At 39.0% G+C, this 72,089-nt stretch overlaps 2 protein-coding genes across 2 annotated transcripts; one reads left to right on the top strand and one right to left on the bottom strand.

Moving 5' to 3' along the window:
* Positions 1-21,317: 21,317 nt before the first annotated feature.
* Positions 21,318-43,690, bottom strand: serinc2l (serine incorporator 2, like). The gene is made up of 10 exons (XM_061916081.1): positions 43,498-43,690; positions 36,809-36,970; positions 36,547-36,734; positions 31,417-31,496; positions 31,202-31,339; positions 30,924-31,093; positions 28,778-28,868; positions 26,952-27,102; positions 26,665-26,874; positions 21,318-22,639 (listed from the first exon to the last, which is right to left on the bottom strand). The coding sequence occupies exons 1-10, from the start codon at positions 43,534-43,536 to the stop codon at positions 22,501-22,503; spliced, it is 1,368 nt and encodes a 455-aa protein (XP_061772065.1). The 5' UTR covers positions 43,537-43,690; the 3' UTR covers positions 21,318-22,500.
* A 7,556-nt stretch (positions 43,691-51,246) lies between these two features.
* Positions 51,247-63,034, top strand: stmn1b (stathmin 1b). Its single transcript, XM_061916079.1, is given in 8 exon segments — positions 51,247-51,383; positions 52,421-52,473; positions 54,984-55,082; positions 55,085-55,152; positions 60,564-60,716; positions 62,191-62,343; positions 62,418-62,609; positions 62,676-63,034. Coding segments are annotated over 7 exon segments (720 nt in total). The 5' UTR covers positions 51,247-51,383; positions 52,421-52,457; the 3' UTR covers positions 62,715-63,034.
* The last annotated feature ends 9,055 nt before the right edge of the window (positions 63,035-72,089 follow it).

Here is a 72,089-nt window from a genome sequence, read left to right as displayed (position 1 = left end):
TACAACATTTATCTTGGAGGACTTCTACGATATCTCCTTCCAGCTGCTTGTCTGTCAAACACACCTTCAGCAGTATTTCCATATTTTAATGAATACATGTCCGCTGTTTAGTTATCATTTTAATATTTTTAGTTCACGTTATTTACCCATTCTGCTTCAGTATAGTGCAGATCAATTAATTTCAATAAATATCGTCCACTTGTTCTTCTCAGCACTGTCCTTCACACTCCTTCCTATGGTTGGAAAAACAAACGTATGTAAATCTCTTGCTATAAGCTAATGCTACTGAGTAAGACCAGATGTTTAGGTTGGATTGTACAGGGTTCATTGTGACATTTGCTACGCCAACTAAAGTTTGGATTGATTGATTGAAACTTTTAATAGTAGATTGCACAGTTCAGGGGCTTCACGGTGGAAGAGGGGTTAGTGCGTCTGCCTCACAATACGAAGGTCCTGAGTAGTCCTGGGTTCAATCCCAGGCTCGGGATCTTTCTGTGTGGAGTTTGCATGTCCTTCCCGTGACTGCGTGGGTTCTCTCCGGGTACTCCGGCTTCCTCCCACCTCCAAAGACATGCACCTGGGGATAGGTTGATTGGCAACACTAAATGGTGCCTAGTGTGTGAATGTGAGTGTTAATGTTGTCTGTCTATCTGTGTTGGCCCTGCGATGAGGTGGCGACTTGTCCAAGGTGTACCCTGCCTTCCGCCCGATTGTAGCTGAGATAGGTACCATCACCCCCCGCAACCCCAAAGGGAATAAGCGGTAGAAAATGGATGGAGGGATGCACAGTTCAGTACAAATTCCGTACAATTGACCACTAAATGGTAACACCCGAATAAGTTTTCCAACTTGTTTAAGTCAGGGTCCACGTTAATCACTTCATGGTAATAGTGGGGATGCTTGTAACTCAAATTTTGCTTGTAACTTAAAGCATAAAAATTAGCCAAGGTCCCCGCGACCCCAAAGGGAATAAGCGGTAGAAAAATGGATGGATGGATGGAAGTTCTTACTTTAAAACACTCTTGGGTTAAAGGCCTACTGAAATGAGATTTTCTTATTCAAACGGGGATAGCAGGTCCATTCTATGTGTCATACTTGTCAATTTCGCAATATTGCCATATTTTTGCTGAACGGATTTAGTAGAGAACATCGACGATAAAGTTTGCAACTTTTGGTCGCTGACAGAAAAGCCCTGCCTTTACCGGAAGTCGGAGACGATAACGTCACCCGTTGATGGCTCCTCACGTCCTCACATTGTTTTTAATGGGAGCCTCCAACAGAAAGAGCTATTCGGACCGAGAAAATGACAATTTCCCCATTAATTTGAGCGAGGATGAATGATTCGTGTTTGAGGATATTGATAGCGACGGACTAGAAAAAAATAAAGAAAATCAAGTTAAAAAAAAAAAAACACAATTGCATTGGGACGGATTCAGATGTTTTTGGACACATTTACTAAAATAATTCTGGGAAATCCCTTATCTTTCTATTGTGTTGCTAGTGTTTTAATGAGTTTAATAGTACCTGATAGTCGGAGGTGTGTGTCCACGGGTGTCTTGAGGCCAGTGTCTGATGGAAGTCGACGGCAGCTGTATGGACGGCACAAACTCAGCTGATCTCTGTTAAGTGGCGACTTTTACCACAATTTTCTCACCGAAAACTGCTGGTAGACATTTGGTCGGGATCCATGTTTGCTTGACCGCTCTGATCCATAGTAAAGCTTCACCTACGGGAATTTTAAACAAGGAACCACCGTGTGTTTGTGTGGCTAAAGGCTAAAGCTTCCCAACACCTTTTTTTTTTTTGTTTGTCAAGAAAAAGGGAGGTTTTTGTCATGAAAAAGGGAGGTTTTTGTGGTTGGTGCACTAATTGTAAGTGTATATTGTGTTTTTTATGTTGATTTAATAATTAAAAAAAATAATAAAAAAATTTAAAAACAATGTTTTATTTTTTTTTAAATAAAAATGAATAAAAAATTCTTCTGCGGCCCGGTACCAATCGGGCCACGGCCAAGTCCCGGGATGCGGCCCGGTGATTGGGGACCACTGGTATAACAGTGCAAAATATTGCTCATTTGTAGTGGTCTTTCTTGAACTATTTGGAAAAAAAGATATAAAAATAACAAAAAAACTTGTTGAAAAATAAACAAGTGATTCAAATATAAATAAAGATTTCTACACATAGAAGTAATCATCAACTTTTAGTGCCCTCTTTGGGGATTGTAATAGAGATCCATCTGGATTCATGAACTTAATTCTAAACATTTCTTCACAAAAACAGAAATCTTTAACATCAATATTTATGGAACATGTCCACAAAAAGTCTAGCTGTCAACACTGAATGTTGGATTGTCGTATTTTTTTCCACAGTTTATGAACTTGCATTCACACTTCATTGAAGAAGTATTCAATAAACATATTTATAAAGGATTTATGAATTGCTGCTGTTTTATAGAATGTTTTTAATAAATCTCACTTGTCCCTTGGAATACCTTCAAGTACGTCCAGGGTTCTGCGCACCCCCAAAAGAAGACTACTGCTCCACTACATGTCATCGCGCACGCTTTTATATCACATAATCAATGTGCCGGCTCCGTAACATGTTGTGTGACACTTGTACAGAACGACGTCAGTGGCTGCAAGACGTACTTACTCAACAGCTATACAGGTCACACTGAGGGTGGCCGTATAAACAACTTTAACACTGTTACAAATATGCGCCACACTGTGAACTCACACCAAACAAGAATGACAAACCCTTTTTGGGAAAATTTCCGCACCCTAACACAACTTAAACACAAGGGAACAAATACCTAGAACACCTTGAAGGGCTATAATATACAAAACCTCAACCGACGCAAGTAGGGAGGGTGGGGGTGTGGGAGGTTGGTGGTAGCAGGGGTGTGTATATTGTAGCCCGGAAGAGTTAGGTCTGCATGGGATTCTGGGTAATTGTTCTGGTGTGTTTATGTTGTGTTACGATGCGGATGTTCTCCCGAAATGTGTTTGTCATTCTTGTTTGGTGTGGGTTCACAGTCTGGCACATATTTGTAAGTGTGAAAAGTTTTTTTACGGCCACCCTTAGTGTGACGTGTGTAGCTGTTGATCAAATAGATCTTGCAATTACACACGTGCGTCTCACATGGCCAGATGCAACATACAACTGGGATGTAGGGGGTGCTAAAGGCAGTGCCATTACGGAACTCCCTGAGTATTGTTGATCTGTAAAATTTGACAGGGGCTTCGAGAGAATTGGTGCCCTGAAATTCAGGTGTCTCCTGGGAAAATTGGGGACGTTGTTCATATCAAACTCGCGGGTCGCACCAACATTAAATTGTCATATCAAAGCGAGGGCCGAATAATAACGTCTCGTGGGCCGCAATTGGCCCGCGGGCTGCATGTTTGAGACCCCTGCTCTAAGTGGACTATTTGGGGTAACACCTCATTCATGTACCTTGAGCAAATTCAAAATGTATTTTGTGGCATTCACGGCTCAGTTGGCTAGAAGACCCATTGTGTTAAATTAGAAGGCAACAGCGCCTCCTTACAAAAGAGACTGGTCTCAAATGTAACCTCGATTGAAAAGTAATTGAAAGGTAGATACTTGATGAGCCTTATGTTTGCTTTTGTGTGTTGCTGCTCAATTTTGGGGACACTCTGGAGTGCAGTTTTCTGTGGCTTCATGTCAATATTTGCCTGTACTTATTTGCATGTTTTTTCCTTAGTTTATTATTTTTATTTTATATATATATATTTATATATATATATATATATATATATATATATATATATATAGTGACTTAAAGAACATTTGACATGTGTTTAATTTTATTTATGGACTGTGTATGTCAAAAATCCAACAAACAAATGTATACAGGATGTATAGGGGGTCCCTGCTCCATCAAGCCATCAAATTGGAGCTCCTACTGTGAACTTGGAAAAAAGTTAATTGATTGATTGAAACTTTTATTAGTAGATTGCACAGTACAGTACATATTCCGTACAATTGACCACTTTTCAACTTGTTGAAGTCGGGGTCCACGTTAATCATTTCATGGTAGTTGAGGACCCCAGTAGGAGAGAATTGAAAAGTATTGATTTCATGGTTGGGGGTGGGGCGGAGGCGGGGGGCGTGGTTAAGAGGGGAGGAGTATATTTACAGCCACAATTCACCAACTCGAGTATTTCATATATATATATATATATATATATATATATATATATATATACACATACATATGTATGAAATACTTGACTTTCAGTGAATTCTAGCTATATATATTTATTTTATTATATATATAAATAAAAGAAATAGTTGCATTTCAGACGGCACCTATCAAATACACAGAAATAAAAACACAGTTGTTCTACCAACTGTACTGTGCTTGCTTGTCACAAAAAAAAACAACAACACTTACCTTTCACTTTTTGAGTAACCTTTGTTCTGCCATTTGCATACTGGCGAGCGATCTCCGAATCCGGGAACATATCCTTCACGAATTTGTTGTAGACATCCGCAAAGGAGAACGGGATGTTGCTTCCAGCTATCAGCATAGCCATCTTTGTCTCAGCATAAGTTACACCATCAGGTCTCCATTTTGCGAGATGGCCTATAATACTGGGTCGTGAACGATGCTGTGCTGCGGACGCTTTGTGCTTCGCTGACCGTTCATGGCTGGGTATATCTATTCGGCCACCGTGTTCAATGGAGAAGTCTGTTCTACAAAATTTACAGGAAACTTACCCCTTCCCCTTCGAACTCTCCTGGATAAACTGGAATTCTTGTTTCCATTCGTTTTGAAACTTGCAAGCATATTTTTTCATTTTGCTTGTCGACGGCGTCGCCGTGGCTGTAACTTCCTCGTTCTTCTGCTTCGTCTCCTGGTCTGTGCAGTTTTTTATTAAAATCCGTAGATGTTGTAACGTGATTGGACAGGCAAGCGGTTTATATAGTGGGAAAGCAGACGTGAAAACAGGCCTCCTCCACTCAGGTCCGCATAGAGCTGGAGGGGGCGTGGCCTCCAGCTCCGGCTGAATTTCGGGAGAACATTTCTTCCGGGAGGTTTTTGGGAGAGGCACTGAATTTCGGTAGTCTCCCGGAAAATCCAGGAGGGTTGGCAAGTATGATTCACACTCACATTCACACACTAGGGACCATTTAGTGTTGCCAATCAAGAGGCGTGATAAGACGTGCCTCTGCTGACAGAACGTCCACGCAGCAACGAGCCTGCACACATTTAGGAATCAACACACCTGGGCTTGATGAGAGGGAGCGGCATAAAAACCAGCAGATTCAAGGAACCTTTGCCAGAACGTCGCTAACTCTTCAGTAAGCATTACGTCTGGCATTCCTTTCCCCGAGATGTCCTTGCCTTTGTTTTTGCTCTCTCTCTCTCTCCGTGTATCCCTGGTTCAAGTTCCTTTGTGTTTTCATAGTGACTGCCGTGCCGTCCGTAATCGAGCCTTGTCATTCGACTCCCATCCAGATTCCTGACTGCTCTCCTCGATCCACAACTTCCCTGCTTGGACCCAGACCACGCTGCCTCGCTCCTGCCAGGGGCGTCACTAGACCTAATACTGTACTGGGGCTCACCTGGGGCACAAATAATTCATGTGAGCGTGCAAAGCGCGCAAGCGAAAACATTTTTAGCACTTATTTATCATGAAAAATACATAAATAGTGCTTTAAACTATGAAATCATATCAGATTATGTTGTATGGATCTTTGATTAACCACCTGAAATTAACTAATGCATTTGACCTACTTGTGCACTTTTTTACTCCAGACTTCTAAACTGCTACTGGTAAAAGCAAAAAGGAAGAGCAATGAATCTTTTTTCAATATATATTGCGGTAATCATCTTCAAATTTAACATCTACAAAAGTAAAACAAAAAATAAAGCACCCCTACTTCTCTGGGTTCTTTTATATCATTTAATTTCCATTTATGGCAATGTGGCTAATCCTATTTCAGATACACAAAACTATAAAATATACACAAAACAATAAAGCCACAGTAGTAGAATAAATGAACAACTGTTGTGTGTCTGTTCATTTTCTGAGAAGTAAACTGTAACGTCTCGTTTTCATTTTTGCAAAGTGGTCAATCACTCTGGACAGACATGGAAATATTACAGTAACTGTTATACAGTTGACCAGTGGTTCCTAACTGCTGGGTCGTGACAGAAAAGTGGATTGTGTGTCATTTTCAGTGAGTCGCAGTCAGATGTGTGCATGAAAAAAAAAACGTTTAGGGAGAAAAAAATCAAATTGTGGCAACAAAACCAGATATTTTTAGCCATTTTTCTAGTGACTATTAGTGAGTATTTTAGCAAAAGGCAAACCGACTAACAAGTTGGAGGAGGACTCAGGACAGACATGGAAATATATTTTTTTTAAATCTAAATGGGGCAACAAAACCCGATATTTTCAGCCATCTTTTTGAAAACAAATACAGAAATGTTACTATTTTTTCTAGAAACAAAACTAGATGCTTTAGCTGTAGCCATTTTTCTGGTGACAAAACAAGATTATTTTAGTCAAAGTCACACCGATTAACAAGACAAGTCTACTGTGCTATTTTTCTGTGAAATAAACTTGAACGATTTACAAATTTGGCTCACGACTTGATATGGAAAAATGTTTTTCTTCCTGAAGATAAACCATTTGAGAAGCAGTCAACTCACACATGCTTACTCCAAATCATCATTGATGCAGAACCAGCAGACAATAACCAACATTATGTTTCATGTTCATTGGAAATTCCCCCGATAGCTCGTACAGCAAATGGATATGTTTGTCTGATACAAGGAATAACGTTAGCTAACTTAGCATCAATTTAAGACAATGATGTTGCCTAGCTAGCTAGGACTTCACTTACATCTCTCATTCCTGCTGCTTCTTCTCTGCTGCGGGCAAATAACTTTCTGACATCCATCTAGGAGTTACAGTTTGAGTCAAATCAAAATCAAAATAATATAATTAACAAATTGTTGTTGGCTAAAGTTACCTACCTCAGCAGTGATTCGCACTCCCCGACCTCTCTCTCTCAACTGAAGTCTCGATCCACACGTGAATAAATTACCATATTAAGTAGCCAAGTGCTCATTGTTACATGGAGTGAATACAGTAGCAATCAATTACCATACTAAGTAGTATGTGCGCTGTTGTCTATGTTATGTAGACTTAAAACTCTGAAGCGTTTGTATTTATTGGTGAAATTTTTACTGGGGCACTGCAGATCAACACTGGGGCACGTGCCCCAGTGAAATCTGTCTGGCAACGCCCCTGGCTCCTCCCCACGACCCCTTGCCTGTCCACGAACTGCCTCTTCGCCTTGCCCATCTTGATTTGACAAAAGATTACAACCAACACTCACAGACAACAACCCTTGGTAACATTTACATTATTAATACTACACATTGTCACACTCATTCACTTGAAGTAGCATACACACACCATGTATTCATCAAAGGTTTAAAGTAAACCTTGGAAATCGCAGTTCTGCCTTGGTTGTCGCCTCCTTCCCTCCTCTGTACATAACACAATATGCGTCAATAAAAATCCTATCTTCTTTACGAAATGTATTCAATCTTTCCATTTTGACAGAAAAACATATATGTACTACATGACATTGCATACATTTTTAACTTTAATGTGATCCAATATTGCAACAAATGTGTTATCATACTTTCAAAAAAATGTTTTGATTTCAAAGCAAGTTATCCATCAAATTAAAAAATTAACAGTAGATATTACGGTAAAATTTACGGTGCATATTACTGTGTATGAAAAAAAAACTACAGCTGTTTTTTATGGTAAAATCCTGGTGACTGAACTGACAGTTATTTTAGCATGAAATTTACTGTAGTTGTTTACACGGTGTATTACTGTGAATGGAAAAACGGTATTAAATGTTTTTTTTTTTTTGCAAATAATCATCAACTTTAGAATTTGATGCCAGCAACACCTGAGAAAGAAGTTGGGAAAGGTGGCAATAAATGCTGATAAAATTGGCAATAAATGCTGCTAAAGTTGAAGAATGCTCATCAAACACTTTTTTGGACCATCCCACAGGTGTGCATGCTAATTGGGAACAGGTGGGTGCCATGATTGGGTCTAAAAACAGCTTCCCAAAAAATGCTCAGTCTTCCACAAGAAAGGATGGGGCGAGGTATACCCCTTTGTCCACAACTGCGTGAGCAAATAGTCAAACAGTTTAAGAACAACATTTCTCAAAGTGCAATTGCAAAAAATTTAGGGATTTCAACATCTACGGTCCATAATATCATCAAAAGATTCAGAGAATCTGGAGAAATCCTTCCACGTAAGCGGCATGGCCGGAAACCAACATTGAATGACCGTGACCACTGTATCTAAAACCGACATCAATCTTTAAAGGATATCACCACATGGGCTCAGGAACACTTCAGAAAACCACTGTCACTAAATGCAGTTCGTCGCTACATCTGTAAATGCAAGTTAAAGCTCTTCTATGCAAAGTAAAAGCAATTTATCAACAACATCCAGAAACGCCGCTGGTTTCTCTGGGCCCGAGATCATCTAAGATGGACTGATGCAAAATGGAAAAGTGTTCTGTGGTCTGACGAGTCCACATTTCAAATTGTTTTTGGAAATATTCGACATTGTGTCATCCGGACCAAAGGGGAAGCGAACCATCCAGACTGTTATAGGCGCACAGTTCAAAAGCCAGCATCTGTGATGGTATGTGGGTGCATTAGTGCCCAAGGCATGGGTAACTTACACATCTGTGAAGGCACCATTAATGCTGAAAGGTACATACAGGTTTTGGAACAACATATGCTGCCATCTAAGTGCCGTCTTTTTCATGGACACCCCTCCTTATTTCAGCAAGGCAATGCTAAGCCACATTCAGCACGTGTTACAACAGCGTGGCTTCGTAAAGAAAGATTGTGGGTACTTTCCTAGCCCGCCTGCAGTCCAGACCTGTCTCCCGTCAAAAATGTGTGGCGCATTATGAAGCGTAAAATACGACATCGGAGACCCCGGACTGATGAACGACTTAAGCTCTACATGAAACAAGAATGGGAAAGAATTCAACTTTCAAAGCTTCAACATTTAGTTTCCTCAGTTCCCAAACGTTTGTTGAGTGTTGTTAAAAGAAAAGGTGATGTAACACAGTGGTGAACATGCCCTTTCCCAACTACTTTGGCACGTGTTGCAGCCATGAAATTCTAAGTTGATTATTATTTGCAAAAAAAAAAAAAAAAGTTTATGAGTTTGAACATCAAATATCTTGTCTTTATAGTGCATTCAATTGGATATGGGTTGAAAAGGATTTGCAAATCATTGTATTCTGTTTATATTACATCTAACACAATTTCCAAACTCATATGGAAATGGGGTTTGTATATATATATATATATATATATATGTATATATATATATATATATATACATACATACGTTTTATATTTTATATTCTTAAACTAACTCATATTAGTATGCTGTTTGACTTCTTTGCTTAATCCATTTCCCAATTTAATTCCACATACCGAGATACTAAAGTTCTGAAGTGTTGTCGTGCATAAAAATGCTATAAGTTGAATTTTCCCCACAGGTTATATTTATCCTTTTTTGTTGAGAAGGGTTATTGCGCGTTCTTGGGGAGCAAGCTGTTTGCTTTGTGCATAACTTTAGCCGTTTGCAAATGCACCAAATCATTTAATTTCAACATTTTTGACTTAATAAATACTTTGAAAATTCTCTATAAATGACATGATGTATTATCTTAACTTTTTTGTAACACGCTTACATATTTGAAAAGGGACTACTGTGGTATAAAATGCATAATAAAAATCACTTTGGTTTGGAGCCCCCATGTCAGATTTGGAAGAACTGCACCTGCCAGAGTTACCTCAGATGACCCAATGCAAATATTAGAAACGGATTGGAGTGGGTTACATTGTTAGTTGTTTTTTACACCATTATAACAATATTAGCATACATACATAGTACTACTTATGTATATAGTGTTTACCGTCCTGGCATGATGCTACAGTGTATATGATATTTAATAAAACATCCACACGCCTGCTGCAGAAGGAGAACCACATTTAGTCCTGTCTCATATGATCAGTGACGCCTGTGCATCTGCCGTCTCTTTGTTTCCAGCGCCACAGTGAAAAGAAAAAAAAAAGGGAAAGGAAAAGTGTGTGGGGCTGGAAAAATAAGACGCGTGGGAGGAAGTGAGAGACAAGAGGCGGCGATGGGAGGCGTGCAGGAAGACGCAGCGGCGTGAGCGTTCCTTGCTGCTACAAATATGACTCTGATGGGCTTATGTAACCAGACTGGCCTGGCATTTGGCTCACAGCAGACGCCGGCTGCACTGATGGTTATATAACTGCATCAGCTGCGCCGCCGAGCAGGGGACGGCTGGTAGGGGTTAGCATGCATACTCGAGAGTGCTGCAGTCAGGGATGGTCGACTGTCAGCGTTGAAAAATGAAAAACACCCTTTGAGTATGGGAAGTTCTTTAGGTTAGCCATGCTGAGAGGATTCCCCTGACACCGACCAGCTACTGGTTAGTGTTAGCCATCGTAAGATGCCGTGCATTAATGCATGCACTACACCTTGGATACGTCAAAAATATCCTGACAAAAATTCCCCAAATTCAGCCTGGGAATGACACCACCGAGTTCACAAAACTTATGAGGCAATCATTTTTGCAGCAAATTCCTAACAAGACTAGAGTGCTCCTGTTGTAAAGAGGGAGTTGGACCGCAGTAAACACATTGGCAGATCCTTGCATTGACATTTTAACCTTGCTTAGCAAACATAGAACACTGGGATCCAAACTTGTGATGTGCATAACCGAGGCTTTCCTCAAAGCACCCATTTAAGTCCTCATATTTTTGTGAAGTGAAGTAAAGTGAATTATATGTATATCGCGCTTTTCTCCAGTGACTCAAAGCGCTTTTACATAGTGAAACCCAATATCTAAGTTACATTTAAACCAGTGAGGGTGGCACTGCGAGCAGGTGGGTAAAGTGTCTTTCCCAAGGACACAACGGCAGTGACTAGGATGGCAGAAGCGGGGATCAAACCTGGAACCCTCAAGTTGTTGGCACTGCCACTCTACCAACCGAGCTATACCGCCCCATTTTTGGAACTTACATTTTCTCTTCGTGAACGAATTTATGTAACTAAGGTGATGCTGTAACTTGCGTACTTCAGATGCAGTTAGTAGTCATTTGTTCAATTTCTTAAGTTCTACTCATGGTGTTCCACGAGGTTCCGTTTTAGATTCCCTCTTTTTCATAGTTTCGTCTATCAAACGGATGCCGCCTGAGTTCAGTTAAAACTTGGAAGACCAAAAATTTTGCAGCAAATCCATATAAAGACTAGAGTGTTCTGTTGTAAAGAGGAACTTGGACCAGTGTAAACACATTGGCAGATCCTTGCATTGAAATTTTAACTTGGCTAGCAAACATAAAACACTGGGATCTAAACGTGTGATTTACATAACCGAGGTGTTCCTCAAGGCACCCCTTTCAGTCCTCACATTTTTGGAACTTACATTTTCTTTTCGTGATTGGATTTATGTAACTAAGATGTTGCGGTAACTTGCGTACTTCAGATGCAGTCAGTAGTCATTTGTTCAACTTCTTTAGTTCTACTCATAGTGTTCCTCAAGGTTCCGTTATAGAGCCTCTTTTTTCCACCAATTCAGCTATCAAATTGATGGCCCCTGAGTTCAGTCAAAACTTGGAAGACAAATTTTTTTTCAGCAAATCCATATAAAGACGCGAGTGTTCTGTTGTAAAGAGGAACTTGGACCACTGTAAACACATTGGCAGATCCTTGGATCCTTTTTGGAACTTACATTTTCTTTTCGTGATCGGCTTTATGTAACTAAGGTGTAAACACATTGGCAGATCCTTGCATTGACTTTTTAACCTGGCTAGCAAACCAAAAAACTGGGATCTAAATATGAGGGGACGTTAGGGATATTATTCAGAATTACCTCTTACATACACTACTGAAACCCTCTTATACACACTACTGAAACACTCATACACACTAATGAAATGCTCTCACATAAAAAGCTGAAATGTTTTTCTCTCACACACACGACTGAAACACTCTTATACACACTACTGAAATGCACTCACATACACTACTGAAATGCTCTTACATACACTACTGAAATGCTCTCACATAACACTACTGAAATGCTCTTACATACACTACTGAAATGCTCTCACATACACTACTGAAATGTTCTCACATAACAACTAAAATGCTCTCACATAAACAACTGAAATGTTTTACTCTCATGCACACACACACACACACACACACACACACACACACCACTTGCGTGTGGGAGACAACAATTTTAGTAGTATGTGTGCAAGGATTTCAGTTATATGTGTGAGAGCCTCTTACCAGTGTATATGAGAGCATCTTACTAGTGTGTATGAGCGACATTGCATTCTGGTTCCAGTCACCAATGATGCCGCCCCTTTTCATTTTTTGTAGTCCCCCAGCCGCTCAAGCAAATCATATTGTCTAAAAATGCATTTTCCTGTATGACTTATGTTGTCTTCGCTGTTTTCATGTGATCTGATTGTTACATTCTTATTTCAGAGTCACAATGCAGCTGCATGACCATTTTAACAAGGACGGAATATACAACCTCTGGATTCATGGAACTTCTCTGCACACAAAGATATTGTTTGGAATATTCAATACATTTTGCATAAATAAAACTTTTTTTTTTTTTTGCTCAAAAAGGTTTCCTTATGACTTATTACTCATATACTTTTCAATTTTTCTTGTAGTCAGACAATAGACATAGTTCGTCTAAAATTATAGTTTAAGTTAATGTTTTAATATTTACACCTAGCTCCTAACATAAATACAATAATCATAAGACAAAAAATTGTGTAGCACAAACGTTTGGGACATGTTTAGGGAGATTTTGACATACATACAGTATAACTGAAATCCTTGCACACATACTACTAAAATTGTCTCTCACACCCAAGCGGTGTGTGTGTGTGCGTGAGAGTAAAACATTTTCAGTAGTGTATGTGAAAGCATTTCAGTAGTATATGTAAGAGCATTTTAATAGTGTATATATGAGCATTCAGTAGTGTATCTAAGAGCATTCAGTAGTGTATCTAAGAGCATTTTAGTAGTGTATGTGAGAGCATTTCAGTAGTGTATGTAAGAGCATTTCAGTAGTGTATGAAAGAGCATTTTAGTAGTGTATGTAAGAGCATTTCAGTAGTGTGTGTGAGAGAAAAACATTTCAGTTAGTTATGAGAGCATTTCAGTAGTGTATGTAAGAGGTAATTCTGAATAATGTCCCTAACAGCCCCTCATATCTAAACGTGTGATTTACATAACCAAGGTGTTCCTCAAGGCACACCTTAAATCCTCTTTTTTTGCATTACATTTTTTTCATAATAGGATTCATTAGGTTTTGTTGTAACATATTTACTTCAGATGGAGTCAATAGTTCAAAGTATTTAGTTGCACTAGTGGTGTTCCTCAAGGTTCTATGCTCGGTCCTCTCTTTTTCATTTTTTTCATAATCTGGAAAACAGTGGAAAAAGTTAAAGTGGTGGCTCCCTAATTCAGTTTGAAATGTGTGGGAAACTCACATTTTTTTGGCAGATTCTTAGATCTTTGGTTTGATTTTTTTTTAAGAAGTTCCTTAAAATCAGCAGAGTACTCCTGTAACTCTGATAAAAATAAATGGACCAAAATCAAAGTCTACCTTAGTGGACACTGGCTTTTCGGAATATACAAAATAAGAACAATAGTGAAGGGACAAGTCCAGCCTCCTTGTCCTTAGCTTTTCAATAATGTGGCCCCCAAAACCATTTAGTTGAATATTCCTAGCCTTAAGCCTGCAGGGTGTCTTCAAGGTCCCAAATAAGGGACCTTGCTAACATGTAGCATACAATTTGAATGCCATGGAGTCTACTTTTAATACTTTATATAGGGTCAAATGTGAAGCCAGGGATAACCCAACAATACCTCATCTCAAGTCAGAACCGCAGCCTTGCATGACATGTCCAAACTAATGCGGCATGACGAGTGAAGATTAAGGTCAGGGATAACGCTACAAGTGGTAAAACGCCAACCGTACAGTAGACGCAAGACCACCAAAACCCAGGATACCTAACCGAGAATGACTGCAGGGCTACACTAAGCAGTTCATAATCGGCCGCCTCTTGATCCCCTACCACAGTGACAAATTGCATCAGATGATAACAGAGGAAATGAAGGTGGGGTTTATGACAACTGAGGCAATAGCCAGAAGAAAATGACTTCAATCTTTCCTGGGAGAATAACTAAACCCACATTTGTAGATTTGGCGGTAACAGTGGAAATAAAAATCCAATTTACGACGCTGAGCTAATCTGTCCACGAATGCCGTTGGCTGTGTGCTGAGCTCACATTTTGAAACAGTGCAAAGAATCACATGAAACTCTTGAATCGATTACACAAAGAGAGAGAAGAAAAATGAAGTGCGGAGTTTTTTATGACAACAACAACACTCAGACAGAAGCTAAAATTGGATTTGAATGTGTTTGTATTTAAAACGGATGTCCCTGCTTTTGTTAACTTTATTTATGTTTGTGCATGAAGACTTGCACAATACTCTGACCCATGAAACCACGTGCCTTGCCAGTGTCAAACACTAAAAATACTACTAATGTGAATTGTGTCTGGGAGTCCACTGCAAGGACATTTACCAGTAGTACTGGGAACAAACATGCACGAGGATGCACATTTCCTTCGTGATTACTCTGATAGTTTTCAACATTTGGCACCATTTACTTTTGCATACCCTCACATTTGGTTTCTAAGGACTCTTTTACAGAAACACAACTTCCATATAGTTTACAGTCAGTGCTCAGATTTTAGTATAATTGTACCATCACCAGTATAGTCAAAACGGCTGACCTGTGCAGAATTTTGAATTTAATTTGGGAACTTCTCCCAAATTCCAATTCAGTGCAATTAATTAAAAAAAAAAAACGTTGCAAAAAGGAAGTGCAATCGCAATTGGAATGAAGGGAAAATAATTGAAAACCCATATACATTCCAATTGATCATTTTGGTGCATTTAAGAATTCTGCTTTACGATATACCGTATTTCCTTGAATTTTATTTAAAACCTCTTCTTACTCCTGCTCTTACCATAGACATGCGGTAAAAGTAAGCATGCGCTAATTATTTTAAAACCTCTTCTCACTCCGGCACTTACCAAAGGCATGCAGTAAAAATTTGAGTGTGATGTAAGCTTGGATCTTAAATCCTACTGAATAACTCTTAATCTTCTTCCCTTTATGCGATTTCAAATTACCGTTATTGAAATCAGCCTCCTCCATTTTGAAAATGATGACAGTTGAAGTGTCACTCGTGACGTCACGAGTTTGGCCAGGCGGTAATACCAAGCAGGGGTGTGGACTCGAGTCACATGACTTGGACTTGAGTCAGACTCGAGTCATGAATTTGATGACTTTAGACTTGAATTGAAAAAATGTAAAAAGACTTGCAACTCGACTTAGACTTCAACATCAATGACTTGTGACTTGACTTGAACTTGAGCCTTTTGACTTGAGATGACTGGCTACTTTCCCCAAAACCCAACGATTAAAAAGTTATTCAGGAGCGCTCCGTATCTTCCCTTGTGTATGCGTGTCTGTCAGCGTATGTGCGCTACCTGTCAGTACAACAGCCAATCAAATTACATCCACGTTATTTTCGTCACACAGCATTCAGCCAATCAAATTGCAGGAAAACCAACAAAGAAAATCTCTCAAACAACCCGCCAGTGAGGAAAAATTGTGCCAAAAATATTTTTGTTTGGGGATTAAAACTACGAGTTGGTCAACAAAAAACGAATTCCATTATGCAAAGCATGCGGTTCGAAGATTACAGACGGAGACGCAACAACTTCCTACTTCGTTTGACATTTCAAGATGCACAATGAAGGGTACGTTTTGAATGAAAGCTAACGTTTGTTGGCTGAGTAACGTAACTTTTATTTGTTGTGTAGTTAAATCAGTGAGGCTGTGAACTCACTGCTAATGTTAGAACCATAGACATCTTATAAGGGTAGCAGCTACTGCCTACTTGCGCAGACGAGACGCGGAGCCGCCATCTTGGAGTGGTGATCCGCTCCACTCAGTGCAATTCATTTGGCAGGAGCAATGAACTGTCAGCACATTTATATCATATTACCTCACTGAATACCACTCATTTTCACCCGCTTTTTTGTCATACGTGTAGCTATGATAAAGGACACATTTTTTGGCGTGTTCCTAGTTTGCTTAACAATAATATAATATTCTTATATACTATAAGTGACCAGACGTCCGAGATCAAAACTGGGAATAATAATCCCAGAGAAGGGGGAAAAACGGTCAGCTATTTTTAAATTGAAGAAACAATATGATTAGGTTATATATACATGTGTAAATCCTACATAAACAATGTATGAATACATTAGATATCTATATATTTTAGGGACCTATAGACTGTATCTCCGTTTTTGCAACAACAGAGAGTTTATTCTGTCTCGACACTTTGTATTGATATTTTCTATTACATTCTTCCCTTAAATAGTAATGTTTACAGTGATTGTTTTGTATGATTTTTTTATGTATGTTGCTTTGGACAAAAGTGTCTGCCAAATACTTAAACATATATAAACACCTGAAAGTCTTTATATGAACTAAAACCACCAATCTGTTTCACTGGATTCAGAATAAAACCAAAGTCTGTATTACCCAACAAAGTTAGTATTTGAATATTGTTACTTGAAGACTTATTCCTGGTTACAATTAGACTGTTAAGAGAGTATTGTCTTATATTTTGCCTAAAATGAGAATGCATCATAATCAGCTGGTGAATTTTGTTTTAGGTGGGGCTGAAGTTTGTTAACCAAATCCCTGTAGGGGCGAGGTCATCCTCCCCCAGAAGATTTCTTTGTGATTTTCACATACAAATATTGAAGATCAACTCTGTGGTGATATTATTTTCACAAAATACAACCAATAGTACGTTAATGTTAAATCTTACTTATGAAAAGTAATCCCCCGATTCCTATTTTCAACAGTCCGCTCATTTGAGCAGGAAAACGCTGAACACCAGCCCGACATCTTTGTTTTCTACCTGTCAGTTTAGGCTGCTCGTCGGCACCTTGTCACCTCTTCAAGATGGCGGCCAAAGTGCTCGTGTAATAGCAGCCAATGCTGTGTCTACTTATAAGATGTCTATGGTTATAACGTCATTGCAAACACGACAATCTGTTGCGTCCACTGCAGTTCACTTCTTTATTCCTACTTTTTGTCAGGTGATTTTTTTTTAAGCAGGGTTGCATGAAGTACCTACACATAATGTTACGTTGGTGAATGCATCACACACAGTAACGCAACGTTAGACGGCGGTCAGCAGCACCGCGTATTTTAGCCACTTACAAAAAGACAGACATAGTCTAATAAAGGTTGGTTAAAATGTATACTATATTAAGAATATGTGTACATATTGCATAGGGCCCTGACATCTAAAAAGTACGACTCTGTTCATTGTTATGTTCATGTATTTGTTATGTTTTTCATGTGTACGCACACCTAAACACACAGAATATGAGATGAGATCAATGAGATAAGGTAACAAGAGGATAGGAACTGCTGTGGAACTAGTTACAATGCAAAATGCCATGGAAATACAATGTTAACACATTTGTGCAAATAAGTACAGTTGTACTTGTTTTTTTAAATTTGTTTATTCTGTAAAGGAATGAGGTAAATGTTTGAAATGACGGGTGAATAGTGCTATTATGAAGTGCAATGTCAGCACTATTTTTTTCCTGCAGTTTCAAATGCACTTGTTTTAATAAATGCATACAGCGTTTTAAAAGCATACACAATCCGTGCAAATATATTAGTCTGGGGTTAAAAGGACTTGAAATGACTCGAAACTCAAAATGCAGGACTTGGGACTTGACTTGAGACTTTCCAGTCTTGACTTTGGACTTGACTCGGGACTTGCCTGTCTTGACTCGAGACTTGACACGAGACTTGACGGCAAAGACTTGAGACTTACTTGTGACTTGCAAAACAATGACTTGGTCCCACCTCTGATACCAAGCATGCGCTAATTATTTTGCGAAGCGAGTTTGACCCGGCAGTAATTCAAGGCAGGCGCATACTATATGCCCTGCGGCAATTCAAGGAAATACGGTATTCCAAGCATTACTGTTTTATGTATTTCATACACTGAAAAAAGTCAGTGTTCAAAAACGAGAAAAATAAAAAAATACATTAAAAAATGAGGGGTATCTTAATTTAAGTAAGCAAAATTATCTGCCAATAGAACGAGAAAATTTGGCTTGTCAAGACTTTCCAAAACAAGTAAAATTAGCTAACTTTAATGAACCCAAAAAATATCTTAAAATAAGTATATTCTCACCAATAACAACTGTACTTTTCTTGGTAGAAAAAAAAGAGACCTTTTTGCTCAATATGTTAAAAAAAAATCTTAAATTAAGTAAATGCTAGTGCCATTATCTTGACATAATGATATGAGCTCGGCATCATGATTTTTTTTTCATACTTGAAGAAATTATTACTTTAAAAAGTAGTTTTATAGTTGTGACTGTTAATGGCACAGCTTTGCATCAGTTGATATTCTCATTTCAAGCATATTTTACTCAATATGTCATAAAATCTCAGCAGATACAGCAGAGGATTGGGAGAATGTCCTGTGGTCAGATGAAACCAAAATATAACTTTTTGATATAAACTCAACTCGTCGTGTTTGGAGGAAGAAGAATACTGAGTTGCATCCCAAGAACACCATAACTACTGTGAAGCATGGGGGTGGAAACATCATGCTTTGGGGCTGTTTTTCTGCTAAGGGGACAGGAAGATTGATCCGTGTTAAGGAAAGAATGAAAGGGGCCATGTATCGTGAGATTTTGAGCCAAAACCTCCTTCCATCAGTGAGAGCTTTGAATGGTTGACCAAATACTTAATTTTCCACCATAATTTACAAATAAATGATTTAAAATTCCTACAATGTCAATTCCTGGATTTTTTTTGCATTCTGTCTCTCACAGTTGAGGTGTACCTATGATGAAAATTACAGACCTCTGTCATCATTTTAAGTGGAAGAACTTGCAAAATCGATGGCTGACTAAATACTTTTTTGCCCCACTGTATGTACTAGCATCATCTCTTTATTTCCAGCTATACAGAAACACCTAACAACAGAGCTCCACTATCTGCTATCCCTACCATTGTACACAGTACGGATTTCACATTCGGAACCTGCGTGTAGTAGGCTGGCCGGCGTTGAGGGTTTGTGGAAGTCAGTAGTACAGAGCGTACAGTAGTGTGTCATGTGCCAAGTGGAGTGGGCCACTAGTATGGCAGCCAGAAGCAACAGGAACCTCCCCTCCCGGCCATGCAAAACGGAAATAACATAGCAGAGGCTGTAAGAAGTGCCTCTGTAACAAAGCAAAAAACGCCTTAAGTCATTTTATTGTTTATTCATACCGTAGGTACAAAAACGGGTTAACATGGTCACAAATGTATTAATTCATTTATAAATAAATACGTACTTAAAGGGCTTTACAATGTGAGGGCTTCTTGTAAAGATGCTATTGCTAATAAAATCAGGTTATGTCATCATGATAATGAAAAGTCATCACCACATGATTTTCTTGGGAGTATTACCATGTCACCAGCAAAACATCAGCCCTGAACTTTGTACCACATGATCTCACTGTGCTAAGAACATAGTGACGCCACCTTGACGCCATAGATAAGATGTTGAGTACAGTCAGCAGCACCCATTGGTGAATCACTGGTAGCGCTGGATGTAAACAAAGAACCATCTTGTGTTGTAACTCATGATCTGTCTTACCAGCAACCTGAGCGGTAACTGTCAAGAACATTTGTCTTTACGCCTTGGATTCCTCATTCAGCAGAATTGTACATTATGAGAATATTTTTCAAATAGTTTTGCCTTAACTCATCAAGCAGCCATTATTTCCCGATTTAATTTAGGCATCCAACAGGGTTGCGTTCTTGGAACCACACGGTTCCATTAACACCTGTATGTATTGAGTGTTGGGTCCTAATGTGCGCTCTGGTACAGACATAAAAAAACAAGCATTTAACTACTTTCTTTGAGGGACCTTGCACTTAATTGCTACAAATTGTTCATTGTAATGCTCACAAAATAAACAAAAATGTATTTTTTTAAACTCTGAATCTGATAAAAAAAGACATATTGAACCACTTTAAAATGTGACATTGCCCATCTCACGCAACATTTCCTAAAGCCGAAGACTATTTCAGTAACACGACTGAGTGTGTAGAATATTCAACAGTTTTTAAATGGACAAATGTGTTAGGGTAATGATTCTCAAACTGTGGTACCTGTACCATTAGCGACACACAGGCTCAATCTAGTGGTATACCAACATATTTTTTGTTTTTTCCTATATTCAAACAGTGTTACAGTTCAAACTGAGTGTAATGTCACAGTGGTCAAAAATATTTAATATAATTGTTAAAACCATTGCCTTATTTTTAGTAGATACTTAAGCCTACAACGCTACCGTAGTTTAATGTTGGCCATTATGGTGGTACTTGGAAAGCCAAGTGAGGTGGTTCTTGGTTAAAAAAAAAAAAAAAGGGGGGGGGGGGGACGACTGTGTTAGGGTAACAGCACTGAGTGATAACCCAAAAGACGACTAAGCTGTAAATTCAAAAAAAAATTTGGAGTATTGTTGAGATAAAAAGTAACAAATATGGGAAAACAAAGTTTCTATTTTTTTTTTAAATGTTAACAGTAATTCAGTTATTTTAAATGATTATTTTCAACTATTTTTATTTAATATGCGAGCAATCAATGTGAGGGACACATAAAAATATTTGACATATTATTTACCGTATACGTTTTATTTCCTGAGGACACAAATGGCAACCATTCAGGGGAATGGCCCACAAATTGTTTCAAAATCCTGTCTCTGAGTGGAAATCGTACGCAGGTTTATTTACATTGTCAGTGACACCCCCTCTTCTAATGACCGAGTATCGCACAAGCAGAAGAATAATTGGACTCATTGGTACTTCTTACCCTTTGACTTAAAGGTGCCCACAGAGCACCTAAATGGGACAGATTGACGGCTACTGGCTGTGTGGTCAAAACGAGGAACTTGCTGCATTTAAGCATATGCCCCCCGAACCCACCTCACCAAAGCAACTAAACACTCGAAAGAGACCAAAACAAATATTGAATTTGAGCGTTTAATCTTTAATAAAATCATTGTCATAAGCACATAGTGTACATGCAATGGCTGACCTCCCACCATATATAAAGGCAAGACAAGCACATATTAGCATGAAAGACTCTTATGAAATGCTGAATGCAAAAAAGGCACTTTAGTGATTTTAAAATGATACTACCTAATACAATACAACACTTCTCTGCTTTGATACTGCGCTTAAGTCAGGTGATGATGCAAAACTGTACAATGCTAAACAAATTTGATCCAAACTAATGGTTATGTTTAGCACACAAGCCACTTGATTCATTTGTGGGTTTTTTTTTAAATACTATCCACATTTTACTACATTTCCTGGATTGGGCGCAAGCACCTATGGTATTGGAACGCAGATAACCACCATTTAATAAAGACAATTAACCTCACTGCCTTTCTAAAACCACACACTTCAAATGAAAATATGTTTTGAAAATGATTGTTTTGCTCAGGGCAATACAGACTGGTATTACTAAGGTCATATGGAAGAATGATGGCATATGTGTTAGCACAAGGAGGTCTGATTTACATCACGTGAGACTGCCAAAGATCACTACGCCTCCCTGCCTGCGCGGGCTGACTTGCATGCAGGTGCAGATGGTTGAACACAGCCAGACATGGAGAAGGTGTCACATCACAGATAGGTGACTTTGGTTTAGGAGCAGACACAGAAGAGATGATGTTTAACTGGTGGTCTGTGCTTGTGTAAACAGTCTAGCTGCAAAAGGGAACCCCCGTTCTCATATGCAGGGTGTGCCATTTTATTCTTATCTCGCTCTCACACTCTTCTCTCCCTGGGGCTCAAAAGGAGGTTTCCCCTCATTGCCCCAGCTTCAAACAGTCCAAGGGAGGGGTGTCTGCACATTAGCCAATAGGAGCCCTCATCATCCTGGTTGTCAACATGTCATCATGTAAAAAATACTAAAAATACGACTGAGAAAGTGCCTTGTTGCCAAGTCTGTTGGATAGCCGATTAACTTAAGTTCAGCAAGGTGATAACAGCACGCAAAATTCACACCATTTCAGGCAGTTGGCAGGAAGGAGCCTATCAAGATGAATCACAATGGAAGCACGAAAAAAAAATAATTGTGTAATATTTACTTTCCTTTTCCTGTATGCCGCAAATAAAACTAATTGAAAATACAAGAAACCTGGTCAGTTGAAATCTCTGTCTGGGAAGATGAGAGGAGCGATGAGGGTCCACAGGTAAAGGCTGAGACCCAACCAACTGGAACACACCTTCACCCACACGGCCGGCATGGTGCTCTGCATGGCTTTGGTGGTAGTGTCAGGTCTGTAAGAGGCAAAATTAAGTGAAACAAACTTCGTACATAAACATATGTATTATATAAGCACGGTGACAAAAGGGGGGCTTCATTTGAAAGTGAAATGATTTAGGAAACTGGATGAATGGATGGGCAACGTACTGTGCTCCCTCTGGTGGTCAAGCATAAGAATACACCTTGACAATACAACCCCTGTGAAAAAATTATGGAACCAACATACTTGGAGGATGTTCATTCAGTTGTTTAATTGTGTAGAAAAAAAGACAGGTAACAGACATGGTACAAAACCATAGTCATTTTAAATTGTACTATTCTGACTTTAAAAACACTAAAATAAATCAAGAAAATAAATTGTGGTTGTCAGTAACAGTTTTATTTATTTCATTGTTATGGACTATGTTACTCAATTTCTAATTTCAATTTAACTCAAGCAAAGTTGTTCCCCAAACATCCTTTTGATTGATGGAATATGAAAAGTGTCCAAAATGTCAATGCAAACTTGTATTTATTAAAAAATGTGATGTCAGCCATCTCCCCAGTGGCATTACTTGACATGCAGCCCCATATCATCAATGACAGTGAAAATGTGCATCTTTTCTTCAGGCAGTCATCTTCATAAATCCCATTGGAACCATACCCAACAAAAGTTGCAGCATCATCACCTTGCCCCTCACAGATTAGTGATTTATCACTGAATATCCATAGTCCACCATTAGAGATGCGCGGTTTGCGGTCTCATCCGCGGACTCCGCGGATAAACCGCGGGTCGGGCGGTTGACATGATGATAAAATAGATTTTAATTAGATTCGGACGGGTGGCGGTTGAACCATCCGGAAATATTTGATATGCATGGTTCTGTGATCGGTATCCTTTGCCATTCAAAGTACCATGTAAGACCCGTGTCATAAAGCGAAGAAGACAATAAGAGACGCTATTATTCTCCTGGTTGACTGCCGGTAGTCACCCAGATAATAAGTATTAGGGCGTGCTATGAATCCGTTGGCTTTGTCGCCTACTACAACATGTACGATCTGCTTGTCAGTCCAGCATCATGTGTGTGGCTTCCGCAGCGACACGCACACGATTGCAAGGCATACTGGGTGACCCAGAGTACCCTAATGGTTGTGATATAAAAAAATTTAACACTCTTAGTAGTATGCGCCACGCTGTGAAACCACCCAGTTAAGAACGACAAACACATTTCGGGAGAACATCCTCACAGTAACAAAACATAAACGCAACACAACAAATACCCATAATCCTTTCTATTCATGACACTTCCTGACAATTTAATACACCCCGCTAGCAGCAAACCCCGCCACTCCCCCCGTGCGTCAGTAAGGTGGGCGGGGTTGGGGGTAGGGGGTGTAAAATATATTCAGGATGTGTCATGAATACAAAGGATTATGGGTATTTGTTGTGTTGCGTTTATGTTGTGTTACTGTGAGGATGTTCACCCGAAATGTGTTTGTCAATCTTGTTGGGTGTGGCTTCACAGCATGGCACACATTAGTACTCTGTATCACCCAGTATGCCTTTCAATCTTGTACGTGTGATTGCAGAAGCTGCACACAACATGTTGCCGGACCAATAATCGGTTCGTACATGTTGTTGAAGGTGTCTAAGGCAATGGCTTCACAGCACGCCAATATTCCTGTAATCAGGATGAACGCTATTTGATAGTCGCGGGAACGTTAGCGGCTCCAATTGTAATCGTTATTCTGTGAAACAGGTATAAATAGCTCTGTGAGTGGTAAAGGCGGACAACCCTGATGTATTTCAGCAGGCGGTTGGCGGGCGGGTACGGTCCTGATAAAATGTTGGTTCGGGTGGACGGCGGGTGGTTGAGGACTTTGGAGATGCGGATGATATATTTGCCTATCTGCACATCTCTATCCACCATTGTTTTTCATCAGCCCATTGGAATCTTTTTTTCCTGTTTACTTTTGATAATGGCTTTTGTTTATCTTTTCTGTATTGAAATCAGATTTTCCTTTAGTCGCTTGAGTCGCTTTTTTTTACAGTTTGGTCCTAACTCCAGTTTCTGTCCATTTGTTCTTTGTTTTGATGTGAATTTTCTATTTTAAAGACATATTGCTTTAAGTTATCTATCTTAATGCTTTGATGTTTTCCATGGTCTACCAGTATGCTTGCTTTTTACAACCTTCCCATGTTGTTTGTACTTGGTCCAGAATTTAGACACAGTAAACTGTGAACAACATATTTTGCAACATTTTGAGATGATTCTTGGAGTTTGATACGGTAATCCTCTCCTTTGTTTTAAAGGCCTTTTGTCCATTTGTGTTTTGTTTTGATGTGAATTTTCTATTTTAAAGACATATTGCTTTAAGTTATCTATCTTAATGCTTTGATGTTTTCCTTGGTCTACCAGTATGCTTGTTTTTTTACTACCTTCGCATGTTGTTTGTACTTGGTCCAGAATTTAGACGCAGTTAACTGTGAACAACATATTTTGCAACATTTTGAGATGATTCTTGGAGTTTGATAATCTCCTCCTTTGTTTTAAAGGCGTACTGAAATGAGATTTTCTTATTTAAACGGGGATAGCAGGTCCATTCTATGCGTCATACTTGATCATTTCGCGATATCGCCATTAATTTTGCTGAAATGATTTAGTAGAGAACATTGACGATAAAGTTCGCAACTTTTGGTCGCTAATAAAATAGCCATGCCTGTACCGGAAGTAGCAGACAATGTGCGCGTGACGTCACGGGTTGTAGGGCTCCTCACATTGTTTATAATTATACCCACCAGCAGCAAGAGCGATTCTGACCGAGAAAGCGACAATTTCCCCATTAATTTGAGCGAGGATGAAAGATTCATGGATGAGGAAAGTTAAGAGTGAAGCACTAGAAGAAAAAGAAGAAAAAAAAAAAGGTGACGGCAGTGGGAGCAATTCAGATGTTATTAGACACATTTACTAGAATAATTCTGGAAAACCCCTTATCTGCTTGTTGTGTTACTAGTGTTTTAGTGAGATTACAAAGTCATACCTGAAAGTCGGAGGGCTGCGGTGACCGCCAGTGTCTGAGGGAAGCAATATGGAGGAGCCAAGAAAGTCACAGCTGCCTTTTTGACAACTGCTGCAGGAGGACACAAACTCCACTCAAGTCTCCGGTAAGAGCCGACTTAATATGACAATTTTCTCATCCAAAAACTTGCTGGTTGACATGTGGTAGAGAAACATGTTCGCTTGACCGCTCTGTTCCATATTAAAGCTTCACAACAAACAAAGAAACACGGGCTGTGTTTTGGTTGCTAAAGGCAGCTGCAATCCCCCGCTTTCTACCAAATGCATTCTTTTTTATAGTCTCCATTATTAATTGAACAAATTGCAAAAGATTCAGGAACACAGATGTCCAAAATACTGTGTAATTATGCGATTAAACAGACGACTTTTAGCTGTGAGTGGTGCTGGGCTAATATGTCCGCTCCAACCAATAACGTCACGAGCAACCGTCATCATTCCGCGACGTTTTCAACAAGATACCTTGCGGGAAATTTATAATTGCAATTTAGTAAACTAAACCGGCCGTATTGGCATGTGTTGCAATGTTAAGATTTCATCATTGATATATAAACTATCAGACTGCGTGGTCGGTAGTAGTGGGTTTCAGTATGCCTTTAATTCACATCTCTTAGGTTAGAGCCACAATTTATGTCAATCCATCTGGTGCAGCAACAGCTCTCCATGTTGTGACTAATGGACGTATTTAATCTGATGCAGGTGTTAGCTTTAGAAATCAAAAATTACAGGGTGATTACATAATTCTTTCCTCAGAATTAAATAATTCCATTATTTTTTACTTTGTTTGATTTAAAATTTAAACTGTGACTGACTACCACAATTTATATTCCTGATTTATTTTAGTGTTTCTTAAAGCCAGAAAGTTTACATTTGAAATTACTATAGTTTTGTGTTAAACAACAGAATGAACATCCTCCACATCTGGTGAGTCCATAATTTTTTGCAAGGGGTTGTAGCAGCACTTTATGGTGAGTTTTACTTACTGGTACCAGTTTGTGAGAGTCATCATGATGTACAGTGAAGCCAGACACAGGTGAAAGTGAAACGCTGAGTAGTTGTAAGTGACTGCATCCTCCTCGTTGTCAACCGCCCTGCGTATGCCGTCCTCTCCCAACTGGCCGACTGGGCTCTCTCCACCGCCCTCTTCCGTTTGCAGCAGCTTATTAACCTGGGTGTTGCTTGATGAACGGATACTGGGACACAAAGGGGACAGTCAGCAATTAAGAATATGATTAATTGAGGAAGACAGTTGATAAACTGTAAAGCATACCTGGCGTAGAGGGTGCAGAAGAGGAAGATGACGAGGCCAACGATGCTCTGAGCGTCCCACCACTGCAAGTGACCTGGTGTGTTATCCTCAGGAGTTGTGGGGCTGCTGATGTTCGACACCAGACTCAATAGGCTGGGGTTACACTTTCGATCTAAGAATCACAAACACACACAATGTTATAGAATGTTATTACAAACCTGCAGTCACACTCCAGTTTTAAGTGGATTGATAATCAACTACTATTTGCAGTTGCATGACATCAAATTGGAACTGTACTGAACCAAATAACTATTTATATTTTTAAGAATCCCAATAATCAGATATGAAATGAATGAAGACAAATTGGTTGCATTTAGATTGGAACACTTAAGCAAGTTGTCACTGCAAACAAACACCCTCGGCTGAAGGAAGCAACACATTGAGTCTCAACATCTCTTGCTGCATGTGTGTGACCTCTGTGTGATACAATGCAAGATTTTTACTTAGGGATTAAAACTGTACGTTTTTGAGGTGGTTTATTTTTCGTCTCAAAGCTCTTTCTTTATTTGGTTTGTCAGCAAAAACTGCATTCTGCAGTAAAATATCAGTGGTGTGCGGCAGTGGTCCCCAACCTTTTTGTAGCTCCGGACCGGTCAACGCTTGATAATTTGTCCAGTGGGATTCTTTTTTTTTTTTGTCATGAAAAATAAATTTTAAAAAATTATTCTGCGGCCCGGTACCAATCGAGTGGTTGGGGACCAGTGGTGTACGGAATACTATAAGACTTGTTTTTCAAGTTACTAAACAATACTTTCAAAAGGTAACTTGCTTCCTGGAGTACTTGTGTACATCAGTGCTTCTAACCAGTAAATTTGGCAAATGGAAATTAAATTACATTAAAGTTTGAATTTAGGGTAGTGTGAAGCGATGTGTACTAACACACTTAACAAGTTTATTGATCGATTCAGGACCAAAAAGCTTTCATCTAAAAAGTCAAAAATGATTTCAACAAAAAGCTTCTGTATTTTTTGTTGCTGTTCATGTTATATCTGAAGAGTTGGATCAGAGCAAACACATGAAGAAAGTGTGAATCAAAAATTTTAGCTATAAAAAAATTATTTTTCTTTTGATTCACTTAGTAGGTAAATGTATTCTCCCAGTCTGGACCAAAGGTTTGGTCGCAGACATTCTGTACCTGCTAGTCCTAATTCAGGGCAGAATTTCATTTCACAGTTTGGCGAACCAATTGGACCACATAACAACTAGTCTGCACCATATTGAAGCAGAATAAGTCTAACATCAGCCAAGGATGGTAAAATATTATCTTAACGGCCGACATGTATCTACGAAGATATGGAAAAGCTGCTGATGGTGTGTTTGAAGGAGAAGCAGCTGAATGGAGATACCGTAGAAGTCCGCTCTGCAAGGTAAATGCTGTACATTATTATTACATTACCTCATAAAATCGATTTAAGTTCATTTCAATGGGATATGTTGATTTGAGATACGAGTGTTTTGAGTTCAGCGCTTCATCCCAGAACCAATTAAGCTCGTAAATTCAGGTACTAATTAGGTTTTGGGGATGTTTTGGATCACCATCTTGATTTCAGGATTTAAAAATAAAAAGGCCTGGAGTACGTATGTGTTTTCTGAGTGTTATTGTAGTTGTATCATGTCTTAGCAAACATATATAAATGTAGGTCAGATTAGTAAGAATGTAGCCGACACATATGCCTCCTCTGCAGGAGACAAAACACAAACGTTGAACATCAGTGTTCAGTATAATGGTAACTATGAGCATCATCCCAAATTACAAAATGCAGCATTTATTGTTAAATGAGACTCACTTGGATTATTGGTCATTGCGGACCAAGTGATGTACATGGTGTAGAGGGAGATAAGAGAAGCCTGCAGTAGGCCGGAGTGAGGCTGAGCTTCCTGTAAAAAAAAAAAAAGGCAAAAAAAACATATATCAGCACAATGCATTATGATATAAAATCACACTAAATAGATCATTTGAAAATCTTCCCCTCAAACTACCTAACCAAGTTTATCTGAATAAATACTTGAAAATATTATTTTATATCAAAGAAAACTTAGCTCATATTCCTTTCAACATGATTATGTTGCTTTCCTGGTGTACGGCACACATGTACTGTATATCACAGCTATGCGATATACAGCAAATATAGTAGATCCACTGCAATTCTCTGATCGGCATTCGCACCTCATGATTCCAGATTTCATTTCTCAGCATTAAACTGTAACTTATGATTTTTTTTATTTATTGTAACTTACAAATAAAATAAAGAGGGCACAGATTGCCTAGTGTCACAAGTCAATTTACTAAATATTTTTCAGCAAGTTTGATTTGATTGATTGAGTTTGTTGACATCTGAAACAATTAAATCCATGTAATGCTTTAAAAAGGCAAATGGATGGCAAAAAAAACAACCCAAAAGGCTTGTTTCCATTGTTGTCCATTAAATTTTCATCACATTTGATACATTCAATATTAAAAAACATATAACCTGTAACATGTATATAAAAAACCATGTTAAAAAATTGATAAATGCTGTACATATACACTGTATTCATGTCAGGTGATTTGAAAAACAATATATAAAAAAATCGGGGGCTGGGGGCTTTATATACACTATGTACATGACATTATGTACATGACTATGCACATGTTGATTCAACGAATGTGCAAAACAGAATGAGAAAATATATATACACTATAACCACATAAAAACCTGTTAGATGCTTCGAATAGTTGCTGCGGATCAATTTTGGTTCAGATCAGGTAGAGGTTGAGCTGAACCATGATTTTATGGCAGTTTTAAAATTTAGGAGGGAAGTTCGATTTTTAAGGTCTGTTGGTAGTGCCACCAGACACTGTGGTGGCAAAATAGTAGAATGCATTTTTTTCTCATGAGTCTTGAATTTATGGGGGACGAGGTCTAAGGAACTCCCACTCGTGTAGTACTTGTGAGCATCACTTACTCTGGTGAAATAGTTCGACAGGTACTTGGGGACAGTTTCTCTGAGTATTTTGAATACCAGGCACATTGCAATTCTGTGTACTTTTTCCTCCACTCTAAGCCATCCTAATTTGGTAAGGTGGGCTCGAGTTAGGTGAGTCCTGTATGGGAGGTTGAGCAGGAATCTCACCAGCTAGAGGATGTTTAAACAAGATGAGATGTGTAGCATGTTTTGTAAGCACAATAATATATATTGTAGGTCTGTAACTGTCAACGTGTAAAACTAAACATAAATTGTTTTTGAAAAAAAACCTCAAATAAATGTTACAGGCTTTGGAGTACAGATGTAAAGTCCTACGGGCCTGACAAGGCCCGCCACATCATATTTAATGTGGCCCGCCATATCACTTTTTAAGCAGCCCTTCACATCACTTTTTTTGTGGCCACCACATAATTTTTGATGTGGCCCGACATGTAGCCCGAAACTGTATTTTACGTGGCCCGCGAAAGGCTGGAAATGTGCATCAATAGAACACTTAATCGTTAAATATAATTGCTCTTTAAATTTTAACAAAAAAAAATAGTGAATTAAATGTTTTAAACTTTAATATTATCTGCTCTGCAGTAAGATATTCCAATCATTTTTTGACAATTGGTAAACAGTTGAATATCTAAATGAAGCAAGTTATCCATCAATCAAAAACAATTCTACTAATTTAAAAAATGATTGGCAATGCAAATTGTTTTACAAGGCTATTATGTATTTATATTTCTATACATTCACTGTTAAAAGTCAACCTCTGAGCCATAATTGCGATGCAACACTCAAAACAAGTTTGATATGCCTGGTTTAAAGTTAAAAACAAAAAAAACATTTAGGGCTCATTATGGGTAAACCCATTATTCTGGGAGTTCTTGCTATTCACTACAAGGTCTACACCCGCGATTCTTTAGGACAAACAATGGAGAAATTATATATATTAGGACGGCAAAAGCAGGGGACAGTTACCTGAACTTTGGGTAGGATGGAGACAATAGAGATGATGATACAGAAGATAAGGTTGAGGCTGATGAAAACCTTGTGCTCTGTGCAGTCATTGGGTAACGTGTAGTATATATAACACAGCACAACGGCGGTGAAAGCCAGAGCATAGTACAGCACCGTGAAAGCCAGAAGTCCTGGGAATCAATTAAAGAAAACAGAAGATGGTGTACTGGTAAATCATCATTTATATCACATATGTAAAGCTTGATTGGTTAAATAAGAAAGTGAAGACATTGTTTTACCTGCATACCAGCATTTGTTGTCATTATTCTCAGCCCTTCCTACCCATGATTTGTTCCAAGAGTGAGCGAAATCGATGAGGAGAATGAGTTGGATCAGAATGAAGAGGAAGGAGCCCACGACTCCAAAATAGTACCAGACTGTAAAACAGTTATTAATTATGGCAACACCTTTAACAACAGCTAAAGCTATAGACATGAAGAAATAATGTCCATACCAGTATGAAAAGTCCCATCTGGGATAAAAAAGGCTCCCACTGTAATGCCAACTAAGATCAGAAATTTGAAGAACCAAAAACTGTAAAACAGTTAAACATACACATTTAGAACCTGACATTTTTGCATTTGGCAAAAAAAAAAAAAATCATAGTATTTTTTGTGTGATTCAGTTTTCTAAGAAAAAGTTTGCCAAAAGTTTGCTTTTGTACAGTCTCTTATTGTAATTGCTAAAACATTGCGCACTATAGTCCATTTGCCCTCGTATCTATCAGCGGAACAGGATAGAATTGTTTAATAAAACTAATGTTTTTTCTTTAACACTGAACTAATAATAACTTTGCTGTCTAGTTGTTGTATTCTATTGTTTACACTTTTGGGTGTCATTTGCAAGTATTAAATAGTATAGTTTGCATGCAATTTCAATTCCAAGATTTTAAAGGGCAGTAGTGTATCGGTTATGGTTAGTTACCTTAGCTAGGAATTGGTCATTGTCATTGTGGGCTTTCACAATATTATGCTAGACCCACTCGACGTCCATTGCATCCGGTCTCCCTTGGGGGGACATCCCACTGGGTTGTGAGTTTTTCCTTGCCCTTATGATGGATCTGAACAGAGGATGTTGTTGTGGCTTGTGCAGCCCTTTGAGACACTTGTGATTTAGGGCTATATAAATAAACATTGATTGATTGATGATTGATAAGCTAAATGTTTCAGTCTTTTCTTTTGTTTAGTCCAACAAAGTGTTTATACTTTAGGTATTGGACTTATTATACACCACCAGCTGTTTGATTGCAACGTGAATCTTTACTGTAGTTTTTATTACCAAATTTAGAGGTTTTGAATTTGCCATGTAAAATTGGTAATGCTAATCTGTAGCTTGTACATGGCAAATCCAAAGAAAATTAGCATTTAACTAACTCATTTTGAAAAGTGGAGCTTTACTGTAATTTAAAGTGCCTTCTTTTTGCCTTGTTGGCATGGAAATTTGCAACATTATGTAGAGCGGGGGTCTCAAACTCAATTTACCTGGGGGACACTGAATGCAGAAACTGGGTGAGGCTGTGCCTCAAGAAAAGATTTCTTAAAATAAATAACATGCACTTTTTAATGAATTCAAATTCGATGAATGGCTTTCCCGCCCTAGCAACATACTTGCCAACCCTCACGATTATTCTGGGAGACTCCCGAATTTCAGTGCACCTCCCAACAATCTACCGGTGCAACCATTCTCCCAAATTTGACCCAACTTTCACCCGACCGACATTATTAAGGGCGTGCCGTGACTGCACTGCCTTTAACGTCCTCTACAACAGTGGTTCTCAACCTTTTTTCAGTGATGTACAACCTGTGAACACTTTTTTAATTCAAGTACCCCCTAATCAGAGCAAAGCATTTTTGGTTGGAAAAAAAGAGATACAGAAGTATAATACAGCACTATGTCATCAGTTTCTGATTTATTAAATTGTATAATAGTGCAAAAATATTGCTCATTTTTAGTGGTCTTTCTTGAACTATTGGGGGAAAAAAGATATAAGAATAACTGAAAAACTTGTTGAAAATTAAACAAGTGAGTCAGTTATAAATAAAGATTTCTACACAGAAGTAATCATCAACTATAAGTGTCGTCTTTGGGGATTGTAATATAGATCCATCTGGATTCATGAACTTAATTCTAAAAATGTCTTCACAAAAAAAAAAAATATTTAACATCAATATTTATGGAACATGTCCACAAAAAAACTAGCTGTCCACACGGAATATTGCATAGTTGTATTTTTTTTTCACAGTTTATGAACTTACATTCATATTTTGTTGAGGTATCATTCAATAAATATATTTGTAAAGGATTTTTGAAGTGCTACTACTTTTTAGAATATTTAAAAAAAATCTCATATACGATTTGGTATACCTTCGAGTACCCCTGAGAGAACTACTGCTCTACAACATGTCATCGCGCCTGCTTTTACGTCACACAACCTGCGTGCCGGCTCAGTAACATGTTGTCTGAGGCTTATACAGATCCACGTAAGTGACTGCAAGACATACTTGCTCAACACCCATACAGGTCACACTGAGGGTGGCCGTATAAACAACTTTAACACTGTTACAAATATGCGCCACATTGTGAACCCACACCAAACAAGAACGACAAACATATTTCGGTAGACAATCCGCACCCTAACACACCTTAAAGACAACAGAAGAAATACCCAGAACACCTCGCAGCCCTAACTCTCCCAGGCTACAATATACACCACCTCAACCGACGCAAGTGGGGGGGTGGGGTAAAAAAGTATCTAGTCAGCCACCGATTGTGCAAGTTCTCCCACTTACCGTATTTTTCGGACTATAAGTCGCTTTTTTTTTGTAGTTTGGCTGGGGGTGAGACTTGGCCAAACTATTAAAAAAAAATAAAAAAATAAAAATTAATATATATTTTTTTTTTTGGGGGGGTTTGGACTTTGGAGAAGACTGCGACTTACAGTTCGAAAAATACGGTAAAATGATTACAGAGGTCTGTAATTTTCATCATAGGTACACTTCAACTGTGAGACAGAATGTGGAAAAAAAATAATCCAGGAATTCACATTGCAGGAATTTTAAAGAATGTATTTGTAAATAATGTTGGAAAATAAGTATTTGGTCAATAACAAAAATTAAACACAATACTTTGTAATATAACCTTTGTTGGGAATAACAGAGGTCAAACGATTACTGTAGGTCTTTACCAGGTTTGCACACACAGTAGCTGGTATTTTGGCCCATTCCTCTATGCAGATCTTCTCGAGAGCAGTGATGTTTTGGGGCTGTCGCGGAGCAATACGGACTTTCAACTCCCTCCACAGATTTTCTATGGGGTTGAGGTCTGGAGACTGGCTAGGCCACTCCTTCGTTGCCCGGGCGGTGTGTTTGGGATCATTGTCATGCTGGAAAACCCAGCCACGTTTCATCTTCAAAGCTCTCCCTGATGGAAGGAGATTTTGGCTCAAAATCTCACGATACATGGCCCCATTCATTCTTTCCTTGACACAGATCAGTCGTCCTATCCCCTTAGCAGAAAAACAGCCCTAAAGCATGATGTTTCCACCCCCATGCTTCACAGTAGGTATGGTGTTCTTGGGATGCAACTCAGTATTCTTCTTCCTCCAAAAACGACGAGTTGAGTTTATACAAAAAAGTTATATTTCGGTTTCATCTGACGACATGACATTCTCCCAATCCTCTGCTGTATCATCCATGTGCTCTCTGGCAAACTTCAGACGGGCCTGGACATGTACTGGCTTAAGCAGGGGGACACGTCTGGCATTGCAGGATTTGATTCCCTGTCGGCGTAGTGTGTTACTAATGGTAACCTTTGTTACTTTGGCCCCAGCTCTCTGCAGGTCATTCACCAGGTCCCCCTGTGTGGTTCTGGGATTTTTGCTCACCGTTCTCATGATCATTTTGACCCCACGGGATGAGATCTTGCGTGGAGCCTCAGATCGAGGGAGATTATCAGTGGTCTTGTATGTCTTCCAGTTTCTGATAATTGCTCCCACAGTTGATTTTTTCACACCAAGATGCTTGCCTATTGTAGATTCACTCTTCCCAGTCTGGTGCAGGTCTACAATTATTTTCCTGGTGTCCTTCGACAGCTCTTTGGTTTTGGCCATAGTGGAGTTTGGAGTCTGACTGTTTAAGGCTGTGGACAGGTGTGTTTTATACAGATAACGAGTTCAAACCGGTTCCATTAGTACAGGCAACTAGTGGAGGATAGAAGAGCTTCTTAAATAGCCAGAGACCTTCCTTGTTTGAAGTGACCAAATACTTATTTTCCACCATAATTTACAAATAAATTAATTAAAATTCCTACAGTGTGAATTCCTGGATTTTTTTTCACATTCTGTCTCTCACAGTTGAAGTGTACCTATGATGAAAATTACAGACCTCTGTCATCATTTTAAGTGGGAGAACTAGCACAGTCGGTGTCTGACTAAATACTTTTTTGCCCCACTGTATATTGTAGCCTGGAAGAGTTAAGGCTGCATGGGATTAAGAGTATTTGTTATGTTGTGTTTATGTTGTGTAGCAGTGCAAATGTTCCCCCAGTGTTTGTCATTCTTGTTTGGTGTGGGTTCACAGTGTGGGACATATTTGTAACAGTGTTAAAGTTTTTTTTAAAGCCACCCTCAATGTGACCTGTGTAGCTGTTGATTAAATATGTCTTGCAATGACACGCATGCATCTCACATAGCCAGATAAAACATATAACTGGGCTTGCACGCTGCTTGTACAGGATGTACGTGGTGCTCAAGACAGTGCATTAATGGCAACTCCCTAATATTGTTGGTTGGGAGAAAATCGACAGGAATTCTAGAGGATGGATGCCCTGAAATTCAAGGGTTTCCCGGGAAAATTGGGAGCATTGGCAAGCATGACGCTGTCAAGCGCGGTTCATGCATTGATATCAAACTTGCGGGCCACACCAGCATTAAATTGTCATATCAAGGTGCAGGCCGCAAAATAACGTCTTGCAGGCCTCAATTTGGCCCGCAGGCAGCATGTTTGAGACCCCTGATGTAGAGTCAGTCCGGCTGAGTCCGCTCTGAGTTGTTGAACCGGTGCCGAGTCTGCAACCATGTGCAACATTCATCCATCAATTTTCTATCGCTTATCCCTTTCGGAAGGTATTGAAATATATAAAAATCGGTACCCGATAGTACCAACAAAATTTGGTGACCATTTTAGTTGCAAGTGCCAGCTCTTTCATAAAAAGGGTGAGAACATTTTTGGTGTCAGAAGAAACTCGTAGCAACATTTTAAGGTGGTGTTAGCTCTGCGCTCATTGCCATCTTTGCCAACAAGTGTTTTCAATGAAAGTTAAAACTGATGTAAAATATTTGTTTGTTAATTTTATTCCTCATTTAAATGTGTTTTGCATTTTTTCTGCATGTAAAACTATAATTATTTTCTTCAGAGTCTCTTTTTGTGATAATATTTTGGGGGAATAATTACCATATTTTTACAGAAGAAAGATTGCTTCGGTTTTCATCTGACAATGTTTTCGTCTAACTTTTTGGAATAAATTACAAAGGAAGACCGAGGAACCACTGCCAATACATACGAGTAAAATATGGCACCAACTTTACCCATTCTGAATAGCAGCACGGGGGTCTTTGCTGCTACGAACACGTATCATGATGATGAAGAAGAGGAAGAAGAAGCAAGTCATGGCGAAGCACATGCGATAAACAGACTTGTAGCCCACAATGACATCACAGTCAAACTGATTTTCAACACCCGGTATGCCACTCCCTCCTCTGCAAAATCCTGGAATCTGTAAGAACAAAAAAAAATATATCATGCCATTCAACAACAGAGTTTACTAAGAAAAACGTGGTTTGAACTCACTTTGCGGAGCTGAGCTTCCATTCCGGGAAGTATCATGATGACTGACACGAAAGTCCCCAGCAGCAAAAAGATGCTGAAGACCAATCGTGTGACGGTGGAATTATTAGAGGAGGGACAGCAGCCACACAGCAGACATGGTGCTGAGCCACACAGACAGGAGGCCTGCAGTGATAAAGATGGTTACCAAGGGGGAGAAAAACAACAATTTTGGCTTGGAGTTGGCGGTTCACACTTAACAGATCAGTTGAACAGACACTATTAGAAAATATGTCGCTAACAAAGGGATAATTGATACACAGGTGCACATATCACTATCACTCAGACATCCGTGAACAATATAAAAAACAAAAACAATTTCTATTGTTACACAACAGAGAAGTCTGCTCCCCAACGTAAATGCTAGGGCTGCGAATCTTCGGGTGTCCCACGATTAAATTCAATGTCTATTCTTGGGGTCACGATTCGATACTATATCGATTTTTTCGATTCAATTTGATTCTCGATTCAAAAACGATATTTTTCCGATTCAAGACGATTCTGTATTCATTCAATACATAGGATTTCAGCAGGATCTACCCCAGTCTGCTGACATGCAAGCAGAGTAGTAGATAATAAAAAAAAAAGCTTTTATAATTGAAAAGGACAATGTTTTATCAACAGATTGCAATAATGTAAATTGGTTTTAACTATTAAACCAACCAAAATTATGACTTATTTTATCTTTGTAAAAATATTGGACAGTGTGTTGTCAAGCTTGTGAGATGCGATGCAAGTGTAAGCCACTCTTTGAGTTTTGAGTTTATTTCGAACATGCAAGCATACAACAAGATACATCACAATTTCCAGTTTCTCTTTTCAACATGTTTGAAAAGGAGTAGGAAGAAGCAGAGCTTATTTAATCCTACTCCTTTTCTTTACATAACACTTGCTAAAACTTTTGTTCACTTCCTGTTCTCAATGTATTCACAATGTATACTCCTTAAGTAATAAGTAATCACGATAAAAATAAATAAACAAATAAATAATTGGTGAAGCAAGTTTTATTCCATACGATGAGATAAGTAAGATTATTTTGAGAATGAATGGGTGAGTAATTTAGAAAATTGTGGAAGTAAACAAAAAGGTCTATAATTTGTAAATAGAGGTTTATCTCCAGTCTTATAAATTGGTGCAACTTTAGCTATTTTCATTTTGTTTGGAAATGTACCTGTTTGAAATGATAGGTTACTAATATACATTAATGGTCCTGAGATCTCATCAATAACCTTTTTTATCGTATCCATATCAATTCCATTACAATCAGTTGAAGTCTTTGATTTACATTTTTTCACAATTTTAACTATTTCCTCCTGTGTCACATTACTGAGGAACATGGAGTTGGGATTTCGCTCTATGGTATCATAATAGTCCTCAATTGAAACTGGGTCTGGAATCCTTTCTTCCAATTTTGGGCCAATATTTACAAAGTAGTTATTAAAGCTTTCAACTACTTCCTTTATGTTGTCATTATGTTTATTTCCGTCTAAGAAGTATTGGGGGTAATCCCTCTTAGTGCCATTTTTTATAATGCTATTGAGAATGCCCCATGTTGCTCTCATATTATTTTTGTTCCTGTCCAATAATTCACTGTAATATTCTTTTCTACATGATCGTAGTATGTTTGTTAACTTATTTTTATACTTTTTGTACTTAACTTCCGCCTCTGTATTCTTTGTACTATAAATTTTCTATATAGTGTATTCTTCTTCTTACAAGCATTTTTAATCCTTTTGTCAACCAATGGTTGATTATTCTTTCTCTGTTTACTACTGAGTTGTCTCCATGGGCAATGTTTGTCATAAAGTATTATGAACTTGTTTAAGAAATGTTCGTATGCTTCATCAACCTCTTTTTCATTGTACACATTGTCCCAATCTTGTTTTTGTAGCTCTATTTTGAAATCAATCATCCTCTTCTCTGTGCACAGTCTTTGAAACGTCCTTTTGTCTTCCGTGTTCTTTTTGCAGGTTCCATCATATATTGTAAAAACTGGCAGATGATCACTAACGTCGGTTATTAGTAAACCACTTGTAGTGTTATTATCAAAATCATTATTAAAAATATTATCAATAAGCGTGGCACAGTGTCCTGTGATTCTGCTTGGCTTTGGGATTTTAGGATATAAACTGATGCTGTACATTGTATCAATGAAGTCATCAATAAACTTTTGCTTGTTAGGGTTCAATAAGTCAATATTAAAGTCACCGCAAAAGAAAATTATTTTTTTACCATTGTCCATGTAAGTTGCCTTGATCCATTCTTCAAATGTTTCTATACTTGACTTAGGTGATCGGTATATACAACTGATTACCATGTGTTTGCTATTTTCCTGACATATTTCAATGGTAATACATTCTAAGATATTATCTATAGCAAATGACATGTTTTTTATCACTTTGTAGTTCAGGTTCTTCATCACATACACAGCTACTCCTCCTCCATTTTTGTTGGTTCTGTTAATATAGTTTAGTTCATATCCTTCCAGATCAAAATCTATTCATTTTTTATCATCAATCCATGTTTCTGTGACGGCGATCACTTTGAAGGGTTCGTTGTGTTCCAAAAAGTTCTTAATATTGTGGTAGTTTGCATACAAGCTTCTGCTATTAAAATGAATAATTGACCATTTGTTGTCACTTTTAATGATGCTATTGTATTGTTCATCCGTGTAATAAAAACAATGATTACTAATGTGGGAAAAAAATTTGTATCTGGATCTATATCGTTTTCCAAATCCTGGTTTTTGTGCTCTTTGTTGCAGAAGTTTTGTAGTTCCATATTTCCTTGCTCAACAATCTTTGATGTTGTTTCAATAATCTCTATAAGTGTAGATGGATGCAGTCCTGAATCTAGGTCTTCTTTTTTAGTCGTCCCTTGCAGCGTAGTAGTGTTGATGTTGAGTTTAGGTGCTTGTTTTCTGTCAGAGTCCATTATCATCGTTGTTGTGGAAGCTGTGTAAACTTAAAATTTGTCCAGGTCTTTGATGTCATTGACAACAATTACTCTTGCTTCTGGACCTCCATTCAGCTTGATGTAGATTTTACAGTTGGCGCTCCAAGTTCCTTGGATTTTTCCCTGCTTTCTCAAGTCGCGTGCTTTCTTGGCGATTCCAGCATTACGTTTAGTGAGATGCTCATTCATGTACACATTTGTTCCCTTCAGCTTCTTTCCCTGTCTCCGCACTGCCATTTTAGATTTTCTGTTTACGAATTTCACGAGCACAACTGGAGTGGCGTTGTTGTCTCTTCTGTTCAGTGGGATGCATGTTTCGATGGTATTAATGTCGATTTCAATTTCCTTTGATTGCAGAAAGTTGACCAGTTGCTGTTCTGCCGAGACAAGATCCATTTCATCTGGTTCACCTTCATTATTCACAGCCTTCACATAGGATCTTGGTTTAATTCGGTGACCTGTCACGATGATATCATTCAATCGTTTATCCTGCTCCATTTCATCCATGATATTCCACAGCATGTAGTTGTCTTCTTGAAGGGTCTTCATTTGTTGGCGCACATCTTCTTGAAAGGTCTTCAATTGTTGGCACATATCAGAGAATTAATTTTTTGTGGTGATGATTTGAGTTTGCAGACTTTCAATATTTTGCTGCAGACTTTTCACATCTTGTTTGTGTTCTTCCATTGCTTTTTTCAGCTCTTTTTTTATTTCTTTAATTTCTTCTTTCATTTCTATCCAACCTTCTTTTAATTCATGGAGTATTTTTAGTAGTGCTCCTTGTTCCCCATCATGACCTGTGTCCAGTCTCAAATCTTGGTCCCAGTTGTGTCCTGTGTCGGCTGACACCGAAGATTTCGGGCTTTCAGTCTTCCCTTTTGCTTTTGGCATAGCGGCAGATCGATGACGTCAGTGACTCTTGTGTCTTAAACGGCAGTTACTTTAGCAACTTGCAGCACTTTTAACTTGGTTGTTCCGACAATGCGTACCTTGTGTTGTTCAGAAATCAATTTCAGGTGTTGGTCTGTCAACTTATAGCACTCTGCGACGTTGGAAGCACTTTAAAACAGCTGTAAACTCGCCGTTGTTTTTTGTTATTAGCCAACCGCTTTGAGTTGCGGTAAGGCGCCAATGGCTTGAGGCAAACGTCTCATCCAACTTGCCTTATTTCAGCGTATCAGTGCCTCACAACTGACCAAAATGAGGTCAAGGATGCCAGGTGACTCCTATGGCTGTGATCGCAAATCAGTGGTCAAAATCTTCAGAATAAACAAAAACTCCGGTAGCAAAAGCGGAGCCTTTTTCTTTTGCGTCCTTTCTCCTGAACAGGAAGAGACACTATTGTTCTTTATTTTTATAAATGTCTAATGATAATGTCAATGAGGGATTTTTAATCACTGCTTCGCTGAAATTATAACTAATATTGATACTGTTCTTGATAATATTCATTTTTGTTTCACTACTTTTGGTTTGTTCTGTGCCGTGTTTGTGTCTCCTCTCAATTGCTCTGTTTATTGCAGTTCTGAGTGTTGCTGGGTCAGGTTTGGTTTTGGAATTGGATTGCATTGTTATGGTATTGCTGTGAAGTGGTTTGTTGGATTGATTAAAAAAAAAAAAATCCATCCATCCATCCATTTTCTACCGCTTATTCCCTTTCGGGGTCGCGGGGGCCGCTGGCGCCTATCTCAGCTACAATCGGGCGGAAGGCGGGGTACACCCTGGACAAGTCGCCACCTCATCGCAGGGCCAACACAAATAGACAGACAACACTCACACTCACATTCACACACTAGGGCCAATTTAGTGTTGCCAATCAACCTATCCCCAGGTGCATGTCTTTGGAAGTGGGAGGAAGCCGGAGTACCCGGAGGGAACCCACGCATTCACGGGGAGAACATGCAAACTCCACACAGAAAGATCCCGAGCCTGGATTTGAACCCAGGACTGCAGGACCTTCGTATTGTGAGGCAGACGCACTAACCCCTCTGCCACCGTGAGGCCCATTTTAAAAAATCGATTTTTTAAAAATGAGAATCAATTCTGAATCGCACAATGTATTCGATTTGATTCGTATTCGAATCGATTTTTTCCCCACACTGCTAGTAAATGCTGTACATTACAATTAAATTATTTCATAAAACTAATGTAGGTGTTTTTACTATATTCTATTATATTATATGGCTTTTAAAACATAATTTATCTAAGTTATCTTTTTCACTTAATTTTAATGTCCTGTACTAAATTGTAATACTCGTGTATAAATATTTCTATTTTTTTAACCGACAGAATATAAGTGCCTGTGAAATGTTAAAAGGAAAATAAAGACAATGTTAAAATGAAGACACAAAAATATACAAATGTTATAAAACTAAACGAAATAGGAATAAATATAATCAATTATAAATATATTAAAAAACCAGTTATCCATTCCATCAATTTTCTACCGCTTATTCACTTTTTGGGGTCGCGGGGGGCACTGGCGCCTATCTCAGCTACAATCGGGCGGAAGGCGGGATGCACCCTGGACAAGTCGCCACCTCATCGCAGGGCCAACAAAGATAGACAGACAACATTCACACTCACATTCACACACTAATGCCAATTTAGTGTTGCCAATCAACCTATCCCCAGGTGCATGTCTTTGGAAGTGGGAGGAAGCCGGAGTACCCGGAGGGAACCCACGCATTCACGGGGAGAACATGCAAACTCCACACAGAAAGATCCCGAAACTGGGATTTAACCCGAGCCTGGGATTGAACCCGGGACTGCAGGACCTTCGTATTGTGAGGCAGACGCACTAACCCCTCTTCCACTGTGAAGCCCTATATAAACCGGTTAGAATAAGTACATATAAATAATAAATTAATAAAGAAATGGTTGGTGGAGTTAAAATGAAACACAGAATTTATACTAAATTGTGAATAATGTTTAAGCAGTTATAAAGCAAAGTTGCTGAAAAAAAACAACATGTAAGTTTTAAAGAATAACGGTATATTGTATATCTTACAATGTGTTAAGGAAAAGTAAACATTTTAAATAAGACAAACAAAAAAGTAAAACATAAGAGTAGTTGAATTGGAAAATAGTTAATCAAATGTATGTTATAATAACTAAATACATACACATAAAAAATACAAATTATTACAAAAAATAAAAAGGTAAGTGAAGAGTAAAATAAAAAACAACATCAAAGAGCTTTTAACCTGCAAACAACCTGCTTAACTACTATCTTGGAGGGCACTTAGTCCTAATTTGTTTACTGCTATCACATGATTTGTAGCTACAACTATCGCCACCTGCTGGTCATTTATCAGAAAGCAGATTTCAGGAACGCTGTCTCCGAAATGGTCAGGTTTTTAAACATTGAACGAAATAAACACAAAACGTAACGTACGTGTAACAAACCCAAACTTGTATCATGAAAAGTGTACAATACCTTGGTTCTAACTGCTTACACTTATACAGTAAATATTAAACATGGCCGAGGAGGGGTTCGCTTGCTTACTTCCGGGAGGGAAAATAATGACGTTATCGTTGCGCATTCTTGCTCGTATAAACAAGTCCATAACATTATTACGTGGTAGCGTGATTGCTATGTTTAGGTTGGCTTCACGTTCGTTTAGCTGGTTGCTATTTGGATCGAACAACAAGGAAACGTCTAGTCTAATGTTTCCACCAGTATATAAGTTAGTACTTACACAGCTGGCTAAAGAGCACAAGGCCATACAAGCACCCATGATGACGTCCAAATGTTGGGGTTAGTTGAATGTTTGAGGCGTCTTTCCTTGAGTCCAATCTGTCAGACGGCGAGTAAAAAGTAAAAAGCAGCGATGAGATCAAATGTCGCCATCAACTGGTCTTTTCGTCTGCTTCTTCTTCTTCTTCATTTTATGACGGGTCGCCACAAAGGTTATAGGTGCACATCGCCACCTACTGTACTGGAATGTGTATCCTCAGGGTGAGTACTTGGGTTACAGCAGGGGTCTCCAACTCAATTCACCTGGGGGCCACAGGATGCAGAGTCTGGGTGAGGATGGGCCGCAAGAAAATATTTATTAAAAAGGTTTTGCATACTCCTCAGCATGTCTAGTTGTATAATGACGTTTCAAAATGTATTCTTGTGCACCCCAACTTTCTCTGTGCAAATAAGACACGTCGGAGTGCTCCTGTGCTCAACAAAGACATATTGCAACCCCCACTTTTCCTGGAATTGTCTTTGCTCATCACTAACCTTTTCTCTTCACTGCAGGCTTTGAAAAAGACATGTTTGGGGTTGTGGAATATATTTGTAATCAGCCGATGCATGGAAAATAATGTTAGTTCCGCAGTATACTTTGTTCCTCCCTACAGCATCAAGGCGGACGGCAGATAAGTACCGGCATAGCGGGCACAAAAAAGTGACGGATCCCGTAGTGTTATCCGGCGTCAAAGAGTGTTCATCGTGTGAGGCAATACAAATTAAATAATAAAAAAAAACAAATACAGTGGGGCAAAAAAGTATTTAGTCACCCACCGATTGTGCAAGTTCTCCCACTTAAAATGATGACAGAGGTCTGTAATTTTCATCATAGGTACACTTCAACTGTGAGAGACACAATGTGAAAAAAAAATCCAGGAATTCACATTGTAGGAATTTTAAAGATTTTTTTGTAAATGATGGTGGAAAATAAGTATTTGGTCAACCATTCAAAGCTCTCACTGATGGAAGAAGGTTATGGCTCAAACTCTCAAGATACATGGCCCCATTCATTCTTTCCTTAACACGGATCAATCGTCCTGTCCCCTTAGCAGAAAAACAGCCCCAAAGCATGATGTTTCCACCCCCATGCTTCACAGTGTTCTTGGGATGCAACTCATTATTCTTCTTCCTCCAAACACGACGAGTTGAGTTTATACCAAAAAGTTATATTTTGGTTTAATCTGACCACATGACATTCTCCCAATCCTCTGCTGTATAATCCATGTATCCATTTTGGTATAAACAAAACTCGTCGTGTTTGGAGGAAGAAAAATACTGAGTTGCATCCCAAGAACACCATACCTACTGTGAAGCATGGGGGTGGAAACATCATGCTTTGGGGCTGTTTTTTTGCTAAGGGGACAGGACGATTGATCCCTGTTAAGGAAAGAATGAATGGGGCCATGTATCGTGAGATTTTGAGCCAAAACCTCCTTCCATCAGTGAGAGCTTTGAATGGTTGACCAAATACTAATTTTCCACCATGATTTACAAATAAATTCTTTAAAATTCTTACAATGTGAATTCCTGGATTTTTTCCCCACATTTTTCACAGTTGAAATGTACCTATGATGGAAATTACAGACCTCTGTCATCATTTTAAGTGGGAGAACGTGCACAGTCGGTGGCTGACTAAATATTGTTTTGCCCCACTGTATATATATATATATATATATAGGTGTGGGAAAAAATCACAAGACTACTTCATCTCTACAGATCTGTTTCATGAGGGGTTCCCTCAATCATCAGGAGATTTTAATGGAAGCATTCACATACAATGGTTTATATAGAGCACAGAGTGGGTGGGTACAAGCAGGCGTAGGGTGTGGTGATTGGCTCATGTGTTACCTAGGAGGTGTTTCCGCCTGTGGCGGCATGTTGAAATGATTTCACTGCGCTTGTTGAGGGATGATAGCTCTGGATGATATATAATAAACAGTTTCTCTTTTAAGCATAAGTTGCATCTTTTATTACCACTGTTGTAAGGTGTGCTGGATGCAAGAATTTGCCATGTTATTGAATGTTCAACATTATTGTCTTTGAGGTTCCAAATGTGTTTGCTGAGTTCGGTAGAATTCTGCAAAGTCTGGTTTCTAAAGGAGGCGTTGTGATTATTCCATCTTGTTTTGAACGCTCCTTCGGTTAATCCTACGTACGTGTCGGATGTGTTAATGTCCTTGCGTATTACCTTTGCTTGGTAAACGACTGATGTCTGTAAGCACCCTCCGTTGAGAAGGCAATCAGGTTTCTTGCGACAGTTACATTCATTATTGGTTTCAGAGTCGTTTAGTCTGGGGGTAGGCAGTCCTTTTGCAATTGCTTTGTTGTGGTTTGAAATTATTTGTTGCATGTTATTCATACAGCTGTAGCTCAATTTAATGTTGTTCTTGTTGAATATTTTTCTTAGGGTGTTGCCTTTGGGGAAGTGTTTGTCGATCAGAGTGAGGAACTTGCGGCCGATGTTGGTTGAGACGTCTTTGCTGAATGGCGGATTGTACCAGATGATGTTGTTTCGTTTTCTGCTCTTTTTTGGTTGGTTTCCTGGGGTGGGTTCATAGGTGAGGGTGAAGTTGTATCCGCTTTCATCAAGTGCTTTCTGGTACGGGGGGGTTGCTTGGTCGAATTCAGCTTTGCTGGATGACAGCATCGATAGCCTTTTATTAATTCCGGTAGGTATTCTTTTCGTGGTGGTGGGTGGGTGGTTGCTGTCGTGGTGCACGTATTGGAGTGTTGTGTTGGGTTTCGTGAATGGTTGGTAGCTGTTATTTCTCAGGTTGAAAGTGACGTCGAGGAAGTTGACGGTTTGCTTGTTGGCTTCAATCGTGATCCGTAGGCCGTTTTCTTTGAAGATTTGGCATATGCGCTTCTTGGTGTTCTCGCTGCTCCTTGGCGAGGCGCGGCACACTGCCAGTCCATCATCACGGTAAATACCAAGGTTCAGGTTGAGGCTAGCAAGCTGGGAGAGGAGGAAACTCCCAACGAGTTCGCACGTTTCTGCTCCGTCAAAACTCCCCATAGTAACGTCAAATGTTGAATTGTTCTTTTTTTGCCATGGTGTACTGTTGTGGATGAGTATGGAGTTCTTTGCGTGGATGATGATGTTTCTTTCGTTGCCTGTGATTGAGTCGTAGTCCGAGGCGAAGTTTAGTGCTTGGGTCAGTAGGTCTTGCGTGATGGAAGGGTAAAATTCTTCGATGTCGAAGGAGATAAAGTTGTGTTGTTGTTTGTCTTGGATGTTGTTGAACCATTTGATTACTGCTGCTGTATTTCTCCATTGGTTGAGTGGTGTTTTGTCCTTGATTTTTGCGTTGATTCTGTCCAGGATTATTTTGCTGATTTTTCCTATTTCGGATTTAGTTGGGTTTATTAGTCGGCATGTTGGGTTATTTGCGAAGTTGGGTTTGTGGTCCTTCAGTGTGATGAAGGCTTCTTTGTTGGCTGTGGCGTCCACCCTGTCCTCAATGTCCAGTTCGGTTGCGATCCGCTTGTTTTCCAGGTGGATGTTCTGTAAAGTGTTGGGTTGCGCTTTTTTGTATGATTTGGTGATGCTTTTGTCCAGTAAAGAGTTATGTTCTAGTATGTCCATTCTGTAGAAGTTTGTGGTTTTATCGGCGGCTATGATGAGGTTGCTTACTTTCTTGATGCGCTCCGTGTCATTTTTCAGCTTGGTGAGGAATGGGTTGCGGGCTGGCTTAAATTTGACTGATTGTATCATTTTGAGCATGTCGTTCTCAAAGTCCTTTAATTCCTTGACTGTGGGTGGGTTCTTGGTAGATTTGAATCCGTAAGTTTCCTTTTGCGTTCCTTTTGTTTCAGGGTGGAGGAAAAAGTGTGCTTTCCACCGCATCCTTCTTAGGAAGTGTTCCGTCTTTTCTATGAGTCTTTGTTTGTAGTCCTTCTGCGCGGGTATGGGAATGTTCTTCGTGGAGTAGTCGATGCTGAACTTGTCCATTTCGGATCGTCGTACAGTGCTCAACAAATGTCAATTTGGAGCGGAATATGTCTTGATTGGATTATCCGGTGGAAAGCACACTTTTTCCTCCACCCTGAAACAAAAGGAACGCAAAAGGAAACTTACGGATTCAAATCTACCAAGAACCCACCCACAGTCAAGGAATTAAAGGACTTTGAGAACGACATGCTCAAAATGATACAATCAGTCAAATTTAAGCCAGCCCGCAACCCATTCCTCACCAAGCTGAAAAATGACACGGAGCGCATCAAGAAAGTAAGCAACCTCATCATAGCCGCCGATAAAACCACAAACTTCTACAGAATGGACATACTAGAACATAACTCTTTACTGGACAAAAGCATCACCAAATCATACAAAAAAGCGCAACCCAACACTTTACAGAACATCCACCTGGAAAACAAGCGGATCGCAACCGAACTGGACATTGAGGACAGGGTGGACGCCACAGCCAACAAAGAAGCCTTCATCACACTGAAGGACCACAAACCCAACTTCGCAAATAACCCAACATGCCGACTAATAAACCCAACTAAATCCGAAATAGGAAAAATCAGCAAAATAATCCTGGACAGAATCAACGCAAAAATCAAGGACAAAACACCACTCAACCAATGGAGAAATACAGCAGCAGTAATCAAATGGTTCAACAACATCCAAGACAAACAACAACACAACTTTATCTCCTTCGACATCGAAGAATTTTACCCTTCCATCACGCAAGACCTACTGACCCAAGCACTAAACTTCGCCTCGGACTACGACTCAATCACAGGCAACGAAAGAAACATCATCATCCACGCAAAGAACTCCATACTCATCCACAACAGTACACCATGGCAAAAAAAGAACAATTCAACATTTGACGTTACTATGGGGAGTTTTGACGGAGCAGAAACGTGCGAACTCGTTGGGAGTTTCCTCCTCTCCCAGCTTGCTAGCCTCAACCTGAACCTTGGTATTTACCGTGATGATGGACTGGCAGTGTGCCGCGCCTCGCCAAGGAGCAGCGAGAACACCAAGAAGCGCATATGCCAAATCTTCAAAGAAAACGGCCTACGGATCACGATTGAAGCCAACAAGCAAACCGTCAACTTCCTCGACGTCACTTTCAACCTGAGAAATAACAGCTACCAACCATTCACGAAACCCAACACAACACTCCAATACGTGCACCACGACAGCAACCACCCACCCACCACCACGAAAAGAATACCTACCGGAATTAATAAAAGGCTATCGATGCTGTCATCCAGCAAAGCTGAATTCGACCAAGCAACCCCCCCGTACCAGAAAGCACTTGATGAAAGCGGATACAACTTCACCCTCACCTATGAACCCACCCCAGGAAACCAACCAAAAAAGAGCAGAAAACGAAACAACATCATCTGGTACAATCCGCCATTCAGCAAAGACGTCTCAACCAACATCGGCCGCAAGTTCCTCACTCTGATCGACAAACACTTCCCCAAAGGCAACACCCTAAGAAAAATATTCAACAAGAACAACATTAAATTGAGCTACAGCTGTATGAATAACATGCAACAAATAATTTCAAACCACAACAAAGCAATTGCAAAAGGACTGCCTACCCCCAGACTAAACGACTCTGAAACCAATAATGAATGTAACTGTCGCAAGAAACCTGATTGCCCTCTCAACGGAGGGTGCTTACAGACATCAGTCGTTTACCAAGCAAAGGTAATACGCAAGGACATTAACACATCCGACACGTACGTAGGATTAACCGAAGGAGCGTTCAAAACAAGATGGAATAATCACAACGCCTCCTTTAGAAACCAGACTTTGCAGAATTCTACCGAACTCAGCAAACACATTTGGAACCTCAAAGACAATAATGTTGAATATTCAATAACATGGCAAATTCTTGCATCCAGCACACCTTACAACAGTGGTAATAAAAGATGCAACTTATGCTTAAAAGAGAAACTGTTTATTATATATCATCCAGAGCTATCATCCCTCAACAAGCGCAGTGAAATCATTTCAACATGCCGCCACAGGCGGAAACACCTCCTAGGTAACACATGAGCCAATCACCACACCCTACGCCTGCTTGTACCCACCCACTCTGTGCTCTATATAAACCATTGTATGTGAATGCTTCCATTAAAATCTCCTGATGATTGAGGGAACCCCTCATGAAACAGATCTGTAGAGATGAAGTAGTCTTGTGATTTTTTCCCACACCTACATATTGCGCTCTACCACGGTATCGAGCACTATTCTCCGGATAATCCAATCAAGACATATATATATATATATATATATTTTTTTTTTTTTTTTTTTTTTTTTTTTTCCGAGCACGAAAATAAATAAATAAATAAATAAAATAACTTGGGACTTCCAGCGGCCCGGATTTTGTTTGTTTGTTTGGGGACCCCTGGGTTAGGGCAATCCAAATAACCAATATGATAGCATACTAACACGCTAGCAGGGTATCATCCGTCAAGCAACCAAATATGTAACGCAGAGTTGATTACCTGCTAAATTACCAAATAAGATTGCATGAAAATAGCCCTGCGATGAGGTGGCGACTTGTCCAGGGTGTACGCCGCCTTCCGCCCGATTGTAGCTGAGATAGGCGCCAGCACCCCCCACAACCCCAAAAGGGAATAAGTGGTAGAAAATGGATGGATGGATTGCATGCAAATATTATAATGTTAACAATTGTGCTGTGGGCCGTTATAAAAAAAAACAACCTATGGGCCGTAAATGGCCCTAGGCAGCATTTTGGACATCTCTGGTCGAAGCAAAAGCCCATCCATCCATCCACTTTCTCCCACTTATTCCCTTTGTGGTCGCGGGGGGCGCTGGTGCCTATCTCAGCTACAATCAGGCGGAAGGCGGGGTACCGAAGCAAAAGCCAATTAAAATTATTAATCGGATTGCAAAAATAGGTATATCAACGCACCCACTTAAGGACTCTTATATTGTCACATCTTTAAAGCTGAAAATGTAGACTACATAGCGAAATCATGCATGTGAAAAACGTCTAGTGCAGTGGTTCTCAACCTTTTTTCAGTGATGTACCCCTGTGAACATTTTTTTTTAATTCAAGTACCACCTAATCAGAGCAAAGCATTTTTGGTTGAAAAAAAGAGACAAAGAAGTAAAATACAGCACTATGTCATCCGTTTCTGATTTATTAATTTGTATAACAGTGCAAAATATTGCTCATTTGTAGTGGTCTTCCTTGAACTATTTGGAAAAAAAGATATGAAAATAACTAAAAACTTGTTGAAAAATAAACAAGTGATTCAATTATAAATAAAGATTTCTACACATAGAAGTAATCATCAACTTAAAGTGCCCTCTTTGGGGATTGTAATAGAGATCCATCTGGATTAATCAACTTCACTCTAAACATTTCTTCACAAAAAAATAAATGTTTAACATCAATATTTATGGAACATGTCCACAAAAAATCTAGCTGTTCATACTGAATATTGCATTGTTGCATTTCTTTTCACAGTTTGTCAACTTACATTCATATTTTGTTGAAGTATTATTCAATAAACATATTCATAAAGGATTTTTGAATTGTTGCTATTTTTAGAATATTTTTGAAAAATATCACGTACCCCTTGGCATACCTTCAAGTACCCCCAGGGGTACGCGTACCCCCATTTGAGAACCGCCGGTCTAGTGCCTCCTGTGACGTGTCTTTGCCAGCGCTGTTGTTTAATGCAGTTCCAATACACTCTCTGATTGGTGCGCTCGGGCCAATCAGTGTCGAGAGCTTTGATGACGTCAGCAACAGAGTTTTTTGCGGGAGGCTACTTTAGGTTTGGCGGGTAAACTAACAACAAGTTGAGTGTCAGTCCTCAGGGGCCTTCCAACGCACAAAGGTGAGTGGAATACTTGAATTAGTCGTTCATACAGGCTTTAAAAGCCGCGTAGACGTGGTTTTAAGTGAGCCACCGGTGTAGTTATTTTGTGAAAAGCGTCCGAAACCGTGTGAAACGTCACAAGAAGTCAAGTTTAGGAGTCAGTGAACCGTTGACTTGGCGGCCGCATGCGCCGTGACCGCAATGACACTTTACACTTAATAAGGTTTAGTTTTTCTCTGCTTCTATACACTTTAACCAACATTAACTTTGTAAATACACCAAGTGCATATGTCGTCTGCTCCACGCGGTGGTTGCTTTCCAAAAAAAACAAAAACATTTTAGCATGCGTCCATTGTTTGCCTCAGTGTAATGGCGAACTATGTTATGACTTGTCCAAGATTATGTTTGATTGATTGATTGAGACTTTTTTTTTATTAGATTGCACAGTACAATTGACCACTAAATGGTAACACCCGAATACGTTTTTCGACTTGTTTTAGACGGGGTCCGCGTTAATCAATTCATGGTATAAATATATACTATCTGCATAATACAGTCATCACACAAGTCAATCATCATCAGAGTACATACATTTAATTCTTTACATCATTTACAATATGTAACGCCATAACTGTGACTGGAAATACCAGCTTTGCTTGTAAAGAACATTAATTGTTGCATTTACATGTGGGGTTTGTTCATTTCATTTCATTTTTATTTATCTAATTCATTGATGTGCATTTGGAACGATACATAATTATACCTCAATTATACAAGTTAAATTCACACAACGATGCTTGAGAAGGAGCAGGATGAAGACAATCTTATAATTTCCTGCCCCCTTTGACATAATACACTATCGTACTTCATGAATATCATTTCGCCATATTAATTAGTTCACTCCAACAAGCCAAAACAATGTTTTGCTTAATACTCGCATGCTTGAACAGTGAAATGTGAATACGTGAGATTCTTGCTGTCAGCCATGTTACCATACATTAGTGGATACCCTGCGAAATCACACTAACTTGGTTTATTTCCAATTTTCTTTTCAGTTTCTTTGGCTCTGTTGCTGGCACCATCATTGCTAAAATGGCAAACAGTGGAGGTGAGTGTAAATTAATTGTACTTAACCAGAATATTTTAGTGCAGGGGTGTCTACATTTTCTAGGTTCTCATACGGAAAAGTTTTTATCTGGTTACAAATGTAAATACAGTACAAAACCAAATTTACATACAATAAACACTTGATATACAGGCATTCATAATTCAGTTCAACACTTACTCATTATAACACTTTAAATATATTAGGTGTGTCACATATATTTTAATTTCTATTTCTAACTATTTTCATCAACAAACTCAAATTTTTGTTTTCTATTTGTTCGTAACTTTGCTCATTGTACACACAAATCCTTACTAGGGATGTAACGGTAATAGGTATAACTATAAACCAAGGTAAAATTCCAGACTGACTAAACGGAACCAAGCGCTTAGTTGAACTTCATATTCCCTTGCTTCTCGGCGTTTAAAAACACACTTCTGTTTTTAAATGGAGACAGGTGTGGACAATATTGTAGACTCATTTGTCCCACACTAAAAGTATACAGCAAAGAAGAAAACTGTTTGATGTTGCTTTTATTTACTCAATGCAGCGTTCATCAGCTGCTGTGATTGAGAATTAATGAGGTGAGGAAACGAGCAGCAGTTGTTTCATGAACGTTGCCACAATTTGTTTATAAAGCCTGTAGTTTGTTTACTGTGATGCTTATTTACTGCAAAATTGTATCCGTGTTTAAATAACATAAAAACTAGCTATAATGTTTATTCATCTCATTGACTGGCTGTGAAGATTGTGTATTAGTTGTGAGAGATATCACACCTTTTTATTTTTGTTGGCCAAATTGTTGTACTGAACCACTAGGAGGCGTTACAGAAGAACAAAGCTTGTTTATTAGACTTCGGTCTTCATTAGCCAAACTGCTTTGACTTTTATATTGATATGAAAACGCAAAAATCAGTGTTTTTTTTTTCATGTCAATTATGTGACACAGCATTGTGTTAATGTTTTATCGCGTATTGGTTAATTCCGATACGATATATTTCTGCTCAAACCCTTAATGGATCTGTCCCCATACAGCATCTACATGTACATATAAATGTACATAACTTAAAAAAGATAACATTTAATAATAGAAAAATGTAAACCTATCAAAATGTAAAAATACATAGACACCATGTATTGAGAATAAGATGACACAATATTAATGAACAAAAAACAAATACTTGTCTTTAGCTATATGGATATCGATAGCTTTTTTATTAGATATTACACATTTTATGGTGGTATTACGTTCACATCACTTCTTTACCTGACAATCAGTAATCATGATTTCAGTGTTGATAAAAATAATTTTAATGTAATTGGCAGCCCTATCTATAAGACTTGATCTCATACATGAACACTATTTTTATCTATATGGACAAAAGATGTAGTTAAATCCTAAGGCCATCAAGTGCCATCTTTCTTTAGTTTTGAACTTTTGAATGCCCATAAAGTCCTATCTTGCGCAATTATCACGTTTATTTTATTTATTTTATTTCTGCCATATTACTTTGCTCATAATGCTATTGTTGCTTTCATATGTACATTCAATTTCTACTTGAGGTCCATAAAACAGTGTTTTTTTTTATTTACAATGATTCTTCTACAAAAAAATTATTTTAAATGTGTTTTTTATTTTTTTTAATAAAATTTGGTTAAAAGATTTCAGTATAAATATTTTTCAAAAATTTTGACCACATTTAAAAAAATATATATTTTGGTCACAATAACCATGATAAGAAATTTCATACCGTGATCTCTCTAATCCTAACTAATCCAAATCTTCTGGTTTCCCGCTGAACTATACTCAGGACCACCTCTAGAAGCATATTGTTCAATTTATACATAAATTGGGCAGTTTTGTTATGATCAGACATTTAAAAAAAATGTTTTGTTGTGTCTCGATATTTTTTTCTATTATCCTTGTTACTCTCCATTGTAATATGAGAAATGCTTTTGTCCCAGACCACTCTCTACACATGAAGCAGTCAGTGTAAGGCAATGAAATCTTCAGAAAAAAAAACGTTTTTAGTTTTACCCAAAAAGAGTGAATTTTCTTTTTTCTCTATGTATTTTACAAAACATAATTGGATTTAACTGGAGTGTGTTGGTGTATATGGTACAATGTTATAACACTCCTTTGTTAGGCTAAACATTAGCCTAACGAATAACATTAATATCCATTTGACAATATCAACGCCAAAAAAATCAAACGTTACTCCTAGGTAAATATTGAGCTTTGTGTTCTTTTCTTTGTATCCGGAAAGACAAGCAGCCGTGACACGGCTTAGTAGATTGTTTTCTTTTGACCTGTGCAAAAAAGCAGTGACCCTGAATTTTGGCCAGAGACCATGTTAACCCCTTAGTTGCTCAGTTGGTGAATGACTGCTCTGTTGTGACACACAATGGAAGTGTTGTTAATAATTCAACCTAATTAGAATGTTTGATATTTGCCACGTAAAACTCTGATCGCTGTTTTGCACAAGTATTGATGAAAATGTATCGTTTTGCAGACATCCAAGTTAAGGAGCTGAGCAAACGCGCTTCAGGTCAGGCATTTGAGGTCATTCTGAGCCCCTCCTCCGACGTCAAAATGCAGTTTCCTCTGTCCCCTCTCAAAAGAAGGAAACCTCACTGGATGAGATTATGAAGAAATTGGAGGCTGCAGATGAACGACGCAAGGTATCTATAACAAATACTGATTTGAGATCAAAGAAACAGGAACATTATAGATTTCAAATGTTCTTTTAGTCGGACAATATTTTTGGTATTATGGATGGAATAATTGGGATGGAAAGTAACATCAGAATCACAATCAATTTTGACACAAAAAATTTGACTTGGTAGACTGTGCTCTCTTAGTTCAATGCAGTTTCAATTGTTGCTTATTGTAAAATGTAACACAGGCTACACTTTATTCTGCCCTGCCTAAATGTTCAATTTAGTTTACCAAATATGTAAACAATCATTTTGAGTCAATGTCAATGTAAAACTCGCCACACTAAAGTACTTTATATACAGTCAAGAAAATAAGTATTTGAACACCTTGCTATTTTGCAATTTCTCCCACTTAGAAATCATGGAGGGGTCTGAAATTTTCACAGTAGGTGCATGTCCACTGTATGAGAGATAACCTAAAAAGAAAAATCCAGAAATCACAATCTATGATTTTTTAAACAATTTATTTGTGTGATACAGCTGAAAATAAGTATTTGAACACCTGTCTAAAAGCTAGAATTCTGACCCTCAAAGACCTGTTAGTCCGCCTTTAAATGTCCTCCTCCACTCCACTGTATTATCCTGAATCAGATGCACCTGTGTGAGGTCGTTAGCTGCATAATGACACCTGTCCACCCCATACAATCAGTAAGACCCAAACATTCAGCATGGCTAAGAGCAAACAGCTGTCTAAAGACACCAGAGACAAAATTGTACTACTCCACAAGGATGGAAAGGGCTCTGGAGAAATTTCCAAGCAGCTTGGTGAAAAAAGGTCCACTGTTGGAGCAATCATTAGAAAATGGAAGAAGCTAAACATGACGGTCAATCTCAATCGGAGTGGGGCCCCATGCAAGATGTCACCTCGTGGGGTCTCTGATGCTAAGAAAGGTGAGGAATCAGCCCAGGACTACATGGCAGGACTTGGTCAATGACTTGAAAAGAGCTGGGTCCACTGTTTCCATGGTCACTGTTTGTAATACACTAAGCCGTCATGGTTTGAAATCATGCATGGCACGGAAGGTTCCCCTGCTTAACCAAGACAAACAGGCTAAAGAACAGCTTCTTCCCCAGGGCCATAACCATCCTGAACGGACTGTCCCACTGACCCTCATAACTGCCTTCTCTTCGGTGCAATAACCCATTCCACCAACCACCCTGTTTTTTCATGTAGATATTTATGTATATATTAATTTCACCCACTGTATAGAGTGTACATTTGTAAAAAAAAAAAAAAAAACACTTCTATTCTTTTTATCACTTCTATATTTTTATATATTTACACATTGTTTTCTTGCATGCACACAGCGCACTGTATGGAAAGGCCTCAATCTCGTTACCCTGCATAATGACAATAAAGCTGATTCTAATTTGTTTCTTAAACCAGCACATGTTAAGGCCCGTCTTAAGTTTGCCAATGACCATTTGGATGATCCAGAGGAGTCAGGGGAGAAAGTTTTGTGGACAGATGAGACCAAAATTGACCATTTTTGTCATATGATGCGTACCATCCTAAGAACACCATCCCTACTGTGTACCTTGGTGTTTTTCTGCTCATGGGAAAGGACGACTGTACTGTATTAAGGAGAGGATGACTGCAGCCCTGTATTGTGAGATTTTTGCCCAAAAACCTCTTTCCCTCAGTCAGATCATTGAAGATGGGTTGTGGCTGGATCTTCCAACATGAAAAAGACCCAAAGCACACAGCCAGGAAAACAAAGAAGTGGCTTCATAAGAACCATATTGAGGTTCTGGAGTGGCCTAGCCAGTCTCCAGACCTAGATCCAATTGAAAATCTTTGGAGGGAGCTGAAAGTCTGTGTCACTCAGCGACAGCCCAGAAACCTGACTGATCTAGAGAAGATCTTTGCGGAGGAGTGGGCCAAAATCCCTCCTGCAGTCGGTGCAAACCTTGTGAAGAACTACAGGAAACATTTGACCTCTGTAATTGCAAACAAAGGCTACTCTACCAAATGTTAATGTTGGTGTTCAAATACTTATTTTCAGCTGTATCACACAACATGTTAAAAAATCATAGATTGTGATTTCTGGATTTTTCTTTTTTGTTATCTCTCATACAGTGGACATGCACCTACCATGAACATTTCAGACCCCTCCATGATTTCTAAGTCGGAGAACTTGCAAAATAACAGGGTGTTCAAATACTTATTTTCTTCACAGTATATATTAGGGGTGTAACGGTACGTGTATATGTATTGAACCGTTTCGGTACGGGGGTTTCGGTTCGTAACAAGGGTGTATCGAATGAGTTTGTAAACTAAAGTCTTAAGCTGCTCTGCAGCTGCCTCAGAGCAGTGAGCACCTGGAATTGTCCTGCCCACACAACCATCTGATTGGTTACATACAAAGCCAATCAGCGGTGCGTATTCAGAGCGATGTAACAGCCAATCAGCAGAGCGCATGTTGTCCGTACTCCGGCTTCGAGATGAGCAGATATGTGTTTAGCAGGTGAGCAGCGATCATCGTACACTCCCCAAATTATAGCAAAACACTTCCCAGTCACAACTATTACAAACATCACTATGAGCCCGTTGACTTTCTAGAAACTTAAACTGCAGCTCAGCTCTCTCATACATGTAGTTCTGGGTTGAGGTGAACGCTAATTAGCTTTTAGGGTTACGTTAGCTCATTTTGCTGTGTGTGTGTGTGTGTGTGTGTGTGTGTGTGTGTGTAATAAAAGTCAACTACAGTCTTCCCAAATGCTGTAACAAATTAAGCATGATGAGTTGACTTAAAACTGTTTAATGTTGCACTTTTTATATGTAGAAGAAAGGTTTTGTCATTTTATTTAATCAAAGCAACAATTTGAGGCAGTTTAATGTGTATTAACGCGGGTAGAATTATTAGTGTTCCCAATGTTAAAAGGATATCGCCATTGTTTACAAATTTGATAAATAAATAACCAAAAAATGTATATTTTGTTGTTTACTTACTGTACCGAAAATGAACCGAACCGTGACCTCTAAACCGAGGTACGTACCGAACCAAAATTTTTGTGTACCGTTACACCCCTAGTATATATACACAGGAAGTGCACATTCTTGTAGGAATTATATAATTTGGAAAAAACTAAGAAAAAAAAAAAAGCAATACAATTATGCAGGATGAAGGTTGAGCACTAATGCCACTAGCTTAATGCTAAAGTACAATGGACTAGCTCATTGACAAGCTAACTCAAATTAGCATAGACAATCTCAGGTCACATAAACTGTATATAAATAATCCACTACCACATATGTTTGTACAATTTACAGTCTTCTATGATTCTAACATGCATATTTCTGGAATGTTGGAGCAAACTGAAGTGCCCGGTGAAAACCCACACTCTCACGGGGACAAACCAATGTACAAACGGTGGTTCAAAGACTCACACAACGTAAATTTAGATGTTATTGTCAGTAGTAATGTCAAAAGATTCAGATAAGTTTACACTGGCTTGAACTAGAAAGGCCAATAATTGACTTAAAATACCCTTTCTCTTCTTACTTTTGTTGTCTTCTAATAGGCAATATGGATGCATTTTTCTTTTTTCAAAATAAAGTAATGAGCATTTTAATGATATTTGAGATGTTTTCCAAACTTGGTATTGCCAATAGACTATATTCGGTATATCCATTCATATAATATCACTTGTATTTCTTTTCGTGTTAAAGTGTTTTAAAAAAAAAAATCCCTTATTTGGAAGGCGGCCCTTGCCATGGCGTTGCACCACGATTGTTTACCCCCTTACCGCTGAGATAACCACAAAGTAATCAAAAAAAAAACTTTCAAAGATGCTACCAGGATCTGTATATGCAGCCTGTAGCAGTGGAAGATAATGGGATTAAGACATTCCTGTAGTTATTTTACCTGCCTTGGAAAACTTACAGCAGATAGCCCAGTAAAAGAGGTGTCAAAGCACAGTAAACATATAAATAAATAAAAAAATCACCAGGAACTGATGGGTATTCAGTGGAATAGCAAAAAGATGTACACAGATGAGCTAGCTTCACTGCTCCTTTCCTCTTTAAATTGGACCCTTTAAAAACGAAACGCTGCCATCCTTGGCCGAGGCAATAATTATGGTTATTCCTAACCAAGAAAATAACTAACAATGTGATAGTTACCAACTGATATCAAACATGGACTATAAAATGTATACAAAAATTATTTCTAACAGACTGAACACCTTAGTGTCTTGGGTTATTGGAAGAAAAAAAAAACAGTCTTCAGAAGTGGACGTTAGACGCATGATAAAATCAGAATAACATTACACGTAGTGGAACAAGCAGGAAAAGATAATAGTAAGTAATGATGAAGACTAAGCGTTTGATAGTGTTATTTGGAAATGCCTTTACCAAGGACTGGACAACTTTGGACTCTATAAAAAAAAACAGTACAGTGCATAAAGGCACCTAACCAACAAACCACTGCGAGAATTAAAATTAATGGTAGTTAGACAGACAAAATCAAACTACGAAGATTAACAAGACAAGGGGGCTGTCTGTCACTCACCTTTTTATTAGCTTTTTTTAATTAGCCAATTGCACAAGCCGTGAGATAGGCTCATAGATTTTCATACACTAAATTATAAAACACTGAATTCAGTTTCTAATTGTCAGCCTAATTTGATGTAAAAAAAAAAAAAAATTAGTTGACAAAATTAAAAACGCCAAAAATTCAGTAACATAAATTCCTTGTAAAAAAAAAAACCCTTTCGTAATAAAAACACAAATTAGCCCCCATAAACAGGCCTACTACACAAGCCCAACAGATTCGAACTTTGGAAAAAATTATTTCAAGGGAGATGCCGTCTATAACTAGAGGGACGAAAATTCGAGAACAAACTAAGAAGGTGGACGTTGGTCAAGACCAAACTGTTCAAGAACATCGTACTTGAATGGACAAACGAGAACAATTTACCTAATTCAATGTAGAGAACCAAAACTACTCTTACAACCGCATTCTTTTTCTCTTTTTTAATGTGTTTGTATTGTATTGCTTTTCAATGCCCAAAAAACCCAATGAAAAACATAAGTGATAAGACAGCTAATATTAAATAGGATAGTGTTTTTCAAACCTATCATTGTTCTGACTGATTTCACCTAATCAAGCCTTTTCTAACATTTTACACCGCCCTAGACCTGGCTGGGGACCCGTGGCCCCAAGACCCCTGCCTTATTTTCAGTCTTTTTCATTAAGTGTAAATCACATGACTGAGTAGTGCACTCAATTTTACTTCAACTGGTTTCAAATTTGTTAATCCACGATGGCGCACACACGACAGACTCATCAAGAATCAGTTAATCAACAATTATTCCCAATCTACAATAGTGAAATGCAAGTAATGGTTTCTTCCTTGTTCTTTTATGACAGAACCAGGAGGCCGAAGTTCTGAAAAACCTGGCTGAGAAACGAGAGCACGAGAAGGAAGTGATCCAGAGGGCCATTGATGAATGCTACAAATTTAGCAAGAACACCCAAGAGAAACTTACTCAGAAGATGGTGGCTGCGGAGGAGCGACACAAGGTATTTTCAGCATTGACACAATGAATTAGACAATACCAATATTTGGAACTGATATTCATTTGCAGTAAAAGGGATTTAAACATGAATAGTATATGTAACTATAAAGCTGGACAAGGTTTTAGGTAGTTTTTTAATTTTTTCTTTCCTCCGGAAATGTTGGACCAGTAGGGACAATGTTTTTTTGCCGTGCAAATGTGGTTGATTTAGCATCATTAACAGGAGATTTCACAAACACCTTTATTACCTGTGTGTAGTGCTGCATAGGAGCATCAAGAGTTGCATTTCAAAATATGGGAAATCTGTGGAAATTAGTAAAGATGTGGGATTTCTCTACATCGCTATAACTCGCCAGCTTCTCAATTTTATGCAATTTAAAGCAGTTTATGGATTCAATACATTGTAAGGTTTCGTGCACGCTACGCTGTGGGGAAAAAGGAACTTTTCCCATGCAAGGCACATAGCTGGTGCTTGAGCAGTGAGTAGTACCAGATAAGCCAAATGTCCGCAAAAAGGCGAAAAGCCGCGTTTTTCAACATTGTTTTTCACATCAAAATACAACTTACGCGTTTTTTAAATGAAATATAAAAAATTACGATGCAAACAAAATTTGTCAACGGATTGTCTCAGCCGCAGGTACTCGCTGTTCCTCCTGCATAAAAGCCGCACTGGGTTGCAGGACTGAGACCATTAGGGGCGCAGAAACAAGCTCGCCAGTTAGCGTTCTTGTTTGTCTTTAGGCCACAGTGTCAACGGCTTTCTACTTTGATGTTAATTGTATTTGGATGATTACAATCCGTCCATTTTCTACCACTTGTCCCTTTCTGGGTCGCAGGGGTGCTGGAGCTTACCTCAGCTGCAATCGGGCAGAAGGCGGCGTACACCCTGGACAAGTCGCCACAGGGCAACACAGATAGACCGATAACATTCACACTCACATCCAAACACTGTTATTTCGAACCAGTTGTAGTTCTAGAACATTTATCAGTAGCCAGTGAGAAGGTATATTTTTTTGATGTGAGGGTTGTAAACAGAGGTCACAACTCCGAAATTATATTACCCAAGGAGGCGTGACTATAGGATAGTGTTGCCAAATGGGAAACATTTTCTGAGTTCTTTGCATGCATTTTATATAATTATACATTAAATTTTCAGTGGTGATAAACTTAGTCAATTATCTACTTAAAAAAACAAAAAATATGTGGTACATTACTTGGAACATCAAAAGTACAGCCAAAAGAGGTAAGAAGATGAGAATAAATATAAAGGTTAAAATATTGTGTAGAAATGCACCCAGTTTTTAGGAAATGTAATCTTGAATTTCAAAATGTTCTTTTGGGGCTGCATGGCAGCCCTTTGTGTTGATGGAAATGTTCCTCTTTTTTTTTTTTTAAATCAGTTTTTCCCCTTTTTTCTTTAAAGGTTGCTCACATACCTGCAATACACATGTCAACAATGTATGTTTTGTTTTTGCCAGATCCATGCAGCAGAAGTCATGAAAAACTTGGCTGAGAAAAGAGAGCGTGAGAAGGAGGTGCTTAAGCGGGCCATTGATGAATGCTGCAACTTCAGCAAGACCACTCAGGAGAAGCTCAACCAGAAAATGGAGGCTGCGGAAGAGAGACACAAGGTCAGTTCAAATTGATAAAAAATTAAATAAAAATATAGGTCCAAACATCATAAAAATTGGGGCCTTTTTGACAGACCCACGAGGCTGAAGTGCTGAAACAATTGGCGGAGAAACGAGAGCGTGAGAAAGAAGTGCTCCAGCGGGCCTTTGACGAATGCCGCAATTTTAGCAAAACCACTAAAGACAAACTCAATCAGAAGATGGAGGTCAACCAAGACAACCGTAATGCTCGAATGGCTGCCCTGGATAAGAAACTCAAGGACAAGGTGAGAAGAATGACACAAAATCAGTGAGAAAAGAAATAACAGCCCCGTTCTTCTGTCTTCTAACAGGACAAGAAGATCGAAGAATTGAAGAAAACAAAGGCCTAAAGCTGGAAAGGCATCAAAAATTCATTCATCTTCTCAATGAGCTCTTTTGCTTATTATGGCTGTACTAGTTTGACTTAAATATGTAGTGACATTTTTGCATGAGTAGTTTTTTATGGCAGCTTATTACACTTTAGTCTTTAAAGTGTGAGGTATATTTTTCTACTGGTCCATATAGCCATTTGATATATTGTTTAATATTGTTCCACTTTTCCTGTACTGTCTTTTTGTATCTTCAATCACTTGTTTGTATTTAAGCATTTACTCACAGCTCTCATGTCTGCATCTTAGTTTATTTCGAACATGATATACCTACAACATTATACATCTGGCAATTTCATCATTTCACAATACATCATGTCCGAAAAGGAGTTCGAAGAAGCGAAGCATATTTAATTTTTATAATGCAATTTCATGTGGAGCTAATAGTTATACACTACTGACACCTAGTGGAAATTTGTTTTTTAGTCAGGCCTAGAGTATCAAACGTTCACCTACCTTGTCAGAAAAGTGATGTATTGGAGTATATGGCATCTATCTATTTTCTATTGCGTGTCCGTGTCAGGGTCACAGGGGTGGCTGTAGCCTATCCCAGCTGTATTTCGGGCAAGATGCGGGATACACCTTGGACAAGTTGCCACCTCATCACAGGGTGTTTATGGCATCTATAGATATGTCAAATGAATAATAATTTTTATCAGACTTTAATTTGGATAAGTCACATTTATCATTTTTCATAATTCAAATTAAACACCCCAATATTTGAGCACAAACAAAATTTGATTATCATACAGGAAAGTTATGTTTTATTACTTCAATGCATGACATTTGTTTCTAAGCTTGGTAAAAGTTTAATTCAAAGTCCAGTCAGGTTGCATTTAGTGACTGGGTAGCCAGTCAGTTTCCTTAATCATCTTTGCACTGATCATGCATTGACCTGATCACTAAACATACTGTATAGCGGTTAAGGTAAAGGAGCTTTTATGGTCAAAATAAATTGTGATTAATCCTTGTGTATACATTATTAATGCAATATTTTTTGTGATTCACATGAGTTAAATTGTTTTTGACAGCCCTAATTATATTTGTTTTAAGACTTTCATGAACGCCATGCATTCTCACCTTTTTGTGAGATTTGCCTAAATATTACACGGATGTGCTCTTTATCGGACTATGACACAATACAACACGGTCACATTCATAATGCCTTCTAATACAGGCAATATTCAAGAAAGACATTTGGTATATGCAATATCACCTGAACTACATAAAAAAATAAAAATAAAATTTCAAATGATTGAGACGTGGCCATTTCATACAGGAAATACAACAAAATATGGAGTTGTGTCCATTTTTCCAGAACATTTGTAACTCCATGTCAGCTACAGTAACTGGAAATCTTTATTTGCATTTATTTTTTAGAGTAACACTAACAAATTCCGTATCATAATTTATTTTAAATAGCAGCCAAGCTCTATATTGTAATTAGCTAAATAACTACAGAACCAGAATTTGTTTTTAAATCACATTTCCCCCTTTGTCTCTACTGGTACCCTTCTGTGGTGCCATTACAATAACCACATCAGTACAGTACAAAGGTTTAACCAGCTTCCAAGTCACGTGCCCTGTTTACTGACAATGTTTTCCCGGTGTCCCACTTGTCCTCCTGAATAGTTGGAAATCCGCACGACGATGAGAACACATTGAACATTTTGAGGAAAAAGAGCGAATTGTCTCTGGCTTGGGGGGAAGCACAATACAGATATCTGATTGAGCCAAACAGAAGAAGCTTTGTTGCTGAATGGCAGACATGGGAATGAGAAAGTGTTACCAAACACCTATTTGATAACGCAATTAAATCTTGTTTTCTTCCAATGTGATCTGGATTAAACTCCAGATTCACAGACCCATGTGTGCATCCAGCTGCAATTCTGCCCATTCATATTTCTGCATTTTGCATGTTTGTCTGGCACAATTATAATAATTGGATATTTATCAGCAGGGTTCTTAAATCATTTGCATAATTCTTAAAAATCTTTTGTAATTGTATGTAGTCATCAGACATTTTTAACTACCATCTTTAGGTAAAATGTGCATGTTCAATGTGCAATTGGTTTTCATCTCACAAAAAGGCACACTTGGGCCATGCAGTCCTGATTGAGAGGCATAGGAATAAGACTTTGGTTCACTGAGGTGCAGGTCAACCAAATCAATAGCATATGAGGTTGCACAAAGATCCGTCTGTAGCCCATTAAATGTTGCCATCATTTCCTGAGACGTCAATTGTTTTCTTACACTGAGCTTGTTAACATTATGCAGCATTTTTACTTGACAGATTGTATAGTTAAAGCTTTTTTGGTCAACAAGGTACAGGTCGAAAACATTTTTATTGTGGGTTCAATCCTTTGCTCATTAAATACTACTTTTGCTACAGTGCATCTGGAAAGTATTCACTGCGCTTCACTTTTTACACATTTTGTTATGCCATCCATCCATCTATATTCCACTGCTCCTTTTCGGGGTCGCGGAGGGTGCTGTAGCCCCTCTCAGCTACATCTGGGCGGAAGGTGGTGTACACCCTGAACAAGTATCCACCTCATCACAGTGCCAACACAGAGACAACATTCACACACTAGGGACTATTTAGTGTTGCCAATCAACCTATCCCCAAGTGCATGTCTTTGAAGGTGGGAGGATGCTGGAGTACTCCTAGGGAACCCACACGGTCACGGGGAGAACATGCAAACTCCACACAGAAAGATCCCGAGGCCAGGATTGAACCCACGACCTTCGTATTGTGAGTTACATGCACTAACCCCTGTGTATGTTCCAGCTTTATTCCACAATAGAATAAACTCATTGTTGTCCTCAAAATTCTACAAACAATAACCCACATTGACAAAGTAAAAAAATTTTATTACCGCTAATTTATCATAACTTTAAAGATAAAAAAAAAAAACCTCTTAAATACACGAGTATTCACAGCTTTTGCTCAATGCATTGATCCATTTTTTGCAGCAATTACAGCCTTAAGTCTTTGTGTACGATGCCACAAGCTTGGCACGCCTATCTTTGGGCAGTTTTGCCCATTCTTCTTTGCAGCACCTATCAAGCTCCATCTGGTTGGATGGGAAGTGTTGGTTTTCATCCAGGATGTCTTTGTACATTATTGCATTCATCTTTAGTCTAGTCAGGAAGGTGACCAAGAACCTGGTGGTCACTCTGTCAGAGCTACAGCATTCCTCTGTGGAGAGAGAACCTCCCAGAAGGACAACCATCCCTGCAGCAATCCACCACTCAGACCTGTATGGTATCGTGGCCAGACAGAAGGTGTCTCTTCGAACGTTTGCCAAAATGCACCTGAAAGACTCAGACCATGAAAAAAATATTTAATCCAACAAAATATGGCAAAAAAAGTGAAGTGGTGTGAATACTTTCCAGATGCACTGTTTGTATGATTTGGCCATTTGTGATGTCCGTTACAAATATGGAATCACCAGACTTGAAGGAAGTTCATTTTTTTAAAGAAAAAAAGCAGGTAACAGACATGACATAAATCTATCACATGCCAATACGGCCTTTTTAGTTTACTAAATTACAATTGAAAACTTCCCTGGAGTTTCATCTTGGAAACGCCGCGTAATGATGACGTTTACGCAGGACGTCACGCGTTTTTAGGAAGCATGAGCGCTACGCACACACACAGCTAAAAGTCGTCTGCTTCAACGGCATAATTACACAGTATTTTGGAGATCTGTGTTGCTGAATCTTTTGCAATTTGTTCAATTAATATTGGAGAAGTCACATTAGAAAGATGGAGTTGGAAAGCTTTAGCCTTTAGCCACACAAACACACGGTGTTTCCTTGTTTAAAATTCCTGGAGGTGAAAATGTAGTATAGATCAGAGCGCAGTCAAGCGAACATGGATCCCAAATGAAAGTCAACCAGCAGGTTTCGGTGAGAAAATTGTGGTTAAAAAGTCGCCACTTACCGGATATCAGCTGAGCTTGTGTCGTCCGTATAGCTGCCGTCGACACCCGTGGACAAACCCCTCCGACTATCAAGTAATATTAAACTCACTAAAACGCTAGCAACACAATAGAAAGATAAGGGATTTCCCAGAATTATCCTAGTAAATGTATTTAACAACATAGAAATACGTCCCAATGCTATTGCGTTTTTTTTTTTTTTCTAGTCCATCGCTATCAATATCCTCAAACACGAATCGTTCATCCTCGCTCAAATTAATGGGGAAATTGTCGTTTTCTCGGTCCGAATAACTGTTTTTGTTGGAGGCTCCCATCAAAATCAATGTGAATATGTCAGGAGCCCCCACACTTGAGACGTCATCGTCTGTGACTTCCGGTAAAGGCGAGGCTTTTTCAGGAAGTACCAAAAGTGGCAAACTTTATCGACGATTTTCATTACTAAATCCTTTCAGCAAAAATATGGCAATATTGCGAAATGATCAAGTATGACACATAGAATGGACCTGCTATCCCCGTTTAAATAAGAAAATCTCATTTCAGTAGGCCTTTAAGAAACACAGTAAAATAAAGTGTGAAAGTAACACGTTTCATTTTTTTGGTTGAACAGGATGAAAGAAAGATTGAGTCACTCAATTTTCAGGCAAACTATAGAATCATGAAAAATAAACTACAATACACTGCTGGTATTTTATTGCACAACCTCTAGCTTTTATAACAACTTACAGTCTGAGGCAGTGACAAACAATACTCTTCATCGATCTTTCTCCGATTGCTGTTGTCAGATCAGCTTTGCAGGTTGTAGCCTTGTCATGGAACATTTTCTTTCATTTTCACCACACATTTTACTTTGGATTGAGAACCGGACGATTTGCAGGCCCTGACATTGGCCTTATGTATCTTTCTTCAAGGAAAGTTGTTGCTTTATGGCTTTCATCATGAAAAAATATGTCATCTTCAAACATCCTTTCAATTGATGCAATAGGAAATGCGTCCCAAAATGTGAATGCAAAGTTGTGCATTTATTGAAGATGAAATGACAGTCATCTCCCCAGTGCCATTACCTGACATGCAGCCCCGTACAATAACATTGCATGTTTTCTTCAGGCAGTCGTCTTCATGAATCTCATTTGAACGACAGCAAACAAAAGTTCCAACATCATCACTGAATACGATTTTCATCCAGTCATCTATAGTCCATGTTTGGTTTTCCTTTGCCCATTGAAACCTTGTTTTTTTATGTTCAGGTGTTAATGAATACTTTTGTGTAGCTTTTCTGTGTTTAAATCTAATTTCCTTTAGGTGCCTTCTTCATACTTGCCAACCTTGATATCTCTGATTGCGGGAGGTGGGGGGTGGGGGTCAGGGGGGCGTGGTTGGGCGCAAGGTTAAGAGAGGAGGAGTATATTTACAGCTGTTGTGTGCACAGTTATGCACTGCACTCTCTAAAAGCCGTAGATGTTATTGTCACATATGCATGATTGATTGATTGATTGAAACTTTTATTAGTAGATTGCACAGTACATTACATATTCCGTACAATTGACCACTAAATGGTAACACCCGAATAAGTTTTTCAACTTGTTTAAGGCGGGATCCACATTAATCAATTCATGGTACAAATATATACTATCAGCATAATACAGTCATCACACAAGTTAATCATCATAATATATGCATTGAATTATTTACAATCCGGGGGGTGGGATGAGGCGCTTTGGTTGATATCAGTACTTCAGTCATCAACAATTGCATCAACAGAGAAATGGACATTGAAACTGTGTAAGTCTTACTTAGTAGGATATGTACAGCGAGCACAGAACATAGTGAGTTCAGATAGCATAAGAACAAAAATATACATTAGAAATACATTTGATTATTTACATTAGGTTATTTACAATCCTGGGAGATGGGATGTGAATGGAGGAGTATTAGTAAAGGTTATAAGTTGCCTGGAGGTGTTGTGGTGCATGTACAGTAGATGGCAGTATTGTCCTGTTTAAGAGTGTCACAACATTGCTGTTTACGGCAGACGAACTGCCTTACGGTAGACGAAAACGTGACTGCTGTTGTTGTGTGTTGTTACCGCGCTGGGAGGACGTTAATGGAACTGCCTAACAATAAACCCACATAAGAAACCAAGAACTCGCCCTCGATCATTCTACAGTTATAACGTCACTCATTGTTTATATTGTGGGAAATCTACACCATTGCACAGCCGCAGTCCTGTTACACTTACCTTCTCGTTACTCGACGCTAAACTCTAAGTCAAAATTCCACTTAATATATTAGTATTAATTGTACTCACTCTGATCGCCATATGTTCTTATATGTCACATTACCAATATTCAGCAGGCTAAAATTGGGGTCCAAATCAGAACATTTTTCATACTTTTTTATTCACGCAAAATTATTTTTTTAGTACTTTTTTGAGCAAACCTGGATTTAATTGTTGCACATTTTGTATTGTAACATGTTAATTAGTAAATGATTGTTAGGTAATTGATTTGTTTTAGAAATTTAAATTTATAAACCTTCTCAAATCATCTCTGGTACTCTCTCTAGTACTACTAAATTTTAACACAAGCACTCATGCTGTGTGCCTCTGGGGCCAGTGGGACTAAGGCTATGTCTACACGAAGCCGGATAACCCATTAAACAAATAATTATTTTGCCTAAGCCCCGTTTCAGCCACACTAACCTTTCGTTTAAGGTCCCCATCCTCGGATATTTTTTTACACGGGTAAGTGCGCCGTGTATTTCTTGAATCTCCAGCTCTTAGCTTTGTATGAACTCAGTGAGGGCAGCACGATGGAAGAGGGGTTACTGCATCTGCCTCACAATACGAAGGTCCTGAGCAGTCTTGGGTTCAATCCCAGGCTCGGGATCTTTCTGTGTGGAGTTTGCATGTTCTCCCCGTGACTGTGTGGGTTCCCTCCAGGTACTCTGGCTTCCTCCCACCTCCAGAAACGTGCACCTGGGGATAGGTTGATTGTCAACACTAAATTGGCCCTAGTGTGTGAATGTGAGTGTGATTGTTGTCAGTCTATCTATTAGGGCTGCGAATCTTTGGGTGTCCCACGATTCGATTCAATATCGATTCTTGGGGTCGCGATTCGATTATAAATCGATTTTTTCGATTCAACGCGATTCTCGATTCAAAAACGATATTTTTCCGATTCAAAACGATTCTGTATTCATTCAGTACATAGGATTTCAGCAGGATCTACCCCAGTCTGCTGACATGCAAGCAGAGTAGTATATATTTTTTTAAAAAGCTTTTATAATTGTAAAGGACAATGTTTTATCAACTGATTGCAATAATGTGAAGTAGTTTTAACTATTAAACGAACCAAAAATATGACTTATTTTATCTTTGTGAAAATATTGGACACCGTGTGTTGTCAAGCTTGTGAGATGCGATGCAAGTGTAAGCCACTGTGACACTATTGTTCTTTTTTTTAATATATATATAAATGTCTAATGATAATGTCAATGAGGGATTTTTAATCTTTGCTATGCTGAAATTATAACTAATATTGATACTGTTGTTGAAAATGGGGCAGCATGGCGTAGTGGGTAGAGCGGCCGTGCCAGAAACCTGAGGGTTGCAGGTTCGCTTCCCACCTATTAACATCCAAAATCGCTGCCGTTGTGTCCTTGGGCAGGACACTTCACCCTTTGCCCCCGGTGCCGCTCACACCGGTGAATGAATGATGAGTGAATGTTTGGTGGTGGTCGGAGGGGCCGTAGGCGCAAACTGGCAGCCACGCTTCCGTCAGTCTACCCCAAGGCAGCTGTGGCTACAAATGTAGCTTACCACCACCAGGTGTGAATGAATGATGTGTTCCCACTGCTCTGTGAGCGCTTTGAGTATCCAACAATCGGAAAGCGCGATATAAATCTAATCCATTATTATTGTTATTATTATTATTATCATAATATTCATTTTTGTTTCACTACTTTTGGTTTGTTCTGTGTTGTGTTTTGTGTCTTCTCAATTGCTCTGTTTATTGCAGTTCTGAGTGTTGCTGGTTCAGGTTTGGTTTTAGAACTGTATTGCATTGTTATGGTATTGCTGTGTAGTGGTTTGTTGAATGGATAAAAAAAAAAAAGCCAAAAAAAACCCCGATTTAAAAAAAATTAGAATCGATTCTGAATCGCACAACGTGAGAATCGCTAATCGTAATCGAATCGATTTTTTTCCCTCACCCCTACTAGCTATGTCGGCCCTGCGATGAGGTAGCGACTTGTCCAGGGTGGACCCCGCCTTCCGCCAAATTGTAGCTGAGATAGGCACCAGCGACCCCAAAGGGAATAAGCGGTAGAATGGATGGATGGATGGATGGACTCATTGATCATTTACAAACTGAGTTCGGAGAGGAAGTGACGCCAGAAAGACACACAAGAAGTAACGTCAGAAAGACAGCGCAACAGCCAGCTTCATAATAATGTTTGTTTCGTAACTTGGAGCTATCCATCCATCCATCCATCTTCTTCCGCTTATCCGAGGTCGGGTCGCGGGGGCAGCAGCCTAAGCAGGGAAGCCCAGACTTCCCTCTCCCCAGCCACTTCTTCTAGCTCTTCCAGGGGGATCCCGAGGCGTTCCCAGGCCAGCCGGGAGACATAGTCTTCCCAACGTGTCCTGGGTCTTCCCCGTGGCCTCCTACCGGTTGGACGTGCCCTAAACACCTCCCTCGGGAGGCGTTCGGGTGGCATCCTGACCAGATGCCCGAACCACCTCATCTGGCTCCTCTCGATGTGAAGGAGCAGCGGCTTTACTTTGAGTTCCTCCCGGATGACAGAGCTTCTCACCCTATCTCTAAGGGAGAGCCCCGCCACACGGCGGAGGAAACTCATTTCGGCCGCTTGTACCCGTGATCTTATCCTTTCGGTCATGACCCAAAGCTCATGACCATAGGTGAGGATGGGAACGTAGATCGACCGGTAAATTGAGAGCTTTGCCTTCCGGCTCAGCTCCTTCTTCACCACAACAGATCGGTACAACGTCCGCATTACTGAAGACGCCGCACCGATCCGCCTGTCGATCTCACGATCCACTCTTCCCCCACTCGTGAACAAGACTCCTAGGTACTTGAACTCCTCCACTTGGGGCAGGGTCTCCTCCCCAACCCGGAGATGGCACTCCACCCTTTTCCGGGAGAGAACCATGGACTCGGATTTGGAGGTGCTGATTCTCATTCCGGCCGCTTCACACTCGGCTGCGAACCGATCCAGTGAGAGCTGAAGATCCCGGCCAGATGAAGCCATCAGGACCACATCGTCTGCAAAAAGCAGAGACCTAATCCCGCGGCCACCAAACCGGAACCCCTCAATGCCTTGACTGCGCCTAGAAATTCTGTCCATAAAAGTTATGAACAGAATCGGTGAC

Source organism: Nerophis ophidion, linkage group LG11 (assembly GCF_033978795.1).
Source record: "Nerophis ophidion isolate RoL-2023_Sa linkage group LG11, RoL_Noph_v1.0, whole genome shotgun sequence".
Taxonomy (NCBI): domain Eukaryota; kingdom Metazoa; phylum Chordata; class Actinopteri; order Syngnathiformes; family Syngnathidae; genus Nerophis; species Nerophis ophidion.
This window is presented reverse-complemented; position numbering and strand designations above follow the sequence as displayed.

Coding starts and splice junctions, on each gene's coding strand:
- serinc2l (XM_061916081.1), bottom strand. CDS start 43,536: ATGGGTGCTTGTATGGCCTTGTGCTCTTTAGCCAGCTGT. Junction 27,103..28,777: donor CGCAATGACCAATAATCCAA/GTGAGTCTCATT, acceptor TGTGATTCTTAG/ATCGAAAGTGTAACCCCAGC. Junction 22,640..26,664: donor ACTCTCACAAACTGGTACCA/GTAAGTAAAACT, acceptor TGCCTCTTACAG/ACCTGACACTACCACCAAAG.